At 40.0% G+C, this 71,190-nt stretch overlaps 5 protein-coding genes and 2 long non-coding RNA genes across 12 annotated transcripts in view; 2 read left to right on the forward strand and 5 right to left on the reverse strand.

Moving 5' to 3' along the window:
- Positions 1-1,267: 1,267 nt before the first annotated feature.
- Positions 1,268-2,843, reverse strand: LOC141641686 (uncharacterized). Its single transcript, XM_074450340.1, has 4 exons — positions 2,647-2,843; positions 2,011-2,076; positions 1,853-1,915; positions 1,268-1,435 (listed from the first exon to the last, which is right to left on the reverse strand). The coding sequence occupies exons 1-4, from the start codon at positions 2,761-2,763 to the stop codon at positions 1,268-1,270; spliced, it is 414 nt and encodes a 137-aa protein (XP_074306441.1). The 5' UTR covers positions 2,764-2,843.
- A 24,735-nt stretch (positions 2,844-27,578) lies between these two features.
- On the forward strand, positions 27,579-33,916 carry LOC141643435 (monosaccharide-sensing protein 2-like). Of its 6 annotated transcripts, none has more exons than XM_074452597.1 (7): positions 27,579-27,756; positions 28,903-29,020; positions 29,470-30,036; positions 30,571-31,167; positions 31,661-32,010; positions 32,614-32,801; positions 33,124-33,916. In XM_074452597.1, the coding sequence occupies exons 2-7, from the start codon at positions 28,942-28,944 to the stop codon at positions 33,566-33,568; spliced, it is 2,226 nt and encodes a 741-aa protein (XP_074308698.1). In that variant the 5' UTR covers positions 27,579-27,756; positions 28,903-28,941; the 3' UTR covers positions 33,569-33,916. The 6 variants fall into 6 exon arrangements, with proteins under 6 accessions (XP_074308698.1, XP_074308700.1, XP_074308696.1 ...); XM_074452599.1 differs by having other exon boundaries at positions 27,596-27,691; XM_074452595.1 differs by lacking the exon at positions 27,579-27,756 and adding an exon at positions 27,778-27,854.
- Positions 33,917-34,257: 341 nt separating this feature from the next.
- LOC141631301 (MLO-like protein 9) lies at positions 34,258-39,437 on the reverse strand. The gene is made up of 15 exons (XM_074443993.1): positions 38,981-39,437; positions 38,411-38,468; positions 37,868-38,085; positions 36,745-36,861; positions 36,566-36,626; positions 36,378-36,466; positions 36,212-36,286; positions 36,030-36,118; positions 35,897-35,946; positions 35,760-35,800; positions 35,511-35,684; positions 35,296-35,331; positions 35,121-35,188; positions 34,984-35,044; positions 34,258-34,819 (listed from the first exon to the last, which is right to left on the reverse strand). The coding sequence occupies exons 1-15, from the start codon at positions 39,107-39,109 to the stop codon at positions 34,451-34,453; spliced, it is 1,635 nt and encodes a 544-aa protein (XP_074300094.1). The 5' UTR covers positions 39,110-39,437; the 3' UTR covers positions 34,258-34,450.
- Positions 39,438-40,517: 1,080 nt separating this feature from the next.
- Positions 40,518-53,442, reverse strand: LOC141643436 (exosome complex exonuclease RRP44 homolog A). The gene is made up of 24 exons (XM_074452600.1): positions 53,112-53,442; positions 52,888-53,025; positions 52,631-52,788; positions 51,746-51,801; positions 50,819-50,941; positions 50,548-50,678; positions 50,214-50,451; positions 49,833-49,983; positions 46,902-47,142; positions 46,587-46,743; positions 46,442-46,510; positions 45,967-46,092; positions 45,809-45,861; positions 45,604-45,710; positions 44,548-44,602; positions 44,345-44,444; positions 43,371-43,482; positions 42,877-42,997; positions 42,601-42,660; positions 42,396-42,501; positions 42,219-42,314; positions 41,718-41,799; positions 41,555-41,620; positions 40,518-40,876 (listed from the first exon to the last, which is right to left on the reverse strand). Exons 1-24 carry the CDS (start codon positions 53,163-53,165, stop codon positions 40,678-40,680), a joined length of 2,799 nt encoding a protein of 932 aa, XP_074308701.1. The 5' UTR covers positions 53,166-53,442; the 3' UTR covers positions 40,518-40,677.
- A 2,134-nt stretch (positions 53,443-55,576) lies between these two features.
- LOC141631311 (uncharacterized) lies at positions 55,577-58,262 on the reverse strand. Its single transcript, XR_012537615.1, has 3 exons — positions 57,816-58,262; positions 57,615-57,693; positions 55,577-55,811 (listed from the first exon to the last, which is right to left on the reverse strand). It is a non-coding gene; the product is annotated as an uncharacterized LOC141631311 (long non-coding RNA).
- A 322-nt stretch (positions 58,263-58,584) lies between these two features.
- LOC141631316 (uncharacterized) lies at positions 58,585-60,512 on the reverse strand. The gene is made up of 3 exons (XR_012537616.1): positions 60,352-60,512; positions 59,215-59,499; positions 58,585-59,121 (listed from the first exon to the last, which is right to left on the reverse strand). It is a non-coding gene; the product is annotated as an uncharacterized LOC141631316 (long non-coding RNA).
- A 4,248-nt stretch (positions 60,513-64,760) lies between these two features.
- Positions 64,761-71,190, forward strand: part of LOC141643438 (serine/threonine-protein kinase/endoribonuclease IRE1a) — an 8,006-nt gene continuing 1,576 nt past the window's right edge. Inside the window, exons 1-5 of the mRNA XM_074452602.1 lie at positions 64,761-65,245; positions 66,649-66,880; positions 67,152-68,521; positions 69,917-70,104; positions 70,902-71,148. Of these exons, the coding sequence (XP_074308703.1) occupies positions 65,118-65,245; positions 66,649-66,880; positions 67,152-68,521; positions 69,917-70,104; positions 70,902-71,148 (2,165 nt within the window). The 5' untranslated portion in view covers positions 64,761-65,117. The remainder of the gene's footprint in view (positions 65,246-66,648; positions 66,881-67,151; positions 68,522-69,916; positions 70,105-70,901; positions 71,149-71,190) is intronic.

The raw sequence follows: 71,190 nt of genomic DNA on the forward strand, positions 1-71,190 counted from the left end.
CAAAACAGTACTCCCTCCATTCAACTCTACTTTACATGTTTGTTTTATCACGTTTGACGCGGTAAATATCTTTAGCTACGTATTTGCAAAAATTATAAAAAAAAAGTTAGATATTTTTAATGTAGTCTTAAAGACGAATCAAATAAAATCCCGCATGAATATAATTTAACTTATGTATCGAGAGAAAATTGAAGTTGAATGCCCGCTTGTGAATAGTGTGCAAAAGAGAAACATGCAAAGTGGAGTTGAATGGAGGGAGTACATCGTAAGGAGAAAATCTGGAAGCCAACAATAACCCGGCTGATACCATGGACATTATCAGTTAACACTTTGAAAAACATGGAGAAGCTTTGATGTAATTCTAACGTCATTTGATATGTGAATATAAAAATGTACAACACATTTAAGGAGTAGCTTTAAAAGATAAATGTGGAATCATCCATTTCTAATGAAGCCGAGTGGTTGGTGATGATTGACCCAACCAAAACTCTACCTTGGTGCGGCGAAGTACATCAAGAGCTCACGAATGGCGGGGAATCAGAAGGTGTCGGATGTACATAACCTTGACCTCATAAAGGTTTTCACATAACACGCAATGAGAATTTTACCTGCAATTACATAGAATCATCATCACTTCAAAAACCAAAAACGCAACCAGTATAATCAGTCATTTTCTTCATTCCATCGTCATCCGGAACCAAAGAATAGTACGAACCACGTCTTTGGCTCCATTGGAAATGGAAGCTTGATAAGAGAACGACACAACATAAAATAGATTTCTGTGAGGTACGGCAAAGTATTATTATAACAATGAAGAAACATAAAATGGAAGTTATAGGTGCACACCGGTCTCCATCCTTGTTGTGCTGAAGTACTTTCCGTACTGGGTTGAGTTTCAGGTGATGCAAGCAACTTGTGCCAAAGGAGTGAAACCACGGAGAAGCAAAACTCTTGTTTCTCAACAAAAACTGATTGAATGAAATTTTGTGCACTGCAATTAAATCCTATATGCCTGTCTAATGTCAGGAATTTGGCCAAATCTGATGCATTCATTTGAAAGCTCGCAATGCTTTCTACACAGAGAACTTTCAACATCCTCAATTGAGTCTGACTTTCCACATTTGACCATTTCTTGAATGCGATGATTCTTGAGATGCAAGAGTTGAAGGAACCTCGACGAAAACAAAAGCGTGCCTATAGGCCCTGTGCATTATCTATCCTTTGTTTTGAATATGTTTGGATCACATTAATATTTCATGTAGAACTGCTATTTTAGTGTGTCAAGATCGAACCTGCTCATGGCATTTCCAGGACCTAATTCACCAGCCACGGAACTGGCAACATTCAGAATCTGTTTTCCCTGGTGGGTGTCTTGTATATCTCGCCTTACATTTTGACCTTCTTGACATGATTCCCATCTATTTTCTTTTGATCCCTTGTAGCATGAAGAGGAAAATCAGCAAAGTCCAGAATAAATGGAAGAAAAATGCTTTCAAGTTAACGCGCAATGAGCAGCTACGTAAAAGAAAATTATATAACAAATTTATATTCATTAGATAAGAGATTGTGGCTTTCGCCGACTCGACGCAAGAAAGCACATTTGTTTGTGCTGCTGAGACCAGGCGCAGAAGTCCCCAGCGTGCAGGTCCTGTGGGGAAACTGTGGCTTAGTGCCTTTTTTCTGCTGAGGTTCACCAGCTAGCGAGAGCTAAAATACATACAAGGAAGCAATATGATATTGTTATTAGCCGTATTACAATTGATAAGTAGGCATTAGGCTGGGAGCGAACAATAAGAAAATGTTGTAATAACCAAATAAAAGAAGAAAAATCCAAGAAGGAGATGGTGAATACCTTGCTGAAAAGCTCGACAGGAGGATTTTGGTGATTTATCTTTGCTGTTTGAAACTCGAACTCCTGAACAAAAAGAAAAGGAGTGTTTATACCAGTACAAAACGAACACACTGAGAATTAACATGCACCATAATCAAGACCATGGCTTAATATATCACCTTTGGCGCGGTAACATCTCGTTTACAGATTCTAAAAACACCAAGATCTCTTCTGCTCATCAATATCTGCGTTTAAAATAAGTCAGCACATAACAACCGTTGGGGTGGAGCCTTGCTATTCTTCCAGTCTGAATTATGATTTAATAATGCAAAACTGAGCAGCTAAATTGGTTGAGCTTCTTTTAAATTAAGAAATAGCCCACATATGATGCAATTGCTAAAGTAATTTTCATTATGGGTCGGGTACAATGGAGAATACCCCACTAACACAACACATTTCACTCAAATGAAAACTACTTCACACACAATTTTAGCTTATACTCATTCCGTCTCAGTTGTCTGTTTGCCTCAAATTAAAATACCTTACCGAAAACATATACGGAGTAGAAAGTAAACAAATGACCGAGACGGAGAAAGTGGGAATCTCAAGTAGCGAATAACATTATATAAACAAACAATCAAAAAAATCCTTAAGAAAGTGTGAAAATTCAGGAAAATAATTGACAAAATTTTGAATTTCTCAAAGGAAGCAACAGAACTAAATCTGCCAAAAAAAACAATCACCCATACAAAGTAATAGGCTGCATGCAATCAATTTAATGTGAAAAGTAAAAGGGAGGATAAATAGATGCATACCAAAGTGAGACTATGAATCCAAATAACAAGCTGCGCACGTTCCATCGACTTTAGCAGCGCCAGAATCCGATGACAACAACATGCAAACTTAGGATTAAGAAGGATACAGGAACACATCCACAAAAACCCCAGTAATTCAGAACACAAGTCCAAAACAATTAACCAAATTGCAGAAACTTGTAAATTAAAAAGAAAAAAAAAAAGAGGAATTGTGGCGAAAAGAAAAAAAATGGAGGAATTATGGCGATTGTTTTGGCTAGGTTTAGGGTTAGAATTTTAAAAAGGGAGACCACTCCATATGCTATTGATGAAGAAGAAATTAGCAGAAGAAATCAGAGGATGCACACGAGTGATAGAATGGAAAATGAGTAGCAGGGGATATGACCTTGGGTTGAGGAAAAGAGGGGAATGAGGTGAAGATGAGTAATTAATGGTAAAAATGTAATAAGAATGAAAGGTAGGGGCAAAAAGGGCAAAATAACTTAATGTAACTGTTACAGCTACAGTAACCCAAGTTTGGGTTTTTTAAAGAGTATGGAATTGGTACGTTGCTTTAATGATGTATAATTTGGATGTTTTATTCGTTTATTTCCTGTGCTTGCATCGCATATAGTTGTCAGGCTCATAATATAGGGTACCCCATAATATATAGGCATATTTATCGGGGTGAGATAGTCAAGTTTCGGGACATTCAACCTTTATGATTTCTACTCTTTGTCTTCATTCATTACAAATTGTTGTTCCCATTTGAAATTTTATACTTGAATTGTTTTACATATTAAAAAAATATTTAACTAGTTCAAGCTAGTCTTTGGTGTATTTTCAAAGCATTTTATTGTATATTCAAAAAAAAAATTGCTTTATTAAGATTTTGAAAATGAAATTTTAATTTTTGTTTTCTTTAACTTCATGCGGTTCGTGAGATGTTATGACATATAATTAGAGGCATCTAATAACCGGTTCAACGCTAACTAATGCATGAATTGAGTTTGTCTTTGAATTGAATTACTCGAATTTTTGTTCGCGACGAGAATTCCTGTCTTTCATTACATAAGCCGCACAATTTCTTTAATCATTTCATAAATGTAATCGAAAGAATTTTATTAAATTGAATTCTTATTATGATTTTTTGGAGTATTGAGAACGAAGTTTAAACGTTTTCATTTTCTATATTTTCAAGTTTCGGGACGAAACTTATTTTAAGGAGGGTAGAATGTAATATCCCGAAAAAAAATAAAAAAAATAAATATATCATTAAATTTTCTAGTCTTATTATTACTCGTAAATATAGTTAATATCGGATAAATGTTTGTATGAAAGACGGACCAAAACAAATTACACTAGGCTTGAGGGCCACGTTGCCCACGTACCTCATGCATAGAAGTCAAAGCAAAGTTTACTCCTTTAAAATTTATAAGTCGTGTCTTTGTACAAAGGCTTTTAGCCATTGACTCATGTATGTTATGTTTCTTAGTAGCTAAGAAAAGTTGGCAATAAATAGTCATCATAATCTCCTTTCCTTCGTTTTATACACCAAAACTTAAGCGGAAGAAACCAACATCAATAGGTGGAACGCTCCTCTATTTATAATTTTACCCATAGTTGTTTTTATGCAATATAAGGTATAATTTCGGAACCTTTCGCCGATATAAGTAATTGTTTACATTTGAAATAAGATAGTAGAAATAACATGTTATATTAATTTTATTGTTAATTTCATCTTATGATTGTTATACTGCCCACATGTTATATTATTTACCGTCTTATAAAGGTATGATTGTGATAATGGTACTATCGTTATAATGTACTATTGGCCAATTATAGCATTCGGGATACGATTATTGGATTGAGGCGACATTATTTTGTCTTATGTACATGGAAGGAGGGGGAGGGGGAAGTATGACCCCATATGAACGATAAGAGGAGGGGGAAGCATGACCCCATATGAATGATAATTATGTTATCCGGCAATGGCCGAGATGGGTCTCAGACCGGATTTATTATACTATGTACATAAAGGTGGACTTAGGCTGGAGGAGTTTCGGCTCCGTAATGTCTCTCTATTCGGTAATGGTAAACCGGTATAAAAGTGGAGTGAGTTATTGCACTCTGAAATGACAGGTTGTGCATGTCTATTTAATAATTATTCGACTGTGTTCATGTGATCTATTTTATAGTACTTGTGCGACCAGGAAGAAGTAAAATATTAAAATGAAGGAAGGTAGGGCCGGTGGAGGTGACCGGAGTTATACTCAGCCTGTGGTTGGCTGATTCCGTTACTTTCATTCTTTTTCAGGTACAAGTGTCGGGGAATGACAAGTGTGAGGAATTTCAGATAGGATGAATGGTCTAATAGGATGAATATGTAACAGAGTAATTAGTTTTTAGCTTTAAAAAGTGTTTTTATATTTTTTTTTTTTACATAAGCCTTGTATTCTCCGAAGAGGAAATACAACGGTGACGCCCTTGTAATTCCGCTGCTGTTTATTATTAATAAAAAGAGCCATTTTGAGCTGCCTGTCTGCTTTCCGGGGCGTTACACTTACCAGGACCACTCAGGTATAAAGCTGTCACCATCTCGGTTTCCCGAGGCAATGATAATCAAAAGACAATAAAGAAACAACGTTTAAATAGTATAAAGTTTAAGTGAGTAAATACAATCCAAAACCAACTGCCAAAATACGGTTTACATGATCTCAAAATAACTGTCTAAGAACTATCAAAACTACAGCGGAAGACTCTATCATCTGGTGGCGACACATCCCAGCTATCCCATGTATCTCGACTCATACCTGCTCAACAACTGCTCACCATCCCCGAATGATTCACCACAGTTTTTAAAACAATTAAACGGGGTCAGTACTAATCACACAATTTATACAACTCAACAAATAACACACAACACAGCTCAATCGTCACAGATACACCCCGAACTCCATCACCAACTCCACAATACTGACTACACACTAAAGTGTGTAGCCCTGCCAGAGCACCCATCGCAACAGGTTACTCCTCGCCGCCAGTGGGGGACCGCAGCCGTTCCCATCTAAGCCCCGCTCATCTCCGTCGAGCGATAAACCCAAATCCATTAATGTGCACATCCCTTCTGTGGCGGGTTCCACAGAAGGCGAATCATGGGCGTGAAGCCACTCCCGCAAGTGACTCCACTCAGCCAGGGACGCACCCCGTAGAACACAGACAGATACAATCAATCATAACTATTAATGAGCAATCAAACCCAACAACTGTCACAATACTCGTACGATAAAACTCAACAATCATAAAGCACAACCAACACATCATGAGACTAATACTGAGTAGGGAAACCGACCTGGAATGCAATACAATCAGACGATCTAAACAGCTGTTATCAGAAAGCCTCCTCTACGAATCCTCCTCCTAACATATGATCACATAATTACTTACAATCATAAAACTAACAAAAACCCCCAATACCCCAAATTAGGGTTTTAACAAACTTAATAAAATACTATAAAATCGGTACGTAGATCTTACCCTCGACGCAAGGATCACAAGAATGTAAAGGATGATGAATTCCGACCTCTCAAGCTCCGGGATTTGTCAATAATGCGAAAGATGCGAAGAACGTAGTTTGAAATCTCTTTTGAAGTGATTAAGTTTAATAAAAGTGTTTAATGATGATGACGGAAAGTTATATATATCTATTCGCATTATTAACAAAACCCGACAAAACACTACCCGTAAACCGAGCCACTCGATCGAGTGCCCAACATACTCGATCGAGTGCTCCCTATCGATCGAGTACCAAGGCTACTCGATCGAGTACCCTACAGACAGAAACTGTTTTAAAAACCAAAACACCCTTACTCGACAGAGTAAGGCCCACTCGATAGAGTACCCAGAGACTCATAAAACCGTAATATTACAAAAATAGTCATAATGGTACAAAAAAAATAACGGGAAATTTCCATGGTACCCTCGAACTTTGGCAGATTACACATGGTACCCCTCATTTTAAGTTTCTACATATGGTGCCCCTGTGTTTACCTTTTTATTTCCCAAAATACCCTTAATTGACATTCCGTCATAACGCCGCTAGTTTACATCTTCTAAACCTTTGACATCTTGCTTTTACCCATAACACATCTTCTAATACCTAATCTTCATCTTCTTGCTTTACATCTACAAGCCTAATCTCACTCATCCCCTCTACCACCACCACTATATCACCATGTGCGACCTCCACGGCTCCTACCCCTACGCAACCACACGCCATCACTCATTACCATTTGCAAACCACCTCTCATTCTTTCCCCCTATTCAATCGGCCACCATTACCGGCAATACCCAATCACCATCCATGGGAATATGGTGAATTAGGTTGTCAATTGATCTAATTTGTTGTATACTTGAAGAAATATGGAGAAAAGAAGAATATTTATGATTAAACCCAACAAAATTCATCCAAATTAAAGCTGAAAAGTTGCAGTAACTCATAACACAAACCCAGAAAAACCCCAAAACCTAGAAAGCCCAACTAAACCTAATTCATCATAAATCAATTCCTCAAATTTGAAGCTGAAATTTTGCAGCAAATCACGACCCAGAAAACCCAATTAACCTTATTTCAAGCTGAAAACCCAAGAACATTTATCAAATTTCAAGCTGAAAACTTGCACAAATCATGAAACAAAAACCCAGAAAAATACAATAAATAAATGTAGAGTAAAAGAAGCAAAATGTATAGGAAAAAAGGAAGTAGAATGTGTGATAGGATAATTGGAGCCGCCTCAATAATTGAGTAAGAGGAAAGAATATTAGCAGAGATTTGATGAAACAACAAGGAAAAAGATGGTTGCTAGGTTGTTTATTAAATTTACTATTTTATAAAATTTTATTTTTTGGTCAGATTGTAATATGCATAAAGCTTAAATGGATTGGGTTTGTGATGTTGTGGTACCTTTTGCTGGGTAGCTTTTTGGTAGGCTTCAATGGATGGAGAATACGAAGTTAAGTCGTGATTTTATGAGGTTGGTTTTTTTTCTGTTCACATTTTTTTAAGAAAATGATGATAATTGGTAATTTGGGGATTTAGGGATTAAGGGTTAGTTTATTAGATAAAATTAGGATTTAGGTAATAAGAGTAACGGCGTTATGACGGAATATCAGCTAAGGGTATTTTGGGAAAGAAAAAGGTAAACACAAGGGCACCATATGTAGAAACTTAAAATGAGGGGTACCATGTATAATCAGCCAAAATTCGAGGGTACCATGGGAAATATCCGATAAAATAAATACAAGAAAAAGAATTTAGAACCAACAACAAATAACAAGCAATAAAACAAAACCGTCTCCCCGATAACGACGTCAAATTTGACAGGCTAATCGCGTACCTATCAAAGATAATCAACTGGTCTCTAACTAATATAGCTGGGAAGTCGAGATCGTATACACATGGAGACAATTATGTTCTATTTGCTATTAAGAGTCCGTTAAGTAGTAGGTGTAGTTTGTTTGATTTGAATCCCAATACTAAACTAATAACAAGTAAAACAAGAGATTGAACGAGTGTGAATATATGAGTGTAAAATATAGAGAGAAGGAACTAGTATCGTCGGTTCACCATGGATAATTATTGGTCACAGTTAAGATTACACATCAATCTCAATTATTAGTATAAAGCGTAGTGATAAGGTTCTCCCGGATCGCTAATCGCTTTAGAATGCTTCTAACTCGTTCTCGCAACTTATTAGGGCGCTCTAGTGTTTGTAACATGTCTTAACCCTTACCAGGCTCTCAATCTTAGGTCGGGGTTTAGCAATTCAATTAAATCAATTATGCACATTAATCAATTAGTCGCAGTTATAAGCATAGGGGAACCTAACTAGTAGCAAAGGGAAGCACTCGCTATCCAAATTTTCAGAAAATGGTTAAAATTATCGATTTTTATTACTCCGAAATTCTTATATATGGACCTTAACATAAGTATTAAACAATATTAAAAAAAAATTGCTACCCCAAAATTTTGTTTCTAAGTTTGCTCCTGAATTTATAAGTTACAATTAACAATAAAGACTAGTAAAATTGACCAACCTCATTGTATTTTGTGCAATCATCTTTTTGAAAACAAAGATAATTTCTTTTTCAAATGTCCCCTAATTGGTTCAGTTATCCAAGATATGAACACTATTAGCTTAAACACTTTTTTGGCAATTTATGATAATATTTTTAAGTCATATTGTTTTTTAATAAAACTTAATAATCTCAAAGACTTAATTCTAAAAGATGATTTCATTAAGATTATTTTTATTTGGTGGAATGCGCGGTATTATAAAAATGACATTATCTTCAATAATGTTCATTTCAACATCAGCAAATTTAATCTTTTATGCGGTAATAACATTAAGATCTGGAATGAGACTAGGCATAAGGATCTCAACAATCCCAAAAAAAGACAAGTCTGCTAGAAACACTAGTAGTAAGGAAGAAATATGGTAGAAAAAAATAAACCTAGAAACGGGTTTTTAAAGGTAAATTTTAAAGGATCAAACATAGATGGGAATAAAGATGCTTTAGGATATTTTATAAGAGGTCATAATAGTAAAGTCGTTTTGTTAGCAACAAAAAGTGGGGATCTAATAGTATTCTTGTCGCGGAAGTTTTCGTTTTAAAAGAAGGCATTTTAGCAGCTAAATAATTAGGAATCTCAAATTAATTGTGGAAGGTGATAATTTATGTGTTGTTCCGGGTGTAATTCCAGAGCAGTTATTCGTTACCACCCGTGCTTGTAGAATGACGTCTTTGGTTGAATCCTCCTTGCGGTCTCCTGAAACGATGAACAAACTGAGGGCTCGGCTTTGGACCGAGCGAACTCACTCCGACGCTCAAGTCAGTAAACTTAGAGAGAAGTCGTTACTTGGCGAAGTATGTAATGTGTAGAGAGATAAGGAAGATATTACCAGATGAATAGTGATTCTTAGGTTAAATTGTGGATCCCCTCCTCAATGAGAGTTGAGGAGTATTTATAGACTTTCACCTTTTGTCACGTAGTGGCCAAGTGGCCAAGTGGCTAGCAGGTGGAAAGACTGATCTACCCCTCGGCCGAGGGACCCATGGCAGGCCGGCGGGCCCTGTTGACTCACCGCCGAGGGGTCTTGGATATGAGTTCGCGGATGTGTGCCCGGCCGGGCAAGTTGTCCCCCCGGGCACAAGAGACAGCCGACAAGGTGGCGTCGGTTTAATTTGTCTAAGCCGTTGACTTTTTGTGGATATCTTTAACCTTGCTCAATATGTTGATGGGTCGGCGGGTGCGAGAATATGTCCCATCAATTTGCCCCAGCGTAGTCTATGCCGTGGTATGGGCTCCGATGTATGTTGAGCGTATATTCTGCGCAAGTGAAAATTTTCGCCCGACTTCTTCTTCCCGGCATGGCTCGCTTCGGCCGTACCATATCCCCCTCCACATGGATGTGTAATGGACATCAGATGTGGAAAAGAAAGTGGTCTTTGGCGGGACCGAGGTTGTGAGCGCCGTGTGCTTTTGATTGCCCCAGTGTGTCGACAAGCTTGGTTGATCATGTGGCGGCGGAGAACAGATACTTAGGAATTTGTTGAGGAAGATGAATAGGCGAGAGAGATTTGAAGGGGCGTGTTGAAGACGCTTGGTCACTGTTGCATTGATTGACGTTCAATTGTTGCAACGATTGACATTCCGTGGTTGCATGTCCGACACGTGTCTGTTTTGCCGATTGGTCGACGTTTCATGGCCGTGCCCCGATTGGTCCTTCTTCATGGGCTTTTCCCTATAAATAGGGCGAGTTAGTCCCCGAAATTGGCCACCAATTTCATTTTCTATAAAATTTTCTTCTTTCTAGCCTTCTTTGTGAAACTTCTCTCTAGCTTTCGGACTTGTTACTCCGGCGTAGCATTTTTCTTCAAGGTAAACAATCAAATTTTTAATTTTTTTCATTAAGTTTTCGTTGTGAATCATGTCTTCCTGCGATGCCGGTCCTAGTAATCGTGCGCCGGGGGTTCCCCGCCGCGTCTTGATGAGGAGGAGATGCTAGATGCCATCCCGATAAGGTCTGGGGGCCCTAGGTCTCCGTCTCCTGAAGTCGATCCAAAAGCTTTGGAGGATTGGGAGGACGATGATGATGATGATGACGACGGTGATGATCTTTGGTGATGATCTTTGAAAGGGCTCATCCCACGATGGGGAAGCGATGCGTTATGGATCACGGCGAGGCCGTAAGGTCCGCCTTGACCGTGTCCGGACCCATAAGTTCGCCGATTGTTCGGCGAGACATTTTTCGAGGGCCATTTCTACTTTGGCAGGGGGTACAAAATTGTTATCCCCGAGGAGGGCCAGGCCATCTGTTGTCCTCCACCGGGTTGCACCGGCGTATACATCCGGCACTTGGAGTACGGGCTCCGATTTTATTTGAATGATTACGTCATGGCTATCATTAGAGCCATGAACGTCGCCGTGGCCCAGCCTGCACCGTTGGCTATTAGGACCATAGTCGGCTTTGTCCGCTCTGTCTCTTCAAGGGGGAGGTCCCAACGGTTAATTTATTCCGTCGGCTTCACCACCTTCGGCCGTCGTTTCCTGGTCGTGTCGGATGGTACAGCGTGCAAGTGGAGCGGGTTACATCGTGTTGATAAGCTTTCCTCCTGCAAGGACTGGAAAGATCGGTGGGTGTACGTTGAGGTGCCGGATGACTATCCGCTGCCCCGGTCCTTCCAAAGACCAAGTTAATTTGCGGTGCGAGGGCGAGGCGGAGCATGACGGATGGGTCACCGGAAAAAGCTTAAGATGGACGCCTTGACAAGGTCCCTCTTAATGAGGATGAGAAGTCTGGCGATGAGGCTCTTTGAGACGGACAAGAGTGGGGTGTCGAAAAGATGGATTCCTCCGACTTGAGATCATTCTTCGGGATGAACCGCTCTGCCATGTCGGCCTCATACCGGCCCTAACGCAGGGTGAGTGGGGTCGGTGTGAGGCCATCTCTCGCTCTCAACGTTTTGTTTCTTGAATTTCGATTTACTTCTACTTAACTCTTGCTTTGCTTCCTTTGCAGACCACTTTGGACCGGACTGTCGAGGATATCCTTCGGAGAATGGGGGCGCACAAGGATAAGACCGTTGTCTTGATTTGCACCCTAAGGCTCGGCCCGTGATCGCGGGGACGTCGCCGAATGATCTCATGGATCGGTGAAAGGCCTGAATGTGGAGGCGGCCCAGGCGAAGGTTGCTAGTAACATGCCGCGCCGAACGCGAAAAACAAAGTCTTCGGCGGCGACGACGTCGATAACAGTTCCACCTCCCCTCCCTTCAGTCCAGAAGGAGACGGTGGTGATCGTTGATATTACCAATGGGGAGGACTCCGATGCGGAGGAGTCTCCCCTCGTCCGTAAAAGGAAAGAGCCCACCCCTGTTGCTGATGCTTCGCGCCCCGCGCAATCGCTCGCCGGCGAGGAGATGCGTCCTCCGAGCAAGAAGGCCAAGCATGGTACAGATATATCCTGTGGCTCAGACTTAGCCGGTTCATTAGGCGTTCCTGATGACAAGCTCTCCGATATGTCCATGTATACTGACACAGATGTTTTAATTGATTTTTGCAGATCAACGTCGGCGCCGCCGTTCTCACCGTGCGGCAATTAGAGAAGCGACTGAGAAGGCGGGTGATAGAAATGTCACCGTCGATTCCCTACTCCAGAAGGTTTCCCCCACCGAGCTTGTGGCAGAGGGGATGAGAATATGCAAGAGGCTGGCGAAATGGACTCAACTAGCCGGCTCCCACATTACGGAGCAAGAGAATACCATAGCTGAAGCTGCCCCACACCTCGAGCGGCTAAGGCTGGAACTCGATGCGGCGAACGAGGAGGCTAAGAGGGCCAAGGCTGAGGCTGAAGAGGCAGTCCGTGCTGAGAGAAAACTCAGGGAGGACGCTGAAAAGGAAGTCCTTGCTGAGAGAGCCAAGGCCGAGGCGGCGGCGGCCGAAGCCGCTAAGTGCGGGAGATGCGTGACCTCGTTCAGAGGCACGCCGACCTTTACCTTACGCAGAGGAACGAATTTAGGGGCTTGTTCCAGGCCCAGGGGAAGGTGGTCCGGAACAAGGATGCTATCATCGCCCAAAGGGAGGAGGACATTGAGACACTCCAAACCGTTCTCCTCCCTAACATGTGCGCCCAATACCGGGACCTGACCGAAGAAGCTGCCAGGGAAGTGATTGGGGAGCTCTTCCCTCTTGATGGCTCCTTTCCGTGGGACAAATTTGACGAGCTGTTTGATGACAAGCTCGAAGCTAAGGAGGAAGTCGCGAAGGAGAAGGCCAAGGAGGAGGTAAGGGTGAAGAAGGAGGAAGAGGCGGCCGCGGAGAAGGCGGCCCTTGCTGAGGAGGCTAAGGCGGCCAAGGAGGAAGCTGAGAGGATGAAGGCAGCTGAGGCTGCTGAGGCTGCGGCTGCTGAGAAAGCTGAGACTACCAAGACAGCTTCTGGGTCGCCCATTAAGGACGATGCTGCTAACGCTGCTGATGGCAAGCAGCAACAGGCATAAGGAGACGGCCGGTCGTCACCAGGCTCACCGGCGTCTCGGATAGCTTTAGCTGTTCGGGGCCAATTATTAAGCCTTTCCTCCCCGCCATCTTTTGGCGCTTAAATGATATGTCTGTAACCTTTTGCCTTTCTTTTCCTTGTATTTTGTACAACTTTGGTAGGTTGTGTTTTGGCTTATCCTTATGGGGACTACGTAAGTCGTCTCGTATTTTCCTCACTTTGTAACCCGATCATTTTTAGTAAGAGTTTGCTTATTCGCCTCCGGCTTGGCCGAGATCTTTTCTTGTCTTCGTCGAGTTGTCTTCTTACGTCATTAATTGAGCGCTTCTTTTGTTTCTACCTCGGCTTTGACCGAGGCGTTAGAATGCGTATCTCAATTTGTGTTTAACGTTCTAGGGCGTCTTGATCGCTTTCGCGAGTATCAACCGCGCTGGTAGTGACTGTCATGAAATCCGTTTCCTTATAGTGATTGCCGTGGCGTCTACCTCTTGGAGTGATGGCTGCTGCGGCGCGTCTACCTTTGGGGTGTTCGCCGTAGCGTCTACTTCTTGGGGTGACTGCGACGGCGCCTATTTCTTGATGGTGATTGCCGTGGCGTCTACCTCTTGGAGTGGGCTGCGGCGTCTACCTCTTGGGGTGACTGCCGTAGCGTCTACTTCTTGGGGTGACTGCGACGGCGCCTATTTCTTGATGGTGACTGCCGTGGCGTCTACCTCTTGGAGTGCTAACTGCGGCGTCTACCTCTTGGGGTGCTCGCCGTAGCGTCTACTTCTTGGGGTGACTGCGACGGCGTCTGCTTCTTGATAGTGACTATGGGGGAAAATGAACACTTTGATGGAAAACTTGAACGATTCTTCATTAGATAAAAACGTGGGTCGGGGTGCCCACAGTTGTCTTGGGCACCTCCGCCGCCTATACAAAATTTTCCCGAGATTGCCAGTGCCCTAATGGCACATCAAAGGTGCACCCTCCATGTCTGTCAGCCGGTGTGGCTTGAGGGATCGTCGGACCTGGGAATGTACTGTATCTGGAAGGACTTCAATTTGGCGGTGTCGGCTTTCACCCTTTCCAGGTATCTTACTATCCCGTCATCTCGAGCCTCATACTCTCCACTGATTTGGTTGGCCACCAATAGTGAGCATGTTTTCACCACGACGTGCTCCGCCCCGGCAGCCCTAGCTAACTTGACTCCATTTATCACCGCCTCGTATTCGGATTCGTTGTTTGAGGTCGAGAGGGTAAGTTTCAAGGCGTGCTCAAACACGTCCCCGTTTGGGCTGGTGATAAGAATGGCAGCTCCTGAGCTGTTCGCCGTGGGTGACCCGTCAGTAGTTATTTCCCATACGCCGGGATGCGGCTCTTCTTGGTCGGTCGGGGTTCCTTCAACCATGCCGACGTCGGTATTCATCGGGTCGCCCTCCTGCTGCAAGGATGGGCTTTTCCCTGACTTCTTTGCCACTTTGAGGGATTGCATGTTGCACCCTCTGGCGGATATCTGGGTGTTGACCACCTCGTCCTTCTCGTCCTTGGAGACGAGCTTATGCGCTTCCCCCCGGTCCAAGACATACATGAGTGTCAGGGCCCGGATTGACATTACTGCATCAGCCTCGCTCAGAGTGACGCGACCTATGAGGACGTTGTAGGCGGATGAGCCGTCAATGACTATGAACTCAGATAGGACATTCTTCGCCGCATTCTCCTCGCCGAACATCACCGGCAGTCTGATCAACCCCAGGGGTACCAGGCCGGCCCCGTAAAAACTGTACAACGGATTGGTGCAGGGGCTCAAGTCTTCAACCTTCAGACCGAGGTTGAGAAAGCACTCCCTGAACATGATGTTCGTGTAGGCGCCCGTGTCAATCAGGCACTTCTTGACCAGGTGGTTGGATATGTCCAAGTGGACTACAAGTGGGTCATTTGTGGGGCGATGACTCCCTCGTAGTCCTTCTTCCCAATAGTCATGTCGGGAATGTTGGAAGCGGGGACCGCTGTTTTGGGCACAAAGTTGATGGCCTGATACAGCTCGTTCAGGTGCCGTTTGTGCCCATGAGCGGACCCACCGTTCTCGTTGCCCCCGATGACAACATGGATCACTCCTATCCGTTCAAAGACGGATTTCTTATTTGAACCGCCGGCCTCAGTCTTTTGGCCTTTGGCAACATACTTGCCGAGGCTCCCCTTCCGGATTAGCTCTTCAATGGCATTCTTCAGATGCCGGCAGTTGTAAGTAAGGTGACCGGTGTGGCCATGATATTCACAGTACTGGCTCGTGTCACCGTCCCCCTTCGGCTTGGGGGGCCTTTCCCACTTCTGGCCCTCGTTCTTGCTTAGGGCGAAGACCTCGGCGGCAGATACGACCAGGGGGGTGTGGCCATTGAACCGTTTCTGGTAGTACGATCCTGAACTCCCCCCGGCGCCCGCCGAGTTCTGCTTCCTGGCAGATCTATCAGACCGTGACCTATTATTGTCACGGCGTCTTTCATCCGGGTTGTCCTCCCGGTGGCTCTTCTTCTCTGAGTGCCCAGCCTCGTTGTGGCCTACCCAGGTCTTGTGATAGTCTTCCACCTTGATGGCCTGGTTGTAACACCCCCTCATACCAAGGTGCCTTACTAGGACCACCCTACCATGAAAGTGCGTTACCATCTCGGTTTCCCGAGGTTAGTATATACCAAAGCGTCTGAAATGAGCATCATTATTAAAGTAATGTAAAATGCAAAGTTTACAATATCCAAAACCAAAAACTGTCTAACGAAATACAACTTCAAAGTCTTAACACTAAAAGAAAACTCGCTAAAACTCAGACGGTGATGCTATGACTCGTGGTGACAAATCTCCCAAGATAATCCCCAAGCTCTCACTAGCAAAACCTGTCAAGCCTGCTCACCATCCCCGAATGGATCACCGCAGATTCCACAAACAACAACGGGGTCAGTATTATGCAAATAACAAGACAAACAAATGCAATACTCGTCTAATCATCATCAACTCCCAATCACCCAAGCTCACATAGTAACCGACTACACACTAAAGTGTGTAGCCCTGCCAGATTACCCATCGCAACAGGTAATCCTCGCCGCCAGTGGGTGACCGCAGCCGATCCCACCTAGTCCAGCTCCTCAACGAGCGACAACGATCCCTGTCCCTTAATGTGCACATCCCCTCCCGTGGCGGGTTCCACGGAGGGCGAACTAGGGTGTGAAGCCACTCCCGCAAGTGACTCCACCACAATCACAATCACATGACATTACAGTCATCTCAATCCCCTCACACCAACACTGTCACAAAAATCTTCATTCTACGATGATCAATAGACGACGATAATTACAACAACAAGTCATGTAAAGCACAGTAAACTGAGTAGGGAAACCCTACCTTAGCAATAACAGCAGTATGCAACACGAACAATCAAAAAGGCTCCTCTACGAAGTCTTCTCCTATACAATGATCATGCAACACAATTACACTTTGTACAATTCTCAAACTCTTCCTCTCATATAAATGTACAGTAACTCACAACAATACAAATAATCATGAAGACAGAACTTACCAATAGTGCAACGAGAACTTAAACGCAAGAACCACGACGATTATCCACACAATGACGCTACGAAATGCTCGAGAGGAGGATTAGGGAATGATTTGGGTGTGATTAGGTTAACGTAGAAGTGATAACGCTTATGAAATGATATTAGAAACTGACGCGGTTGTATAAAATACCCTAAACATTCCCTAATCAAACCGTCGAAATAACACTCCGCCAAACCGGACACTCGGTCGAGTAAGTGCATACTCGGCCGAGTGTCCAATACTCGGTCGAGTATTTACTATACTCGGCCGAGTATTCCTCGGCAGAACCAAAATAACACGCACCCAGAGCACTACTCGGCCGAGTAGGCTCTACTCGGTCGAGTAGGCTCCAAGGAGAATCCGTAGTGTTACAATCTTTCCCCCTAAAAAGAACTTCGTCCCGAAGTTCACACTCTACTACACAAGCAAGCACAACACTACGCCACAAGACTATAACAATCACATGAGACAACTCCAAGGAACTATACAAGCATCACAACAAGTTACCCCGAACGCATCCCCCGACTCGAACCAAACAAAGAAAAAGAATCAACAAAACACCATCGCGACCATCTCCTACCCCCCTAAAAAGACAACGGTTACGTCCCCGTAACCAAACATACCTGATCAAAAAGGTTAGGAAAACGTTCTCGCATAGCTTCCTCAGGTTCCCATGTGGCTTCCTCCACATTATGATTAGACCAAAGGACCTTGAGTAAGACCGTCTCACCATTCCGGGTCTTACGAACCTTGCGATCAAGAATCTCCTTAGGAATCTCGGCATAGGATAAGGATTCATCAAGCTCGATGTTCTCCATCTCGAGGATGTGCGACGGATCACTCACATATTTCCGGAGTTGAGACACATGAAAAACATTGTGCACTCTATCCAAAGCTGGTGGTAAAGCTAGCCTGTAGGCTACCTCGCCAACACGGTCCAGAATTTCATAAGGACCTATAAACTTATGGCTTAGCTTACCCTTTTTCCCAAACCTCATAACACCTCGCATAGGTGACACTTTCAAAAGCACCTTGTCACCTACCGCGAACTCAATGTCCCTGCGGTGTAAATCGGCGTAGCTCTTCTGGCGATCTTGAGCTGCTCTCATCTTTTGGCGGATCAACTGGATTTGCTCAACCATATCTTGAACTAATTGTGGCCCTAAAACCTTTGCCTCGGAACTATCATCCCAACAAACTGGACTTCGGCACTTTCGGCCATACAAAGCTTCAAAAGGTGCCATCCCAATGCTTGTATGATAACTATTATTGTATGAAAACTCGATCAAATCAAGTCTGTCTTCCCAACTGCCCCCAAAGTCCATAACACATGCCCTTAGCATGTCTTCTAAGGTCTTGATGGTCCGTTCTGTCAGACCATCGGTTGCGGATGAAAAGTGTACTCATTTTCAACGTTGTACCCATCAACTCTTGCAGTTCTTGCCAAAACTTTGATATGAACCTCGCATCACGATCAGAAACGATATCTTTCGGAATACCATGTAACCGAACCACATGCTTTCTGTAACCCAATGCCAGCTGCATCTTAGACCAAGTATCCTTCATGGGGACGAAATGGGCTGATTTGGTTAGCTGATCCACAATCACCCAAATCATGTTGTTACCTTGTTGTGACCTAAGTAACCCCACAATAAAGTCCATGGAGATCGACTCCCACTTCCACTCGGGCACTGTCAAAGACTGAATCTTACCTTGGGGTCTCCTTTGTTCACCTTTGACCCTTTGGCAGGTCAAACATCTAGCCACAAACTCAGCTACATCCCTCTTTATGTTCGGCCACCAAAAAGTCTTCTTAAGGTCTCTGTAAAGCTTGTCACCACCGGGTGAATGAATAAGGAGTGCAATGAGCCTCGACAAGATCATTCTCCTTAACTCGCATCGTCGGGAACACACCATCTCCCATCAAAACGAACACTCCCATCTGGATGTATAGAGAACCTGGAAGCTGCTCCACTCTCTACCTTTGACTTCCACTCCTGGATCTTAGGATCAAGCTCTTGCTTACTTTTGATGTTTTCATACAACTCTGGCTCGATCGTCAAATCCCCGATGGTATTCCCCTCTCGAATCATAAAGATTCCCAATCTAGACATCTCATCTCTCAACTTCAGCAAGGACATAGATGTACATAGCGAATGAACACTCTTCCTACTCAAAGCATCTGCGACAACATTAGCTTTACCCTCGTGATAGATGATCTCCATATCATAATCTCCAATCAGCTCCATCCACCGCCTCTGTCGCATGTTAAGCTCCTTCTGAGTGTAGATATACTTTAGACTCTTATGATCGGAGAACACCTTAAAAGTTGCGCCATAAAGGTAGTGCCTCCAAATCTTAAGAGCGAACACAACTGCACTCAGCTCCAAATCATGAGTAGGGTAGTTCTCCTCATATTGCTTCAACTGCCTCGAAGCATAAGCTATCACTCTCCCTCCCTGCATCAAAACACAACCAAGACCGTTCTTTGAAGCGTCGGTAAAGACCTCAAAGTTCTCACAACCCTCCGGCAATGCTAGGATAGGAGCTGTGGTCAAGCGTTCTTTTAAGGTCTGAAACGCCGTCTCACAACTCTCATCCCAAACAAATCTGACTTCCTTCCTCATCAAGGATGTCATAGGCCGTGCTATGGTAGAGAAATCTTTCACAAATCTCCTGTAGTAGCCGGCAAGGCCTAAGAAACTCCGAATCTCAGCAACATTCTTCGGCGATTCCCACTTGGTAACGGCCTCAATCTTACTAGGATCCACGGATACCCCCTTCTTGGATATTACATGGCCCAGAAAAGCCACTTCCTCTAACCAGAACTCACACTTGGATAACTTGGCATAGAGCTGATTTTCTCTCAAAGTCTGCAGAACTATCCTCAAGTGCTCTTCGTGCTCTTCCTTAGTCTTAGAATACACTAGGATATCGTCGATGAAAACAACCACAAACCTATCCAAAAATGGTGTGAAGATCCGGTTCATCAAATCCATAAAAGCGCTTTGGCGCATTGGTCAACCAAAAGGCATCACTACGTACTCGTAGTGACCATAACGAGATCGAACGCTGTGTTTTAGGAATATCCTCATCCGCTATCCTCGTTGATGATACCCCGACCTCGATCAATCTTAGAGAACACACCAGCTCCACTTAGCGATCGAACAAATCATCAATCCTCGGCAACGGATACTTATTCTTCATCAGTAACCCGATTGAGCTCTCTATAATCAATGCACGAGTCTCATACTCCCATCTTTATTCTTTACAAAAAGAACGGGGGCTCCCCACGGTGACACGCTAGGCCCGATATAACCCTTGTCTAACAACTCATGTATCTCGCTTCTTCAACTCGGCCAACTCTTTAGGTGCCATACGATAAGGTGCTTTAGATATAGGACCGTTCCGCTTAAGCTCCACGCTGAAATTGACATCCCTCTTGGGAGGCAAACTCGGTATTTCCTCAGGAAAGACATCTTCGAATTCTTTCACCACGGAAATCTCAGAAGTTGTCGGCGGCTCTACTCGGTGATCTCTCACATGACAAAGAATTAAGGGACACTTCTTCCTTAAACATGACTTTAAAGTCATAACTGCTATAAACCTACACTTAGGCTTTACTACAAACCCTCTATAGGACACCCTAGCACCCTTGGGACCCTTTAAAGACACTCTCTTTTGTCTACAATCTATCCTGGCATCATACTTCCCTAGCCAATCCATCCCGACAATCACCTCAAACCCATCCTTAGGAAACTCTAACAGGTCTACTGGTAAATCTACCCCTCCAATCACCATAGATATGCCCTTATATAACTTGAGACACGACACAGACTCCCCCGAAGGTATGAACACATCATCTTTTACAACCTCAAACTTTCCCAAACCCATAGACACAACATGACTTTTAGACACAAAAGAATGTGTAGCCCCGGAATCAAACAAAACAAAGGACGGTACATTATTAACAAGAAAGGTACCGGTAACTACATGAGCATCATCTTGTGCTTTCTGCTTATCCATCATGAAGAGCTTTCCACTATTCTTCTGTCCTCCACCCTGAACTGAAGCATTGGAGGTACTTGGCTTAGCTGCCGAATCCTGGGTGACACTGTTATTCTGGCGCTGATAAGATCCACCACCACCGCGGTTGTAACCGCCCTGGTTACCCTGTCCACCTCTGTTGCCCCATGAACCTCCCGGTCGGTTGCTAGCAAAACTCTGAGTCGGCCCCTGAGAGAAATTTCCGATCGAGCTCTGAACCATTTCGGGCTTGTAGCTCGTGCATTCCCGCCTTTTGTGGCCTATCCCACCACAGTTGAAACACGTAAGGTTGGTGTTGTCACTTACAGCCCGACCTCCATTCTTTCCCCAACCACGAGAACCTCCAGAGAAACCAGCTCCACTAGAGAAAGCCTTGGCATGATTGAAATTCCCTTTCTTGTTGGTTGGTGATTGTTGTTCCATTATCAGCCCTTCCTCTTTTCGTATGTGATCCTCTCCTCGATCTCCCTTGAGAGATCCACCATTCTCTCGGCTTGACCCGCTCTCTCGATACACTTCCTTGAGGTCGTAGCAACCCCAGCCGGCATACGACTCACAATCTTAGCAGACAAACCCCTCTCAAAACGGAGAGCCAAACCTCTTTGCCCGAGCTGCATATCTTCCACATAACGAGATAGCTCCAAAAACCGATGATAGTAATCAGTGACTGTCATCTCCTCAGACATGGTGAAAGAATCAAAGTCGGATCTCATCTTGTGTCGGATATGCTCCGGCACAAACTGTTCTCTCATAGCACTCTTCAACCCAGACCACGGAATAGCCCCTTCCGCCTGGTAGTAAGCTCTAGCATCATCCTTGACGTTCTGCCACCAAACTGCAGCTTCTCCTCTTAGGTAGTACACTACCTGCTCAACAATCATGTCCTCGGGGCACTTAACCATTTCCATGAGAGCTTCAATCTCACGGTGCCACTTCTCGAGCAGCTTTGGTTCACCTACCCCATCATATGTGGGAGGGTGGAAACGAGCAATGTTGATGCTAAGCTGGGTTGCATCCATCGTCTTTTCGTTTCCTTTTCCCACATTTTTGAGAGCTTCAAGGAGAGCCTCTTGTTGCTCAATCATGCGAGCAACCTCATCAAGAGTCATCTCTGAAGCTTGGATCTGCGCGGGAGTTCTTTTGGGCGGCATTTTGAGCTGATAAGAATGAAAGAAACGTAAACACATGCTCAAAATTTAACACCCTTCCGCCATAAGAACACTCGGCCGAGTATACATCATACTCGGTCGAGTAAAGATAACTCGGTCGAGTACCCTACCAGATACTCGGTCGAGTATCGACTCTAGAGACAAACGTCAAAACACAAAAAGAACACTCGGTCGAGTGCAACAACACTCGACCGAGTGGACGCTACTCGGTCGAGTATACACTCATACTCGGTCGAGTTATCACAAACAGTAGCAAATGCTACTTTCCATCAAACAACACTCGGTCGAGTTTTGGCTACTCGGCCGAGTACTCCATACTCGGTCGAGTACCTGCCCTGCTCGGCCGAGTTACGCTATAAAAAGATTTACAGATTACGGTTCCCCTATCATGCTCACTATTCCCGCAGCAAATACTTAAGGACTTAAAACCATGTTATAATCACGTCAGCATGCAACGCATATATTAAAACTTTAACACCATATTGTAACCACATCAGCATCCAATTTGCACATATGCTAAATCCAACGTTGAAATCACAACCCGTTTCATCTACTACTCCTTCCCATCACAACAGTTAAGAACTTCATCACACATATATGCAACTATCGACTTTTACCAACATGTATCTTCACATACGTGCACAAACAAAGCCTAGTTCACCTCACACTTCCCCCCCATGTTACCGGCTCGAGTTAGTAAGGGCCAATGTGCGACTCCGGGACGTCTCCCGAGTCTTTGCGGTAGCTCCAAACAACTCTCCCCGGGTTCATTTTATTTAGACTCCCTAGGTTCATTAAATTCATTTGTTTAGGTGCCGGAATCTTCGGCTCTGATACCACTTTGTAACACCCCCTCATACCAAGGTGCCTTACTAGGACCACCCTAACATGAAAGTGCGTTACCATCTCGGTTTCCCGAGGTTAGTATATACCAAAGCGTTTGAAATGAGCATCATTATTAAAGTAATGTAAAATGTAAAGTTTACAATATCCAAAACCAAAAACTGTCTAACGAAATACAACTTCAAAGTCTTAACACTAAAAGAAAACTCGCTAAAACTCAGACGGTGATGCTATGACTCGTGGTGACAAATCTCCCAAGATAATCCCCAAGCTCTCACTAGCAAAACCTGTCAAGCCTGCTCACCATCCCCGAATGGATCACCGCAGATTCCACAAACAACAACGGGGTCAGTATTATGCAAATAACAAGACAAACAAATGCAATACTCGTCTGATCATCATCAACTCCCAATCACCCAAGCTCACATAGTAACCGACTACACACTAAAGTGTGTAGCCCTGCCAGATTACCCATCACAACAGGTAATCCTCGCCGCCAGTGGGTGACCGCAGCCGATCCCACCTAGTCCAGCTCCTCAACGAGCGACAACGATCCCTGTCCCTTAATGTGCACATCCCCTCCCGTGGCGGGTTCCACGGAGGGCGAACTAGGGTGTGAAGACACTCCCGCAAGTGACTCCACCACAATCACAATCACATGACATTACAGTCATCTCAATCCCCTCACACCAACACTGTCACAAAAATCTTCATTCTACGATGATCAATAGACGACGATAATTACAACAACAAGTCATGTAAAGCACAAGAACCGAGTAGGGAAACCCTACCTTAGCAATAACGAAGATGCAACACGAACAATAAAAAAGGCTCCTCTACGAAGTCTTCTCCTATACAATGATCATGCAACACAATTACACTTTGTACAATTCTCAAACTCTTCCTCTCATATAAATGTACAGTAACTCACAACAATACAAATAATCATGAAGACAGAACTTACCAACAGTACAACGAGAACTTAAACGCAAGAACCACGACGATTATCCACACAATGACGCTACGAAATGCTCGAGAGGAGGATTAGGGAATGATTTGGGTGTGATTAGGTTAACGTAGAAGTGATAACGCTTATGAAATGATATTAGAAACTGACGCGGTTGTATAAAATACCCTAAACATTCCCTAATCAAACCGTCGAAATAACACTCCGCCAAACCGGACACTCGGTCGAGTAAGTGGATACTCGGCCGAGTGTCCAATACTCGGTCGAGTATTTACTATACTCGGCCGAGTATTCCTCGGCAGAACCAAAATAACACGCACCCAGAGCACTACTCGGCCGAGTAGGCTCCAAGGAGAATCCGTAGTGTTACACTGGTCGGCCATCTTCCTAGCGGCGTCTAAGCCCAAGCCGCCGCACTTGATGAGCTCGTTTTTTAAGTCTCCCCTTGGGAGGCCTTTCATCAGCGAAGGTCGCCACTCATTGTTCGGCTCACGAATCTGCTTGAACCTTGGCGTCGAACCTCTTTACATAGCTTCGGAGAGACTCGCCTCCCTCCGCTTGATAGTCGGGACGTCCGATGTCTCCACGGCCCTCCTTTTATTGCAAGAGTATTGGGCTAAGAAGGCGTCCCTTAGGTCGGCGTAATAAAGATACCGAGCCGTCGGGCAGCCCCTTGTACCAACTCTAAGCCATCCCATGCAAGGTTGTTGGGAAGACTCGGCACCAGACTTCGTCGGGTTGCTCCCACACCGACATGTACGACTCAAAGACCTCGGCATGATCGGTGGGGTCGCTATCCCCTTTGTATGTGAACGCCGGCAACTTTAGCTTGGTTGGCACGGCGGTTTCAAGGACGTAGGCATTGAGGGGGGGGTGTCGACCACGTGTCGAACGACACGCGGCGATCGGCTCCTCGCATTCCTATTCCGGCTCCTCTCCCCGTGGCGGGAAGGGCTTCTTCTCCGACTCTGGTGAGTCGGGCTTCTTCTTCGACTCTGGTGAGTCAGGCTTCTTCTCCGACTCTGGCGAGTCGGACTTCTCTCACTTCTCCGAGGCGAGGCCTCGTCGGTCTTTGCGGCGACGCCGCCGTCCTCCCGGGTCCGTGACGGACTTAGGTCTACCACTAGCACTTTGGGCTCCTCCGGCGTCTTGACGGGGCCGGCTTCTTCCGGTGCTCCATTCAAGTCTCTTGGAGTCACATTCAGGCCCTGGTCTCTGGGACGGGTTCCGCCGCTCTTGTCGGTGTGACGGTGTGAGCCGGCGTACTACCAATTATGTCCAGGAGTAGCTTTAGTTTCGTTGCATCGACCACATGTCCCATGATGGTGACCTGGTTGGCGGGCGTGGCGTATCTCGGTATTATTGGCATCCGTACTCGGTTGAATTACCGGCCGGTGGAGGGTGCGTAACTCCCGAAGCGTGGACGGTATTATCTTGCGCGAACTCGGTTTCGTCGATTCACGAATACCTCTTGTTGTTTTGACATCTTCTTAGCTTTTTGGGTGGGTTTTTGTTTTGTTTGGGAATGAATGTGACTAGCTTCTAGTATCTTTCCCCACAGACGGCGCCAATTGTTCCGGGTGTAATTCCAGAGCAGTTATTCGTTACCACCCGTGCTTGTAGAATGACGTCTTTGGTTGAATCCTCCTTGCGGTCTCCTGAAACGATGAACAAACTGAGGGCTCGGCTTTGGACCGAGCGAACTCACTCCGACGCTCAAGTCAGTAAACTTAGAGAGAAGTCGTTGTTACTTGGCGAAGTATGTATTGTGTAGAGAGATAAGGAAGATATTACCAGATGAATAGTGATTCTTAGGTTAAATTGTGGATCCCCTCCTCAATAAGAGTTGAGGAGTATTTATAGACTTTCACCTTTTGTCACGTAGTGGCCAAGTGGCCAAGTGGCTAGCAGGTGGAAAGACTGATCTACCCCTCGGCCGAGGGACCCATGGCAGGCCGGCGGGCCCTGTTGACTCACCGCCGAGGGGTCTTGGATATGAGTTCGCGGATGTGTGCCCCGGCTGGCTAGTTGTCCCCGCCGGGGCACAAGAGACAGGCCGACAGGTGGCGTCGGTTAGGCTGTCTAAGCCGTTGACTTGCTGTGGATATCTTTGACCTTGCTCAATATGTTGACTGGTCAGCGGGTGCAGAATATGCCCCATCATGTGTTATTAACTCAATTCGTAGTACTTGGCAAATTCCTTGGGAAATTTCTAGTATTATTAACGATGTAAAATTAGATCTTCATTTTTTCGATGAAGTGATAATTAAACATTGCTTTCGTAAAGCCAACAAAGTTGCTGACTTTATGACTTCTATTGGACATGAACACTTTTGAGATGGTTTGAAAGCCGGTGACTTCAACTTACCTCACTCATTTGAAAGGATGAAATAGGTTGGTCCTACGCCTCCTACCCTAGAGGATCAATGTAGTTTTCTTACCTTATAAATAAATAAATAAATAAACCTAATTAATAACCATTAATCATCCATGGATTCCCTAAATCCTAGCAATGGAATGAGCTACTCATGTTCAAATTGACGGTAACAATAATAATAAGAATAAGAGATGAATTCATGATAAAGAGATGATAAAAGGCATTAAACATAAACAAGGAACAATAAAGAGAGACTAATCTAAATAAGCGAGAGGAATTAAAGCTAAACAAAAAAAACAATTAAATTACCGAATTGAATAGAGTGGCCGAGACCCGAGAGGGAGGATTACAAATTTCTAGATCTAAAAAGTAGAGATGAGTTCAAAATAGTAATGTTTTTAGCAGTGAAAACAAGATGACCTAATTGGAGTTTTACCAACTAACTTAAATACAAAATCCAAAAGCTAAACTAATTGAGTAGCTAATGGGCTTCTAATCACCAAGCCATCCGGCCAAAAAGGTGCAATGGTCGATTGACTACAAGTGCCAATTGATCGACATCATCAGCCCAGCTGCCCAGCCGATCGACACATCTAGTCATGTCGATCAACTTGCTCGAAGACTTCAATTCTGAACATTCTCTGTGTCAAGGGTCAACTGGTCGATTGTCCTAAGGTGTCAGTCAATCGAGCACAAGCGTCACGCATTTTCTACAATGCACACTGAGCTTCAAAAGACTGTCATTTTTTCGTTACTTTTTTGGGCAAATCGAGCATTTTCGGTGGCATTGGAAATCTAGGAGGATAAGTTTTCATCTTCAACTTAAATCACTTTATTATCATTTGTATAACTCAAGTTATGACTCTTTGAAAGTGGAGAGCAATGTGAAGCTCATAACATCTTTTCAAACTATCACGAATTACCAAGGGTCTAACTCCACCCTTAACTTCTTCAAACATCCTCCCAAACTCTCTTGACAGCTGGAACTCGGGTCAAATACCTCCACACTTTTCCTGCAAAAAACAACGTGCAATACCAAAGTAGCAAAAGAGGGGGAAATGACATATAAAACGACTTTTATGAGTGTAATATGAAAGCTAAATGCACTTATCAGTAACCTAACCACGAGCTGAATTCGGATTTGGCAGATTGGCCGAACACTAACCCACGGTAATGGAGGGGCGGCAAACATGTGCGAATTAGATTAGGTTAGGCTCGGATTAGGCGTAGGTCGATCGAAATCCAAACTAGGTAGAAAAGAACCAACCGAGGACCTACCGAGTATCTGGGTTATGGGTAGGTGGGAACCCCGGATCAAGCGGGCCAGGACGGGTTAGACCTATCAGCCTTTGGGCCACCTTTACATGTGCATTCCGAAATAATGCCGTACAAGACAAGACAAGGGATGCAATTAATATAAAAGTGAAGATAGAGAGATCTTGATTGTATTGAAGAGACATACATGTTCCTGGACGTTTGGCGCTTTACATGTGGCGCGAATCAACCTAACTGTATATCACTGTACACCTTCTTATTGGTACACTCCTACTCTGACTCGCTAACTCGTGACAACAACAACAGCAATCTCTACTAATTTCTCGGGTATAATAAATCAATCGACTAGTTTTTTTAAGACGGGTATATTCGCCTTAAGTAATTTAAGACGGGTTAAATATTGACGTTTGTTTTTCAGATCTCTGGTAATTGTTACGGAGTATTACAGTTTTGATCCTCTTTAAAAGCACGCTCCTTTTTTATTGTCCTGACATACTACAGGGTTGCATCATATTACCCACAAAGTATATTCCTTTATTTTATTGTTTCACTAGAATCTTAGATTCATATCATAATTCTGACACTAATTTCCAGCTAATAATTGAGGAAGACGCCAATGTTTGTTGTGATTTTGTTTTTCAATAATTGGGTTTTTTTCTGATCTCCTATTGCATCTCAAATCTTGGGTTTTGAAATAAAGTCGGTGCCCTTTTTTGTGCATACCCATATAAATTGTGTTCAATATCATACATATTTTTTTGTTAAATTAACAAAAACAATAGATCAATTGTGGGATTTGAGCCAAGTTTTTTTTCTATAGATTTGGGAGGTATGTTCTTAACCTGTTGATAAATACATTATTTGATTTGTGATTCTGATACCCAATTAAAAATTGGATCTTTGGTCTTGTGTTGAAGATTTGGTGATTACTGATGATTTTTTTTTTAATTTTTTCAGAGTTTAGATTAGAAAATAGTATTTCATAGATACGGTCTCTTGTTTAATTAATGCTATGTTGTTATCAATATGTATTCGTGTAATTGATGTGTTAGTGTAACTATACAGTTGCCTACTCAAAAAGCTGTGATCTTTTGTAGCATTATGGATATTTACTGGGTGAAACCAAGATTACAAAATTATCGACGTGTTGAAACCAGATTCATACATTTGTTCAATATATGTGAGGTGTATTTTTAATTTCAAATGTATGGAATTGGCTTGAATGGATGGAGGGAGTAGTATACTTGTTTGATTTAAGGTATGATGTAATATGTAATGCATATGAAATATTTGCAGTTTCAGTACCGAATAAAGATATGATCTTTGATGGTAGAATGCAGATATCTTTGTAGTTAATTATGCTTGATGGTAGAATGCTGTGATTAATGTAAATGTTGCAGCAGACTTGATCTGATATCTGGTTGTGGAAGGACGGTTAGTCGATGTTTAATCGATTTTTAAATGGAATTTCAGGGTAAAGACTAAGAATAGTGTAGCTCAGTGAAAGCAAAGATGAGAGGAGCTGTGTTTGCAGCGCTTGCTGCAACGATGGGCAACTTGTTGCAAGGGTGGGATAATGCAACTATTGCAGGTAACTGCATTTTTTATTCTTTTTGCTGGTTGTGTTATTTAAAACTTTGATGCATCACATATTCACACCCTTGGATATTCAGTGGTGTCTGCTATGTTACTTTGACACTACACCTTGGCTACGTGTGTCGTGTGTCTGATGGTTAGACATGAGACTTTGACACTTTATTTTAGACCAAAACCATGAAATATTTTTATAGCCATGTCAGACACTCCGATATCGCGTCACATTCTAGTTCCTGTGTAAGATTACTTTTTACTTAAAATCTGATATGTTATGATAAGATTTATCATGAGACTAAACCAGATAATGGGTTAGTTATTCCGTAACTTAAGTTTATATTGAGTTGATAGGTTAATGTGTAGACAATTTGGTTAATATGGGGTTGTTTACGTTATATTACTATGAGATGTTTCTCAAGAGGCTTTCTATTTATGATTATAATGCAGGAGCTGTTATCTATATCAAGAGGGAATTCATGCTTGAAAGCCAACCGAAACTGGAAGGGCTTATTGTGGCCATGTCCCTTATTGGAGCCACGGTTATCACAACATTCTCAGGCCCTCTTTCAGATTCTGTTGGACGTCGTCCAATGCTAATTGCCTCATCACTACTATACTTCCTTGGTGGCCTTGTGATGCTATGGTCTCCCAATGTATATATATTACTTTTGGGAAGGCTATTTGATGGTTTTGGCGTTGGTCTAGCCGTAACACTTGTCCCAGTTTATATATCAGAAACTGCACCACCAGAAATTAGAGGACGGTTAAATACCCTCCCACAATTCACTGGCTCTGGAGGGATGTTTTTTTCTTATTGCATGGTTTTCGCCATGTCTTTGATGGAGGCACCTAGTTGGAGATTGATGCTCGGTGTTCTTTCAATCCCCTCGCTTTTGTATCTTGCATTGACGGTGTTTTACTTGCCAGAATCCCCTAGGTGGCTTGTCAGCAAGGGGAAGATGGTTGAGGCTAAGAAAGTCCTACAAAAATTACGTGGCAGAGAAGATGTCACCGGTTAGTATATCTAACATTTAGACCTTGCTTCAGATTATGTAGATTTGTTTAAATGTTTCATCAGCTTATTTGATCTATATAGATCATTAACTAGCTATTGACATACAATAATGATCATCCTGTTATTTTTCTCTGTTATGTATACTGTATGCAACAACAAAAAACAACTACAAAGCAATATTCCTAAAATAATTTGGGGTGGTTATGTCTACTTATATTGACCAATAGTTCACAATGAAATTTGACATCGGTCTTGATTGATGAAATTCTTGCTGAGTGCTCAGTTAAATGTTTTGATTGCGGAACATATGACATCTAGAGTCTAGAACTCTAAGCTGTCTCTTTATTCACCCTTATTATCAGATTTTGGCGTAGGAGATGTAATCCCTGCAAGTCTAGCTGTTTTAATGTCATATATGCTGCTTTTAGCTGGAACTAAACTTCTGTGGAAAATAAGTGTTGAGAGCTACATATATCGTGGGATAATTTTTCCCCTAATTTTTACTGAACTGTGATATTTTGGCTGTTCTTCAGGTGAGATGGCATTGCTCGTAGAAGGTCTTGGAACTGGGGGTGATACAACAATTGAAGAGTATATGTTAGGCCCTGGCAATGACGAGGAAGCTACAACAGATAAGGATCAAATCAGGCTATACGGGGCTGAAAACGGCCAATCTTGGATTGCAAAACCAGCCACAGGACAAAGCATGCTTGGGATAGCTTCTCGTTATGGAAGCATGGCACAGCAGGGAAGCATGGCACCGCAAGGAAGCATGGCAAACATGATGGACCCACTTGTTACACTCTTTGGCAGTGTACATGAGAAGCTACCTCAGTCAGGAAGCATGCGGAGCGCCATCTTCCCCAATTTTGGGAGCATGTTTAATGGTGCAACTGACGAGAATGGCAGAAATGAAAATTGGGAAGTGGAGAGCCGTGGTGATGGCGATGATGCCTTATCTGATGTGGCCGATGGCGATTCTGATGATAATCTTAAAACTCCATTGCTATCACCTAATGCCTCTGTTGTGGAGAAGGATACGGTGCATCCCTCAAGTGGCAGCATCCTCAATATGAGACGGAATAGCAGCCTAATGCAAGCTAATAGTGGTGATCTAGCGAACAGCACAGGTATCTGAATATTTGAAGTCCTGAAAATTATTTTATGATATGTGTACCTAGTTATTACAATTTCCAACTTTATATCCAGCGGAGCCAAAGAGTAACTCATTAGGCAGATTGTGTGTCTTGTACCATGGCGGAGCATCCAGATAATGTAACTCTCGACTCAAAAATCATTCCGAGTCATTCGGATAATGTAATTCGCGAGGGGAATGTAGGTTATGTGTAGCGTTGGTGTTTTCCCTCCAAATTTCTTCCTATGGGGAGGGATTTTAAAAATATGCTTGTATTATGGAAAATGGATGCCTCCATTTTTCTCCCCTCCATTTCTCTCCTATCCGCTTTGCTAGCCAAACGTAGGAAATCCCCCCCCCCAAATGCCTTCTTCTAAACAAATGGTGAATGACATTAAATTGAGATTTAAATCATTCCTTGTTTCTTCTCTTGCGTTTCCCGTTCAAAGTTATATCCAACTAAAGTATACATTCAAATTCTTTGGCAGGTATTGGTGGTGGTTGGCAGCTAGCATATAAACGAACCGAAAAGGGCCAAGATGGGAAAAGTGAACTGAGAAGGGTTTATCTTCACAAAGAACCCGGCATGGGATCTATGCGCGGCTCTGTTCTGTCACTGCAGTCTGAAATTCCCGAGGAAGGACGGTTTGTCCAAGCTGCTGGATTGGTCAGTCAGTCTGCCCTGTCCATCAAGGATTTCAAGGTTGATTCTCCTTTTGAAGAAGGTATTGTTAAGCCGTCCGCTTCTGCTACTAAAGGGCCAAGCTGGAGGGAGCTATTTGAGCCTGGAGTCAAGCGTGCATTGATTGTCGGGATGGGACTTCAAATACTTCAACAGGTAACTGGAATCCTTTTAATACAGATATGATCTACTACAAAGAAATAGTATAGAAAAGCTCATGTTTCTGAGATTTAACCGTTTTGTTTTCAAGATTTCAATTTTAAATCTTTCTCCAACCCGTAGCTAATAGGTCATTCAGGTCGAGTCATTTTGGTTTCAGGTCTGTCTTGGGCATTGGGTCATTTATGGTATGGGTAGTTACCAGTCGGGTATGAGTTGGGAGTTGGGACCTTTCGGATCATGTGTATTTTGCACGTTTTTTTTTTTACCATTTGTCATGTATATAAACCATCGTGTAATTCCAAGTCGTTTTCAGTCCAGTCAATACCAGGTCCTACAATGGTCCCGACTCCGGATCAATCGGGTCTCGTAGATTATTCTGTTTTCAGGTCTAAGGTCAGGTTATTCGGGTCTGCTTAGCTAGGTCTAACTGTGAAGGAGGGCATATGAAAGAGGAATTTATTTTGAAAAATCTTACCTTATACTGCTCATATACTTAAGCCATTCTATGACTTTGTAGTTGTGCTTCATTATATAATTCTGTATGCCATATTACTACGCACGATTCATGACTTTTTTTCTTTTGTTGAATAAATTCAGTTCTCAGGCATCAACGGAGTCTTGTACTACACTCCTCAAATTCTTTCACAGGCCGGAGTAGATGTTCTTTTGTCAAACTTGGGCCTTAGTTCGGACTCGGCGTCTCTCCTTATAAGTGCTTTGACAACATTGTTAATGCTTCCTGCCATTGGGGTTGCCATGAAGTTAATGGATCTCTCTGGAAGAAGGTAATTTAACTTCCAATCTAACAGTAGCTTTTATTAAATTTCTCGACCTGGTTGCTATACTTGCTTTTCCGAACTAAAAACACAAACATTAACCGATTTACAAACTATTAATCAGAAACTCAAAACCGTCCTCCGTTATGTTTTAGGATGTCTCTTGCAAGACTTATTTACACTAGAACATTATCAAAGCATCTTTTTAATAACAAAATCTGTACCCATATTATAAATTGTGCTAGTTTTATAGCGGGATTATCAAGACCGCCATTTGTCAAAATTCTTTGAATCAGTAATTCTAATCCTTTTCTTATACTATCTCTTCCAGGTTTCTGCTGCTAAATACACTTCCCGTCTTGATAGCATCTCTCGTCATATTAGTTCTTTCGAACATTATTCCCATGAGCACCATAATCCACGCGACACTATCTACTGTCAGTGTAGTGGTTTACTTCTGCTGTTTCGTGATGGGATTTGGGCCCATTCCCAACATCTTATGCTCGGAGATCTTCCCGACCAAGGTCCGTGGGATTTGCATTGCTATATGTTCGCTCACCTTCTGGTTCGGAGATATCATTGTCACATATTCCCTCCCAGCTTTGCTCTCATCAATAGGCCTTGCTGGGGTGTTTGGCATATATGCCGTGGTTTGCATTATTTCTTGGTTCTTTGTATATTTGAAGGTTCCCGAGACCAAGGGGATGCCCCTTGAAGTTATTAGTGAGTTCTTTAACGTGGGTGCACGACAGGCCGAGGCAGCAAAGGACATATGACTTCTCGATTGACAGGATTTTCATAATTTCGGCTAATTGTCATTTCTTAAGGTTACAGAGATGGGATCGCGAGAAAATGGCCAGTCCAGTCGAGTTGAGTAAAGATTTGCTTTTTCAGCTCGAAAGGGGATAATGTCAAAGAGAACACATTGGTTTATTCTCAAATTAGCCCTCTGCTTATAAACCACTTGGTTGTTGAAAGCCAAGGTTTTGATTATTTTATTTTTCCCTGTTTTTGGTATGGATAATATTATGGTAAATTCTGTATTGCTAAGCTATTTGATTTTTGATGGAACTGGTTATCTCATTTAATTTTTCTAATGAAAGTAATGATTTTGTTAATGGAAATGCACATCTCAAATAATCCCTCATATTCGAGTAGTCTAGGAATATATGCTCAGACTTGAAAAGGTTCCACAGATGGAGGCAAATAATAATCAGGGGTCGGATTATGGCAATATTCGGATCTTGATCAGAGTACGGCTGTCTCCAAGTTGGTTTTGCATTTTGACGGAATTCTGACAAATCGCTCAAGCTGGTCATGGATTAAGGATGTCCGAATTTGTTGTATTATATACACTCGAATTTTGGAACACTTTGAATGGCTTCTTGAAATCGACATGATCCGGGGAATACTGCAATAGTCTTATTTTACCTGGAGATGATCTCAAAATCTAATAAATCGGGTCTGAAATTGCGAAGGATGCAGCTGTTGATTACTTGAAAATACTGAGTTGTCATAAATGTACAAAAAATCCTCCCTAACATCTAAGCAGCCCTAATGTAATCTATAAATCTACCTTTTGTAATAGGTGAAAATAAATGTTAAATCTAGATTAATGCTTGTATTAAGGGGCTAGAAACCGGTTGATCCAGCTAGCATCACTTCCGATTCCCAAACTGAGGATCATCGGTCACTGCCCTAGTTATTTCGTCTCCATTAGGAATTGTAGTCATCTCATTCTCGTCTTGATCATTATCGAGTCTTATAACCAAGGTTTCTGACATTGATCTTTCGTCACCATGATAGTCACATGGATCAAGCCGGTCATAGACAGAAGCATTGCTTAAGCAGCCTGTGCTCATGAAACGGTGAAGGCTGGGCCGCTTCAATGGGCTTGTTGTTTTTTCAAGGATTCGAGGAGGTGTCTTGTCACTGTCCTCTTGCTTCTTCTTCACATCCTTGTGCCATTTCTTTAAGGCTTTTGTTGTTTGCTCGTCAAATATTGTCTTCTTCATGTGAGAACCCATCTGTCAACAGTTTTCACCCTCAAAATTAACCGATATTTTTCTATGATACTTTTAATCCCCATTCACTGTTATGTGAAGAGGATTTTTGACTGAAATAAATGGTGCTTATATGTTTGTAGAAGATGCAAAGAAATCAATAGATGCAGTCGGTGCAACGTTTGTACCTGAGTAACAAGGGCATATAGTGGAAGAATGCTATAACTGCACAGAACCATGGCACCTAACCTGCAATTCCATGTTTCAGTTACTAGTTTTAATAATTAGATATTAACCGCGCGAGTAAATTTTGCTGAGGACTTACCCCATGATAATTTTAAGAAGAGCAATCACTGGTTTATCATGGAAGCAGGACTCACTTCCAAATTCATACTGCAAAAATACACATACACTTGTATGTCAAATCCTTCTGTTAGAATGTGATCCGTGATAAGTACTGTAATTAGTATCTTTAAGAAGTAAGAAAGTAAATTCATTACCAAGATCCATAAGAAGTATGTTATCTGGAATGCATTCTGCATCAACAAAAGTACATCATTTTCGTTTATAGGAAATAAAGCAAAATGACTCGCTAAACAGGCTGCCCGTTTATTTTTGTCAAGTAAATTCATTCTATATTGATCACTTGGATACTATTTCATTACGAGTAATTGCGAAAATCTGTATATGCTATTAACCTGTTACAGTCCAATACCTGAAATAGAGTAAAGTGGAGAAGATGGAGAATGAGTCGAGGCTTGGAGAACCAGAAATATGAATCTGATCCTTGTACAAGAGGAATTCCTTGGACTACTGAGTGGCGGTCTGTGATTTCCAAGGCCATCTTTGTTAGTATAGCTTGAAGCTTGGTTCCGATAGCTAGAATGGCCTAAATCAAACTTTATGATTAGAAAACTTCTTCAGTATTTTCGAAACCCTATCAACTTGGAAGATAATTTCTTACAATTAAAGGAAGTATGGATGCCCATAAAAGAGTGTGCCAGCCTGCACATTTATTAAACAGAATGAATGTCAAAGTTAATCAGTTTCGATCTGATGATAAACTCGTATATCAGTAGTTTATAGAAATCGATAGCTCACCATTCACATTCAGAAGCAAGAAGATCACAAAAGATGCCCATAATACAGGACTGTGTGTATGACAAGAGGAAAGACAAAGGGTTAGTAGTTACTAATAGGGTTGACAACATCTGACGCAACCCGAGAAATATACCTGACACCAACCACCACTTTGAAATCATCCTCCAGTGATCTTTTAATATACTTCTGGAAGTTAAATTTACCTCCTGGAGCTATGTGAGCCTAAAAAGCAGAAGCATGTATAGGAATATAGATTAGGCAGCAATTACAGTTTTTCGGATACAAGTCGAAATTTTGGTGGTGATGATAACTCACAGTAATGAAGCCATTTCTTAATGCCAGATAGTCAGCTTTGGTAACAGATTTGAAGAATTGCCGGAAAAAACATCCCTGTCAAGCATTGAAAGATCAGAGGTAAATGGGCATTTGTAACTCGACCTATATTGTCCATTGCCCGACTCATTTCACACTTGTTACTTACCACATAAAAGAAGAATGGGGTCCTTGCCCAAAAACTGTTGTGAGTTTTCACAAATGATGTCTCATGAGTGAGTCTCAATCTCGACGGATCTGATTAACATACAAAAATTTAGGTTAGTGGAAACAGCAAATCTTGGATTGTGTAAGAGAATTTTGAACCAAGATTAAGAAAGTGTGGAGGACTTGTACCATTTGTGCATTCATAGTCGAGAGTTAATGTCTCGCGTTCCCAGATCTTCCAACCTCTAATCTGAAACACAAAGTTACAGTACAAACATCAGTAAGCAGCAGGCAGAATGTAAGATGAGTGTTTATAAAGCATTGGAGTTGTTCGGATATGAATACTTGGAGAAGTTGGTGATAAGTACCTTGAGTTTTCCAAGCATCATTGTTAAGGCACTGTATAGAACATGAAAAAGGGCTAAAAAGAATATGAGAATGTGTAGCTGATGTGCAGCCTCCACCGCTATCAGTGGTTCATACCCCTGTCATTAGAACCACACGCAAAAATAACTAAAAACACAAAGGTACGGTGAGGAACATGACACTGAATTGTGCTCATTGATATAGGAGCACAGCAACAACAACAACAATGATAGATAAAGCCTTATACTGTGAAATAACAATTGGTCGATTCAATTCTTAGTGCAATTTTCATTAATGATAACTCGAAACAACTTTTATAGTTGATCGACGTGAGGATAAAACTGTGTACATCAGACCTCTGACCCAATGTATAATACTTTGTAATACTATGCTTCCAAGTATAGTATGCCGTTAAATGCGTCCTATGGGACCGCGGTCATATGTCGATGTGAAGACCTTAATTTTTTATGAAGAAAAGGTTCTGAAAGCAATTAACAAAAAAGGAGCTGGAAATCTTGGGTTTGGTGCCAACATAATCCCAATTAGTTTCTCTACATGTGAGTACATGTCCCCTAGACCAAACAAAAACCGACCATTACCAATTTCCAGGACTATTATAATTGAGTCCAAATAGTCAGTAAGAAACCCGGATCGAGACATTACAGATTATTAAGCCTAAATCGTCACATAAACAATGATTTATAATTGGAACCGATGCTGATAAATACTCCGTATATATAATCTTGTGGTTCCAAGAATCTGATTTACAGAGTTTAATACTCTTTTGCTGTCAACTCAAATGCAGAACTTGAAGATTAAGAAATTCAAGTCCACACATTTAGTATTTGCATTAAATTCCGTAATGTCAATAGTAAACAGAATCGCGTAGTAGTACTCATGAGTCATAACTTATGTTCAAACCCGATTATCAGGAAAAAAGAGTTTCTAAGACAGTCGGTACAACAAGAATAATGTCATAGCAGCAACATTACCCCAACGTCTCAATTAAAATCCCGTGTCTTAGGTGACATAAAATAAACTTGGGATTGTCTATAAATAGATAAAAAAAAAAGGAAGGAATTAACATTGCAACAATAAATCTTAGTAAGACCAAAAAATGTTTACCTCATTGCACTTATTATTGGAGGCTTTTGTAACTAAAATCCGTCGGTGGTCGTCCCACAAGAGCCTTCGGCCATGCTCTTCACCGGACGCAGAAGATTTAGAACGGTTAAGCAAACAAGGTAACATTGTGTCTGCAGCCTTGGAAGGAATACAAATTGCGGTAATGTAGTTTTGACTAAATGTCAATAGCAATGAAATAAATCCCAAAACCATCAACTCTGCAATTTAACAAAATAATTATGTTGTTAGCTATATTACTCTGACTCAGCTGTAAGTGTCGGACACGGTCATATTCCGCAAAGTTTCAGATTTTTGGATACACTATTACGCGACATGCAACCAAAGTGAAATGTCAGAGTAACATAGGTTGTTAGTTGTTACTACAACTTACAAGAATAGACAATGAATCAAATAAGTGATAATATCACTCACATTTTGCCAAAAATTACATCATTTCTTAATACTAAATTAAATGGAAAAACAATTAAAATCATGAATATGAAAATGTATAGCTGTATATACTAAGGTCTTATATATTCTTACCTCCTTTGACTTTGTCCAAAGCTTCATATAATGCTGCCTTATGTTTCTTTTTTAACAACTGATCAAATAAAATGAACAAATTATAAATAAAATCAAGTATTGACACTGTGAAACGGTTTCTCAAGAGACTTGCTCAGTTAGTAATTACAAAAAAAAAAAAAAAGGCAGCTAAAGATCCCCAATACATTAGTAAAACCATACCCTAATGAAATAACAATTGATCAAACAGTTACTCTTGCGTAACACTGCTTCATCAAAGAAATCGTTTTACAATATATACTTGTGTAAAGCCGCATTACATAAGCTTTTGTTTTGATCAAATTAAATACTCTGATTCTTCAAAAACTACAGAAAAGTTCATTTTATCAAAAACCCATCAACCAAAGCTCCCAAAAACTCAGGGTTATACCCGGTGCGCACCAAAAGTGAAGGCTATGGGTTCCCTCGTCATCCGGAAAAAAAATCACAAATAAACTACGTTCATACTGTATTAATGGGGTCAAAGAAAAAACACAAGTTGAAACTGAAAAGCATTAAAAATGACAAAAAAACTGATATTAAAAAAAATACCATTCCAAGACTATGAAGACCCTTTTCTAAAACAATGGAGATAAGAACAATGAGAGCACAAACTCCGGCAACTGCCCATGTTGGTGTCTGATTCAGTGTCCTTCCATCACCGCTGCTTCCTCCAGACATTTTCAACTCGGGTGTTTATCGTCGACAACAGTGTGTAATGGAACACTTTTTGTAGTAGTATTGTAGGGTACCTACCTTTAATTATTATTGCATGGATTGCTAAAAAAGGAAATGTATATGTAACATATATATTTGGTGATTATTTTCTAAGTTGGTCCACAATATATTGTTTATGATTTTGTAGGGATAGAAGAAGATTATTGAGAAAAGAAACGCGGTTTTGAGGATTATAGGCGTTTAATAATGTGGAATTGTGGATTGATTCATTATTTCATTTCTGTTAGTGTGTGTGGACTGTGGAGTATAGTATTTATTAATGAGGTGTTTTAGGGCATAATGGGATTGAGGAGAGTATTTATGAGGGTGCAACAAAATATTTGACTAATGGATAGAAGCAAAATTATAGCACAAAATTAAAAGAATCAGATTTAATTATTTCGGGTTACATTTTATTCCCTCCATCCCGGTCATTTGTTTATCTGTTTCATTTTGAAATATTTTGTTTATCTGTTTCATTTTGAAATGTTTTAGTCAATTACTTACTTTTTTATTGGCAATTCGATCATCTCACTCAATTTAGTTCACTTGTCATCTAATATTCAAACAATTGTCACCCCTCTTTTCTTGGTCGTTATGACACAACCGAAAGTAAAAAAAATTACCAGCGCCAAGGAATATAACTATATGTCAGTTTTAAGCTCATTCTATTTCAATCAGGTAGTCTAATATGTTGTGAATCATCTTATACAAATAATAAATATTCATCACTAATAAGTAAAAAAAAAAAAGTCACAACTCCAATCTGTTCCATACAACTTTGTCAAAACTCTCATCTTCTAGCGATTCTTTCAAAACTCCCACTAAAAAAGTTTAATTTTTTACCAAAATAATAGATATATTTTTTAGTTGATATCAATCCTAAATGATCTTTCCCTTCGAACAAAAGTAATTTTAGTAAAAAAAAAATAAACATATTTCATCAATGACATCTCCTGAAAACTATATTATTTTGGCAAAAATGGATTTTGCGGTGCGAGTTTTAGAATAAATCTAAAGAAAAAATAAAATAGCAGCTGTTTCGAATTTCCCTTAGAAGAAAATGACTGATGACATATAAGGTATACCCTATGCAATAGGAGAATCACACTCTCAACTCTCAAGACAATTGTATTGCATACAGCAGGTTTACAAACCCTGTCTTACGATATCAATATATCATTAGATGATATTAAAAATAACTCTGCAAAAATATTAACTAGTACTGACTAGACTGCAAACTAACTGCTGCCTTCCTGAAAAGAGAGACTTTTAACAAATGGAGCAATTCCCCGGTTAGATGGAAAAAGGTAACATATACCCGATACAAGAGAGAGAGACACACACACACACACATATCTTAGTCCATAGTGCTACTTATCAATAGACATGGATGAATTGATGAATTGGATTTTTACAGGTCACCGTCTCACTTGATATTACAAGAACTAATCGTACATTGGAAAGAACTAATCCCACAAACAATATGATATGGCCTATTACTAAAGTAAACAAGTAAAATGACATGTATTCTATATAAGATTCAACTGAAGTTTAGGGCGGTTTGGCTGGGGTTCTACAACTTCCATGTGAATTTGGACCATTTGCAGAACATTGTAAGTTATAGTACCATCCACCTTTTTCACCTGCTGATGCTGCTCATCTACCACCCACTCTCCACACTCCTTATCACCTTTTGCAGTTAAATAAACCGGCCCCTCAATGCCAAACCTGCAGATACAAGGCATGCGTTAGACAATCGTACTCCTATGTTACCTCGGTTCTTCATAATCCTAGATACTTCTCTCCAAGTTTGAGTTGAGTAACAAAGCCATGAGCCAAAGAAACATGTACAATACAAAAGACAGAAAATGGAAAAGAAAATACCATTCCAAAGTTTGTGCATATTTTAATTTATTTTTGGTGTAAATTTAAGGCAGCCACAGCGTTGCTTTTGATATTGATGGCTTTCGAACTCGGGTCATGAGCAACACCGCTCACTGAGTTCATTACTTTACCAACAACGCTGACATCTGTATCAGGAGTTTTGTATTATTTTTTCCTTAAAACAGTTGGACGGTGTTCATTACACTCCCCTTTTGTTTTTCACTTTTTTCTTTTCTATTTTTTCGCATTGAGGTGTGCGTTCACCCATGGACGGTTCCAAAGGATGATTCATGTCAGCCGACCCCAAGTTTGTTAAGACCGTCTTAACTTAGTACCTCACATCTCTTATTCTCACATCTATTCTAATCGGGTGGAAGAGTCGTTTAAGTTAAGGTCTTGAATAAGAAATGGTGTTCCGTAAAATAAACAAACTCACTCTATGTCACTTGAACATATAAATGGTACCAAACGGAGAAACAAAGATAGTGCAGTCAAAAATAGATAAGCCTTCGAGATGCATACTTGGGAACAAATACAATGAATCCATTGGATCTTATTTTCACAATTCTGGCCTCTGTGTCAGTAGGTCTGCGCAACAATAGAAGCATTAAACGCGTTAGAATCTCTATGTACATACACCACAAGCTTACCTCGGTGATCAAGTAAGGAAAAGGAGGCCACTTACCGTTTCCTGAAGTATATGAGTGTATGAAGTTCTACTGATGCTCGGCCGGCCATTTGGGCATTTCTATGTCGATAATTCAGATCTATAACAAATCCAAATAAGACTATCAGTACCTGGAACAATAATTTATTTCACAGCAAGCTTCGCACTTTTACAGCATATCTATGTATAGAGAGCTCAATCAATCCAAAACCAGGGCTTTTCAATAACAAAATCCCTTTTAACCCTTCCCCGTATGCTAGGGGACTCGCACCAACTGGGCTTGGGCCTGGCAGTACCCAACCAAACTAGTCATCCAATTTGAAGGCTAACACTTGCCATCTAAAAATAATTGAAATGCCTATTCTGTAGCATAAGCTGGTCATCAGAAACTAAAATTTCCCTTAACAGCCCTTAATAGGTATGTTTAAGGGTATTAACCAGTAAAGAATTTAGCTCCAAAAAAGATACTACTTCAAATGAACTCAATGCGTTTCAATATCATTGTTATGCAGGACTTACTGTCAGCAATACTAGTGAGTTGAGGCCTATCCTGGAATATCACTGGAAGCTTGGATATCCCTATAGATGCAGCTAGCAATCTGTGCACTATGACATCTACAAGCAAAAGTAGTGTGTCAACTTACATAGAAAAAAGTCAACGTAATCTCCAAATAGAAAACCCAAAAATACACTAACCAGCATATCTTCTGATGGGGGAAGTGAAGTGTGTGTACAAAGGTGCAGCAAGCCCATAATGCAGATACTCTGGAGGGCTGACATCCCCACTACAGAAGTACACTGCCTGGAATCGTAAATGTAGTTAGATAGAACTATAGAAGGTGAATTAGCTATACAAGCACCAAAATATGAAAGGATCAACCATATACGTCATAGTTCTTACCTGTGTCATGCATCTTGTCGCCAGAATACGAATCAGCTTATTGAAGTACGGATCATTCCCCTGAGAATCAATAACCAACAATGTCAAGTACAAGGTTCCTCTTTTCCTTTATTTTTTATTATGTGGGGGTGGAGTGTTAAGGTGCAAATATACCGCAGATACAATTGCTATCAACAACAATACTAGATGTTGAAACATAAAGAGACATGTTTTTCCCACACAGGCCACTTTTCCCCAGTAAAGCAAGTGAAATGCAAACTGCAATTTAGCACTTACCACAGCACGGTCAAGAGAATCAGCTAGTGCTTTTGATGACGTGACGTCCAAATCAAGGCCAATAGCTGCAGCAGTTCGAAGCAGTGGCTCAAGCATTTCTCTTGTGGGAGAAGGGTGTCGCCTACAAGCATTATCCCATGAGGATTTCAGTTTAGCTAGTTTACGGAAAACAATTACTGTAGCTTTGACAGATTGTAGTCTTGTAAAAGGCAGAGCTTGCAATCCAGCTTTTTAAAAGGGTGAAAAATCTTTTAATTTACTGAGGGTTCAAAAGCAATACTGTTTCGGTCATAGTAAATCCCAAAACGTTAGGGATCAACTTTTATACCTTGTGACTATATACATGATGTAGTTGACATTATCATAACATCCTAAAACAAGTTAATCATAACAGCCAACTACTCAAATACAGCCACTTACCGTTTGCCCAAATGTTTAGCTCATGAACCCCAAGGAAACCAAAAGAAATATTAAAAAAGATGCATCTAATGTACCTTAATAATGAACAGAAAGGATAATGCTTCAATATTTTTTCTGCCACCGAAATATTAGCAGCAAGCATAAATTCCTCAACCATTTGGTTGGCTTCACGAATTTGATACATACCTGTATTAAGATACTTGCACTTAGGAGTTGGCAGACCACTTCAATTCTAGAAAGCAAAACAACTAAACAGAAAAATCACCAGTGCATTATAAATTCACCGGTGAGAGGACTAAGTAAAATAAAGATCAAATTAGAAAATTGATGAGCGTCAAGCAAGATTTTCATCGGAACCCATTAAACACAATGGTCATTCAATAACTACCTTTAAGATTTTGTCTACTGGCCATACATATAATTATTCACGTTGCTTTATCAGGATTATCACCAAGAAAAGACTAAAAAAGAAAGAAAGAAAAGAGAGAGAGGAGACAATAAAAGGTGTGGCACACTGGCAATTCAGGAGTAACATGATTGCTCATCACCTGGTCGAGTGTACAATTTTAACAAATTCATGAAGGGATAATTCTTCAACATACATGCAAAAATGTCATGTCTGTACCGAAGATGTCTTAATCTGGTAGTTAAGATGGAGGTATTGTGGCCATTAGATTGCCGGTTTGAATCCCCCTTCTCTTGTATTGTACTTGTAGTTATATTGGCCGCGACCCGAGTTCTAAAGGTGTGGAGTTAACCATGACTACATTTTACTGGGTTTTAAGGGATAAACCTCATTTAACACGATTAGGCCGCGACAACCGATACCTTGGCCATTACCCAAAAATCAAGGTTTAATACTATCATTCTGCAGTCCTTGTCTCTCCCTTGACACCCAATTAAAGAAAAAAAAAATTCATGCCTATCCTATGTAAATCGTAATCATATCAGAAAGGTAAAAGTCTTTTGATCACATCCGCTTTTCACTGATTAATTATTCATCAAGATTTTGATCATCAGAAAACATATAAAGAGAGAAATTGCACACCAATATCAAGGGGATCATGAGTTTCAGTATCAATCTGGAACTTGACCTCCGCAGAAGCAAGCGTCAAAGCTCCTCTATCAATACGTCTCTGCCTCATAATCTACAAAATAATAGCACCAACCGAGTAATTAATTAGCCGCGAAATGTCAAGTGCAATACTTACCTGAGCAGAATGGTAAAAAAATGGAAAGAGGAGAATCAACCTTTGCTAACTGATTCATATTTCTTAGGTCAGTAGTCACTGGATCCATCAAACGACTGCAAGTGGGGAAAAAAGGCAATGTTCAGGTAATAGACTCAGAATCAACCATAAAGGTAGCATTGAATTTGCGATCATCTGCACTAGCTTCTCATGGCTAACTTTAGTTCTTTCCTTGGTTTTTCCTATTTATTTAAATTTTTTCGCAGAAGCTACATTCCCACACCCAAGATGGAGACAACAGATAATTTGATTATTCAATAGCTTACAAGACACAGTGCGCTGGCTTAATCACTTGACATTTTTCATTCAATCAAAGCATAAATTCTCATATGACAGAGATTGGATAACGCTTAATTTCAACATCTCACTTTATAAACTATAAGATCACTTGTTAAAGAATAGCCATTTATAAAGTGGCCTGTAGTGATTTCAAGTGACCCTCTAAGCTACATGACCACAAAACCCAAGATGGAGACAACAGATAATTTGATTATTCAATAGCTTAAAAGTCCTCAACTTTTTGGGTAGATTACATGCCCTCAGTTATAAATGCACTTAAGACCAACTAAGGTTACAGTTTGACAGCTACACTTTAAAAGGTACAGATTAATATTTAAACTGGGATGTCGAGATTAAAAAAATGCCAGTAACAGCTTGCAAATGATCCAGCTCCTTGATTTTTCAAATGGGCTGCCCGCAAGCACCCTTGGTTATTGCGATCCTTCAGCCAATGTTTTTTAAGACAACTATGAATGGAGATCTAGATATATTCTGAATTGAAGTGGAAAAATAAATACTTCAGCCTCAGCTTTGAAAGACATAAAAATAAGATTACAAGAGAAAAACTCGTCCAGTAATTTAGAGTGTAAATCAAGAAATACCACGTCCAACTACGCACAATTATTCCAAAACTCAGCTGCATAAGGCAGATTGAACAGCTATTATACGACACCGACATAATCAACATGACCCCATGACAAACAAGCTGCGAGCAAAAAGGGTGTTCTAAACTCTGGGATAAATACAACTCTTTAAAAATTTCAGACAAGAGACAAACCTATCATCCATCCTGGCTTGAGCCTCAACATAAGACAATGCCGCGCATGACTTGATGATACCTTTTGTGAACCTAGAAGATACAATATCTGCCTGCGGCGTCATTTCCTGTAAATTCATAAATACCATGCAAAGTATATTATTACACAACTCTTTCACGAATTACATAGAAACAATACAATTATTGAGAGATTTATGGACCATACCCAAATAACAGAAAATGAGAGCCTCTCAACATCTGATCTCAGAGAACAGATATCTATAAAAAAAATGCCACCATATCATAAGACTAAATTTCTTGTTTTAGATATTTTCATAGCACTATTAATGAAATGTTACTCAACAATAACAAAATGATAACAACCTTCGGTCAAAGGCTTAGGGAGCATGTCAATTCGCCTTTCAACGAGATACACTGAAGTCCCCCTTTGTGAAGCCTCATCATCAAGAGGGGTTCCAGGGTGGACAAAATTGGTCACATCAGCAATGTCTGGTCTAAAATCAAGGAAGCCGAGATAATGATCCTTTATATTGCAAGCAGATACCTCTAGACGGTTTTTATTGGTCCTAGAATGTTACGTACTATCTACATTTGCCAAATAATGGGTTGCAAAATTGTGTATTTAGCAGCAACCTTCTCACAAGTATTCGTAGAACATTAATTCGTGGAAGGTTTCAAAAATGAGTAATATGTTTGTTTACATGTGAAAATGAAAAACAGAGATGAAGAACAGATATACCAAAAATCCAGAATGGAACTTAAACACAACACGAGCAAAATGAGAAACTATGTGCAACATTGGCTATCCCAAAGTGGGAAAATGCCAATGAAAGGATACGAACACCCACTTCAAAGTTTCCATTTAAAAGAGGTGTGCAGTGTAGTGCATCATCAATATCTCGGCAACCTATGAAAATAAGAACATGTCAGAAAATAACTACCTAAATTGATCAACATGAAATACCCATACAAGAATAGAGCACCTGGAGGATCAACACTAAAAACTCGTAAACTTCTTAGGTCTTCTCTGTTAGGATCAGATATATGTTCAGGAGCCACAGACCATGGCAATGGTGGCAAGCATGCCAACACTTGAGAAGAAAATGGCCGGGAGTTTATATCATTCTCTATCAACACGACCTGCATCCACATTCATCAAGGTCTCAACCAAAAGGTGGTTTCAAAAGGTAGAAACAAAAAGGGAGGTAACAACATCAGCACGGGAGGCAGACTATTCACAATAAAATAGATCCTAGAACGGCGAGAAAAATATAAGAAAGGTAAAACGTCATTCATACCTCACTTTCAGTATCCCTATCATTAATATCTCCTATAGTCTTGACATAATGACCTGAAGGATATCGTGAAAAACGGTCCCAGGAGTCCACAGCCACAATAATTCTCTTATCCAGAAGATTTCCGAGTTGCCGAGTTTGGATACGAATCTTCGGTATTCTCCTATCCTTTGAAGCAAACAAAGGATATGCAATGCCACCACTACCAGCGGGCAGATTCATTGGCTCCAAAGACCCACAATAACTGCAAACAACATCTGAAACATTTCAACGTACACATAGTATAATCATCTTGAGTAAATTTTGAAACAAGATTTGTGAGATTGAATTGCTATCCCAGCAGCCTTCTAAATGACAAATGGCATTTTCAAACTCAGGGTTAACTGCTAAAAAAGTGAGAGCAATATGTCCACTATCTACAAAAATGTCAGGAGCACAGGGATCAAACCATTCACAGACCTATAGGATTTATTATCTTCCTAACCAACAAACAAAAAAGATCAAAAATACAATTTTAAAATTAAGATCCTTCTGACCCAAAAAAAAAAAAAAAAAAAAAAAAAAAAAGATCCAGCTACAGACACTAAGCAGGCCTGCTAAAAGAGTACAAACTTAAACCTGTTTGTAGTTTCTATCCCCAACATTATTCCATTTGAAAAGTATAACCTATATCTCCCCAACAAACAAACCCACTCCAACTGGGATCCTTACAACTCTATAAATTCTGCAAGTGTCAAAGGGATTCTTAATCACATAATGAGAATGCATGGAACGGCCACGGAAGTTCCTTTTCAACCAAAGACGACAAAATATAGTCTAAATAAAAGCACAAAAACGGGGCTTTTTTTACTTGTTGCATCTTAGCCCTATATAGCGTACCTCAAAGCAGGAACTGACCTGTCAATCTATCATAGAGAGGCCAGCTACCAGTAAGTAGACTATACAACCAGTTGTATTGGTTGTATAGTACAAAACCTGAGCTTTATAATGTGATTACTTGAGCTTAGACTTATATATTACGAGCTGTATTTGAAAGAATCCGAGCTCCACTATAAAAATACTAAACTTAAAAAATTATAATGAAACTCAAAAATAATATGTATGAGCTCAATTAGATTTTAGTTTTTAATATCAAAAATTAAAATATAAATAAAAATGATAGAAACTCGATAAAAATACACATAAGCTCAGTTAGATTGGTTATGGACTTATGGTTGTACAATGTTCTTGTACAACTAGTTGTATAATAGTATTTGTGGCCAGCTACCCCCCTCTAAAGACAACTACCCAGCCCATAAGTTGTTTTCTTAAGAGGTGACCCACCTCATAGTGATAGAATAGAAATATACTCACCATTTTCAAGGCACAAGTAGGGTTGTTCATAATTAGGTCAAACCCGGTAATCCGGACGTTCAGTCCAGACCGACCCGGATCCGCTGTCATCCGGTCTCTAAAAATCGATGAACCGGTCTCCGATCCATCTCCGTCTAAAACCGTGTAAGACCGGATACCCTATTATATACCCCGTGTACAGTTCTAGGGTTACAGATGTATTCATTCTCTACCATCGCAAGTCCTAACTTTTCTAAGTTACGGCATCATACACAAGTGGTTGTTCTCTCTCCTCTCTTTTTCAAACTACTATCTTTGTCTTCTCTTTGCTGATCTCCTTCGATCCCATGCACCATTTTCCACCTACTGGCTACTGCATGCTCCACCACAACTTGCGTTACACTCTTCGTGCAACAACCAACTGATTGAGTAGGTATGATCTTTATTTCGTCAAATGATATTAAATTTTTGAAATATAATCTATGATTGTAAGTATTTCGGATACTAAAACTCATTTGTTTAATAGCTTACATAATTATACTTAGATTTTGTTCGAAATTTCTCAGTATTTTTCATCAACTGTACTGTTCTACAGTAGTTTGGTGCTTTGTCATTTTAGGAGAGATTTTAAATTTTACTAACTGACTTTAAACTTTAAAGACACAGTGCTTAATTATTACTCCATTATTATAAATTATAATTATAACAATTTTTATTTTATTTTTTACTCTGGTGATATTATGTTGATTTAACAAGTGAAACTTTTAATTTTTTTCTTTCATATGGCAGGTTTTGATAGCTTTTATGCAGTGGTTTCCTGGTCCAGTCCGGTTTAAGAGTGGCAAGTCCAGTCCATATCAGGTCCTGACCTAGCAGGTCCGGTCTCCAGGTTGAAAGTTTAAGCTCGTCCGGTCTCTAGTTTTGTGTGGTCAGGGCCAGTCTGGTTTTGGATGGTGAACAGCCCTAACAACAAGATCCTCACTAATCACCATTGTTTAAGCACAACAGACAGATGCAGGGATAGTTGCACGTAGACCTTAAAAAGAACATATATGAACGACCTCCTACCCATTCCAAACTACCCATTCCACTTCTAGTAAACAAAATGTTCACTTATGCAACATTTTATTATAATATCTTTTTTTTTTTTCTTACCCACTCCATTACACATACATGCAATATTTTATTGTTTTCTACTTTTCCTTAATCTTTGTGCAAATAAGGGAGGGGATGTTTGGAATGGGTAGGAGGGACTAGTATTTATCAAGCCTAACAGCCTCACACCACTGTCTGCAAAACACATAAATGTATATCAAGTTGTCAAAAAAGTATAGCTCTTCAGTCTCAGATATTGCAAAAACAACAATTTGTTTTATACTGCTACACCGAACAAATGCAGCTATAAATTGTTTGTGCGCAATAACAAATGATAGACATGGAACTAACCATACTATTAACATATTCCTTGATTCAATTCCCCAATATCAATAGAGATCAAACCATAGCAATTTGAAGATAGAAAAAGGTAAGATCTTTCTTAGCATAAAACTAAATGAGAGAGAGCCATACAGATATTTAGACACAAAAGCAAATTTAACTTACGAGTGCCAATTCCGTTTGATGATACCCACAACACAACCGCATGGGCGATCAGAAGTAGGTGAAGCTTCTGCGTTGGATCCCTGGACATTTGTGGTTCGAGGAGCATCATCAGCGCTGCTTGGAGGAAGATGTACACCATCATCCTCCTCATCTGTCCCAAAGCAAACACGAAGTAAATCACATGTCCAAAACAAGTAGAACATTTAAAGTCCTTAAAGAATTAAGCTTTTGAGCTCTCAGACAGGGGGCAAAGTCGGCAAACACAGTATTGTTTATCTATAGTCTACACGATATTATCCATGATAAACTTGCAATTTCTCCTCTTGTACCATATATAGCTGAGGCAGACATCTCCTAGGAATATCTAGCATTGATGCATACCTTCATCTGCAATATAGGATTTGTCCCCATGCCACTGATCTTGAGCCAAAAGTTCAACAGCCACTATATCACCGTCAAAAGCTCTGTTCATGTTGGCTCGCCTATGTATGATTATCTCATCACCAATGCTCTCACTGCCTACATATGCTTCAAATGGATTATAACGATTGACACGAAGTTTCCCTTGATGGTAAATGCCGCGATGTAAACCGGCAGTGATTTCAGACATGGGTTTATGCTGTTACAAAAAAAAGTGATATCACAAATAGTGATTTGACTATACAAAACTTAGACGGAATACATGTTTACTGGCTTACACTTCCAGAGAAAATACCTCACTGTAAATAGCTTGCTTCTTGGAAGGCCTTAAGTCTTCAACGTCATCCATGGCCACATCCTCCGAGGAAGGCTGCCTGAGTGAATCAAGCAACTCTGGTTGACCCAATGATCTGACATATGACTCGACTGAAGGAAGGTCAGAATCACAGTCCAATTTGAACAAGACAAATTTTGATTGGAGGAAGATCAGAATCACAGTAATGGCCAATAAGCTAAACAACAATTAAGAAAGCAACAAAGATTTCATAAAACACTTCAAAAGGTACCTGTCTCTGCAGCTATGCCCTCCTCGCATGCCTTCCTCTTGTTCTCTCTATCGTTAGTAATCAGTAAAACCCTAACTGCAGAATTTAGATGTTTTTGATACCATTGAGCCGCCACCCGGATTGCTGCAATATCATCAGTCATATGAAGGAACTTTAGAAACAAACATCACAATGCAGATTTAGAGGAACATAAGCAAAAGAAAATTCCCCAGGAAACTACATCCGTCTACATCAAATCAGCCGCAATCATTCACACTAATAAACAGCTGTACATAGAGTCTTGAGAGCATAATCAGTTATCACAAAGTAAACTGTGAGTTGAAACCTTCAAAGTGGAAATGATGCATACAAGGAGTAGGTTGAATTGGTTTCCGTAGTAATGGAATGGTTTGAACCCTAAATAACCAACTGCTTTGATTCTCGCTTTAACTTCTATGTATACATGGCTAGTTCGAGCCATACTAGAGACCTACAGGAGATATTATACGAAAAACCCAGAGAGATATTTAAAATCAATTATCGACTTCATCCCAGTATGTCTGCTTCACAGTTTAAACAAATCACTGCTTCCAATTTTTCTCAGTAACTCAGTACGCATAGTTTAGATTTACTATTGATGCCTACGTTCAAGCACCAGAACTAAAGGTCAACATCTTTGTGCTGGTCTACTGAAATATGACGCAGATATACAAGAATTTTGATCCAGTAACAAACATTAAAAAAAAAAATATTACGAGTAATAAATAAATATGTAGGGGGCAATAGTTCCATCAGAAAATCATAAGCACCGCATTAATATTAGACAACATCAAACATAAACCATCTCCATCTGGCAACTAAGGGTCTGATCATTTTTTAAACTCCGCATTTCACTCAGCAATCAACATGCACAGTATACGATTATTTCAAAAACAGAGAATAACTGACCTCTATCATTTCTGTCATTAGGACTTTCTCCAGCCATAGCTTTAACATAAGTCTCCCTGGGATAAGAAATCAAAGTCAATGATAAAGGCAATCACATCAAATGATCATTCAAATTGATCTGATGAAAATATTTGCCGAAAATATCTGCCTTAGCATCTTTTCGTTAGATCACTGTAGGCCTAACCTAGGACCACAAAGTCCACAACAAGAAGCAGCAGTCTGACATCCTTTTTTCAATGAAGATATCTTATGCCCTACGAAGTCAGACCACCTACCTAATTATCTAATACAGACAGTCGGAGACCATTGACAATAAATTGAAATACTACCCCAATTGACCTATCAGTTTAAAGGTCGGTGAAGGAGCACCCCGGACAACATATGATACCAGTACACCACAAGCCAAGAAACTCCATAACTTCATGTTAGGGTATAAGCTTGTGTTACATCAGCACTTCAGATGTGGTTCTTTCATTCATTGGTAGTGCCACGATATTTTAACACACATCGCATAAAAACACAACAGACACATCCTCAAAACTGATAATACTCATGCAAATGGCCTTCAAAACCTTTGCTTTCATGATGCAAAGATTCAAACACATTTAATAATAATACTCTTACTACTAAATACCAGTCAATTATACTCCAGTCGATAAAAGGAAAGTGCAAACCAAAATCCCTAAGAAGTAACTTTCTTACTCATTTAAAAACAGAAACCACAAAGTACTACTCTCAACAATTACGTCGTGGCATATCAGACTCCCCTTCCATTGAAAAATACTACAACTTGCTACTTGGATATCACATTGCAATATACAAATGATCAGGCAATGTGATCCTTCACATCAACAAGAACTCGAAAAGAGGAGCTGATTAGCTTACTTGTGATGCTCGTTGGAGAAAACATAAAACTTTCGACTAGGATTGCTGCAAATATCTCTAAGCCTTTTGTAAACAGACTTATTCTTATTCTGAACCTCATCCAACACTACTGACAGCACCACCACATCATCGATAGCGGTTTTCTCAAGTAAATCAATCTATTCCAACAAAACAAACAATAACTAACTTCATTCAACATAAACATCATCGTACCGATACAAAAACCGCCAATTAAACCAAATAATCAAATTCTTCACCTGATTGAGTACGACATTTGTGTCAAGTACTAAAATAGTGGAAGCATCGGCACTCAAACGCGAAACGGAAGCATCGCAAACTTTGCAAATTGAAGCTCCGCAGTATATATCATCTCTAAGATAATGCTCCCGAACAATCTGTAATCAAACAAAAAAAAAAAACACAATTGAAGAGTGAAATTGGGAGAAGTAAATTAGGGTTAGGATTTGTGATTAATTGAAACCTTTTGAACTTTGCCGCCTCTAGTCTTCTTGGAGAAGGTTTTACTTTGGAGCATTTTGCGAAAAATTAGGAAGGATTACGTATGTGTTGAGGATTAAAATGTGAGAATTTAGTTGTTGAAGTAGAGTATAGTTTGAGTTTGAAGGTGAAGATTGAAGAAATTTGATTGATTGCGTTAATGGAGGATGTAGAGATTAATTAATTGGTTTCAGTTTTCCAGAAATTGGAAGGGTTTAGGGTTTGGCGCCGAGAAGGAGAAATTTTGGTGCTAGTTGGAGAAATTAGGATGGTATTCGTCGGACCTTCCAAATGGCCCGGTTTGTCCAATCTGTGGTGTCGTGTTGTATCATCAATCACAAATTGTTCTATGAGGCGGTCTTATATGATAAGACCATATAAGACCTCTTATATAAAGCCCAATCCAAAATTGCTAATTATATTTTGTCAGGAAAAGAAATATAACCCACGACCATTTTCATTTTTTGCAGTTTTTGTTCTTCTCTCACCTTATATTTTCTCTCTCATTACTAATCTAATCCTGACAATCTTATTTTTCTTTTATTCTTCTACTTCATTTGTCCCAAAATACGTCATCCCATCATTATATAATATACGCGATTCGTGTGAAATTAGTAGAAGGGACAGCGGAGTAAGTAAATTTTCGTTTCTTTTAATTGTATTTCAATTTTAGTTAATTTATAATCCAAATCTTGTCATTATTATTGCATTTCTTATGTGTGCTGTGTGCAAATAGAATTTCGGCTGTATGCATTTAGCTAAAATTTCGGTTCGATATATATTAGGGTTTGTAAAATTGAATGTCGTTGTGTACTATTCCGTTTCATGTTTACCAGATGTTTTAGGTATGTTTATATACATTGTTTTCCATTCAATTTTAATTTGTTAGTTTTTCAATTTTATAAATTTAATTGGTCCTACTTTGAAGTCTTAACTGAAAATTGATTGTTTCATTTTTTTTAATGACTTTAAGTAGATAACTTGTGGTTTTAACATAAAAACTTAGATTTTAAGATGTTTTTTTTTGTCAAAAGCTAACTAGCTCAATCGGAAGAGCATGTGCAATGTCACAAGATGTGGGTTCGAATCCCGCGTTGGCTGAGTGATACATGATGTTTGGCAACAACGATGAACACACCCATATCGTGTTTATTTATAAATTTTTTTGTAGAAATATTGGTGTTTAATTCAATTATATATCATGCTTTTAGGCTAAAAAACAGTAAACTTGAACTCATTTTTGTTTTTAAATACCCTTAATTTTACCTCGAAAAGTTCAAATACCTCAGAGATCAAATTTTCAATTATCGATTTTAACTTAAAACTCGGGATTTTTAGTAAAAAATTATGGATTTTAAGTTTGACAACTTGAGGTTTTAATTCAAAACATCATAGTTATTGATGGGGCATATTCTGCACCGCTGACCAAGTCAACATATTGAGCAAGGTCAAAGATATCCACAATAAGTCAACGACTTAGACAGTCTAGCCGATGCAACCCATCGGCCTGTCACCTGGGGTCTCGGCCTGACAACCAGCCAGCCGGGGCACATATCCGCGTACTCATATCCAAGACCCCTCGGCCGGCCTGCCATAGGTCCATCGGCCGAGGGTAGAACGGTCTTTCCACCTGCTAGCCACTTGGCCACTACGTGACAAAAGGTGAAAGCCTATAAATACTCCTCAACCTTTATTGAGGAAAGGATCCATAAAAAATTAACCCAAGAATCACTATTCATCTGGAGAGGCCGGAAGGAACGATAGAGACGTGAAGAATCCAACTCAAGACATCATTCTACAAGCCACGGGTGGTAACAATACTTGCTCTGGAATTACACCCGGAACAGTTATAATAAGAAAGAGCTTTTTTATGTTTTAAGTTGAAAACTCAAAATTTTAACAATGAAACCATTGCTTGATCGGTTTGCAATTTCAATGTTAAATATAATGAACAGCTGAAAACCTAATGTTTTGTATTTGAAAAGCCCTATTTTAAGTTGAAAACCCAACATTAAAAGATAAGGACTTTTGTTGTTCTTAATGATAACAAATAATAAAAAAATCCAAAATTGTAAAGATAAACATATACTCTTTTAATCTAAGATAATTTACCTTTTTACTTGTAAAACTTGTGTTTTTAACTTAATAACCATATGTTTAATCTAATGCCCAATATTTATTAGCTAAATTGTGAAGCTTTATTTTTTTTAATACTAGTTGTTGCTCCGCGCCCTACCGGGCGCGGAACCCCAATTTCATTAAATCATTTAGACGACCTCATTAGTAAGCATCATAGCAATAGTAGACATTGCAACTTACGTTTCCTAAGATCTGGATAGAAGATGGTAAGCCCTATACCACGTACAGTATGCAAACAAAGGAATAAATAGTATTGTAAACGGATACGGTCTATCAGGTGGGAGACGGAAACAATTAACCCTATACAACTTAGATTTCACGTATTCAAAATAAGAGAAATTCAGTAATGCAAAGTATTTGTAGTAGGCGGTTATTACAATGAATAATGATAAACTTTACAACCGATGGCTTGAGTAGTTACTTAGTTACTAAGACGCAAACGACCTCCCCAATAGCTTCCAAATAACATGTAGGTCATTGTATACTCCGCCAATTGTTTATGGCTGATTTACGGGACCTAACTTGCTTAACGTCTTACATTGCCCTGTGCAATTTGAAAACATTAATAGTCAAATAGGATTATTTCACTCTAAAATAGCATGAGACAGGCTTCGAGACACTTCCTACCATTGTTAAACTCTCTCATAAAAAAAAAGAGAAAGTCATTAATAGATCTCATGGTAAACTATTAATCAAGACATTATGCTTAGAAAGTCTTAAAACGAGAAAGTCATTAATAGATCTCAAAGCAACTATTAATACAAGTTGTTTGTTCCCACACAGGACAAGCCCGAATTGAGTAGAACAGTAGCCTCCTATTAAGCAGCAATTCTCCCTAACCAAATGTATTTTTTTCCGCTATGAAATCAAAAACCATATTTCTTAGTGTCAACAAATATTTGAGGGAAATTGGAAATCATAAACAATGGTTCATAAAACTACACTGTTAATAATGTACATTTACTCAAACATAATCTACTATTCTCTTCTCTGGTTAAGGAAATGACATGATTAGAATGCAAGTAGTAGCATTGAGGAGTATTAACAATAACAACCACAATGGGACTGTGAACCCCTGTAAGTAACCAAATCAGTCCTTCTAATAAGCCTGACATTGTTACACTCGTTGAAAACAATATATCCATAAACAAACATTTTCCTGACCAAGTATCTCTCTATCCCAAAAAGTTCCAGAAACAAACATTTTCCAAACCAAGTACCTCTCTAACCCAAAAAGCCAAGTTCAATTCTTGACAGCTATCACATATAACACAATTATTTACATATAACAAAACTAACAAGAACAAACCTTGGTTCGCCTCGTGTCAAAAGGAAAATTTACTCGGATACATATGTTATTCCCTACTTAAGGAAATGACATGTTTAAGAAGACAACCAGCGATAACCACGTATGACAAAGCGATAGGATCAAGAGCAGCTGTGATTTTTCCTTAAGAAGGCGTTTAAAAAAACGAAGACAAAAAGGCGTTTTAAAAAACTAAAAGGCCTAAACACAGTACATTAATCTGGAAGGAAACTAAAAGGCGTTTAAAAAAATGAAGAGGAGCTGTCGGATACCCATTGACTGGTAACCCAGGGGGAAAAATGAAAAAAAAACGATGCCAAAGGACGCAGCACATAAATTCCGTCCCCAGGACCCTGACCAACGGCACGCGCAAGCCTCGTGAACACATATGCAGCAAAAGAATACAGACGGCAACGGAAATATCAAAACAAAAAAGAAACACATAAATGCAAAAAAAAAATGGTCAAAGTGTGGTTGAAAAAAGATGTGAAAACCAAAAAGAAATACTGAAGTTTATGGTAGAGTAGAATGCATAAGAATTTGAAAATTCTCCAACAGAATTGAAACAATGAATTATCTGAAAAGGATTAAACAGTAGAAAAATGCACAAGGTTGTAAACTTGTGATATTGCAAAATGCAGAATTGAAGTTTGTTAGAGCGATAAAAAGGACGTGTTGTGCATAAAAATCAAACGTGAAGGGTAACATGTATACAAACTTAAAATACTGTGTACTATGTGCAAAGTGGCAAAGTTTAGGGGTACCACGTGAATTTTCCGATTATAACATCCTTGTATTTCGGCCATTTTTGTATGTAAAAGTTAGTTTTAATTTAGCCGAAAATATGGGGTGTTACACAAAATCCAAAACGGCTTGTGCTCCAAGTAGTAACCACCCAAATAAGAACAAAATACAGTTTATAGTGAGGAAATACAAAGTGTAAACAATTGAATAGGCAGAAGCTCACTATAAACTAAAGACGCGCAACAAAGACTAACGAAACTCATTAAAGTAAAACCCTAACTAAGTAGGAGAACTCACCGTCAACTGCCGAACAAACACCGTCTGCGGAACGAAACTCGTGAAAGCTGTATCTTCACAACCTACCTGCACCCCAGTCCTGCAATTTAGGGTACAATCAGAATTTAGAGTGCTGTACCACAGCAAAGAAACTCAAAGGTAGTTAAAATAAGCAGGTGACACAACGACGACTAATGAAACTCATTAAAGTAAAACCCTAACCAAGTGGACTGCCGAACAAACACCGTATGCCGAACGAAACCCATTGAAGTTGTATCTTCACAACATGTCTGCACCCCACCCTGCAATTAAGGGTACAATCAGAATTAAGAGAGCTCTACCACAACAAAGAAACTTAAAGGGAGTTATAATAAGCACGCGAAAGCTGTCGAACAATCGTTGAGTGGTACACTATGAAAAAAACAAAAAAGAAGCCGAAGAATGCAACACATAAATTCCAGTCCCGGGGCCTTCACCCACAGCACCCCCATCTCCCGTGAACATGTATCCACAGAATAGCACCGCAGGAAAAGCAGAAAGGCGACCAAGTAAATAACAAACCCGATCAGCACTCGTAAACTAAACCATTAAAAAAAATAGAATTTAGGACAATGAAACCACAGCCTATCTTGTTTAACCAAAAACCTAACTACACAAACTGAACACATGTCAGAACCCTAATTAAGTATTTGAAATCAAGAGTTTAGTAGAAAGAAAACTTAAACCATAGATCAAATTGACAACCACTTAAAGGGCATGGGGAAGGCAAAGGCCACCACAAATCACCAACAGTATAAATTAACACTACAATCATGAAAGATGAACATCAAGCCAAGAATAGGAAACACCTTTGAAAACCGACATAACAAAGCCTCCTAATCTGGAAGGGAACCAAAGGATAGTCAAAAATAAATGGTAAAGAGCTGTCGGATAGCCATCGAGTGGTAGCCCAATGGCGGTGCAGAAGAATGCAGTACACAAAATCCGCCGCCAGGTCTGCTTCAACGGCATCGGCTCCGTGAATACTACACGCAGGATATTCTTTGCTGGACAAGGTAAAAACTCCATGGATGCGCTAAAAGCTGCAATGGCCAGCGCCATAGAGTTCAAACCCAGGAGGTGGTGCCTGGACATGCAGGAAGCCGGCACGTGCACATCTTGCTAAACTGGAAAGGAACTGAAAGGTAGTTAAAATAAGCAGTCAAAAGCTGCTGGACAGCCGCCAAGTGGTACTTTAGGGGAAAAAAAACTATGACGATGCCGAATAATGTGGCACATAGATTCCAGCCCCTGAACACGTATCCAATGAGTACAGTCAGCAACCCAACTAAAGAAACCACAAGTAAAAGTTCAGGTTTAAAATACTACAAACAAGAAAACATACGTAAACAGATTAGGAATAGCAACGAGAATCAGCAGAGACCTGAACGCGACACATAAATTCCAGCCTCAGGGCCTCACTCACAGCACCCCATAGCACTCCAAAGGTCCCTTAACACGTATCCAATCAGTACAGTCAGCCAGCAGCCTAAAGAAACCACAAGTAAAATTTCAGGTGTAAAATACAAGCAAGAAAACATATGTAAACAAATTAAGAATAGCAACGAGAATCAGCAGAAACCTGAATGCGGCACATAAATTCCAGCCCCAGGGCCCTTACCCAGAACACCCCCATTGCCCCTTAACACGTATCCAACGAGTACAGTCAGCCAACAAACTAAAGAAACCACAAGTAAAAGTTAAGGTTTAAAATACTACAAGCAAGAAAACATACGTAAACAGATTAAGAATAGCAACGAGAATCACCAGAAACCTGTAAGTCTGCGCTGAAATCTGCAGCACTCAGAAGCAGAACATTCAAACCTAAGAGATGCCTCGAGAAGTCGTAAGCTGGCTAGAAGTCAGCCTATCAATTTGCAAGGTAAGCAAAAAAGTGTTAAAAAATAAGTGTAGAAGGCTGCCGGATAGCCTTTAAGCAGTAGCTTAGAGGAAAAGACGATGCAAGAGAAAGGCGGCAATGGAAATAACAAACCCAATCAACTCTCCCTAACTAAACCAATAGAAATAATGCCAGTGAAACGAGGGCCTATGCTCTATCAAAACCCTAAATAAGCAAACTAAAAACACATTAAAACTCAAACTAAGCAACCAAAATCAATAAATACGTTAAAAAGAAAGTCAAAACCCACAAAATGAACACAGAGATCAAATTGGACAATCACCCAACAACTAAATGCTCAGCTTGAATAAACCACAAATAAGATTAACCAGAAACCACCACCTATATATGCCTTGTCAGAACCCTAAAGAATCAAACTAAAACATATTGAAACCCTAAATAAGCCTGGCAAATTAAGAACCAATAAAAGCACATGCTTAAAGGCTAAACCCAACATCATCACCAATTATCAATTGTGTGAATTAACAAGCCTGGCAAATTAAGAACCAATAAAAGCACATGCCTAAATGCTAAACCGAACATCATCACCAATTATCGATTGTGTGAATTAACAAGCCAAACAAGCTTACTACCAAGCAGTAATATATCCCAGCCACTTGCCAAACCCAGTGCAGGGCATAAAAGCAGCCTGGTCACCTCTAGGTGCGGCAAGGCCAGAATGTAATATGTTGTAAAAAGTATTAAAAAAAGCTTAGGACACATAGTAGACATTAACACCGCCGCAGCAAAAGAAGTCCCCGGACATGGAAAAACCAAAGTAATTCAAATTTAACAGGGGCAAGATCATCATAATACTACCTTGAGGGCCCAGACGGGACGGAGAGGTTGGCCGAGGAATCCCCAGCCTCGATAATCCAGCAATAGTAATAAGCTGTAAACGTACTCTGAGGAGGTGTAGACAACGGCAAGGGAAAGCAAACTTAAGGATCGAATACATCAACAACCCAAGACAGACAGCCAAACGGTCGAACACACCACAGGTCAGTAGGCGGGCAGATCCTAGACACCATGAGCTCCTGAACATGCGATAAGAGCTATAAATGTATTCTGCGAAAGCTAAGCCAAAAGTAATACGAAAGCAAACTAAAAGATCGCATACATCAACGCCCAACACAAACAAACGCGAGAGAGATGAATACATACAGTCTATAGGCGCCAAAAGCTTAGGCACCACGAGTACGAAAGTATAATAACATATTAGGACGACCAGTCAGCGCATCAGTTTAAGATAAAATGACCACATTGCGAAGTCTTAATTGGTCAGCCATAACAACTATCCCAAGGGACAACTACCAATGAGTACACAACAATGTAAAACACCTGATCCAAAGCAAACCTGGGGCCAAAGCTCCAAATCAGCAAGGACAATAAAAAAGCTACGGTTATGAACTTATTAAAAACTCATTTTCAGGCAACATAGCCAAATGATAGGGTGGCCCAATCAACACCTCCAAAAGAATCAGCCAAAAAAAATTGATCACTCACACCAGCACTATTACTAAATAAAATGCAGTCAAACACAAAGCAGGAGCGGCATAGACCCCAAAACCGAACGTTTTGCTTTCGACAACAATAAGAACTAAAGTAATGCCAACAAACAATTCCGCCAACAATAAGGACAATAATAACAACAACATTAATAATAATAGCAACTAAAATAATAATCATAGTAACAACAATAATAACAGTAATAATACTCTTTTAATAACAGAAACAAACACAGGAGTAGCAGTACAAGCACTATTTGCACCAATAATAATAATAATAATAACGACAATAGCATCAACAGGACGCCGGTGGCGTCGATCACAGTACAACAACGCATACAGAAGACTAACAATGTTTACCACTTAACAATAAGTTAAAAAAGAGAAAGGAACCAAATTAATTCGAAAAAATCAACAAATAATAGGATTTAAGATTAGAATTAAATACCTAGATCTTGATTAGGAAACTGGATCGCGGCCGATAAAACAAGAGACGGATGAAGATGCGGAGAATGGAACAAAAGTAATCATAGATAAACTGTTGAAGCAAGGGTTGAGGATCGAAGAAGATGAAGTTTTGATTGACGCGCGCGGATTGAGAATAGGTTGTTGATGGTGAAGCCGTGAAGTAGGTTGGAGAGTGAGGAGCAAGATGAAAAGGCAGAATGAAAGATAGGTTAAGTTATTAGAAGGGAAGGATGAGATTGAAAGTGAGAGATCGACGGTGGACAATGGGCAAGCACTATTCATTGCTACAGTAATGCAAGTCCCCTCTTTTTAAAGAGTAAGGATTAATAACTCATTATGATGATTCATGAATAATATCATGAACAATTGCACAGGTGCTGCTGAATTAGTAGTGATGGCACGTACAACTTGCATGAGAGAAAGGTGAGACCCATTTACTTACCCCACGTTTTGTTAAGTGGCATCAAACTTTAGAGTTTTTTTTTTTTTAAATTAAATAAAATAAAATCTCTTGTTGGACTAATGTTTCCTATTGGGCTCGTCCTATGCTATAGGACGGTCCTATAGGAGAATAGCTGATCATCAATTCCTTATCAGATGGCAGATGAGTCAGACGTATTGGGTTTGGATCGGTTTATATTGGGTATGGGTCATATCAGATCAACCTACCCTTCAATCGAGCTGGATTTTGGACAGGTCGTTATCAGGTGGGTCGGTCGGGTTTGGGGGGTCATCATCGGGTCTAGTTACTTTACCGTATTATTTCAATTTCTTTAACGGTTAGTTTAGTTTTTGACAATTATTTGGTTTGCTTACTTAATTATTAGGTCAAATACATCAAATTAAACACTAAAAATCACTTTCATTTTGATCATTATTAAGCTTAGTTAGGTCAATATTGGGTCAATTCGAATCATGTTCCGTCAATAATTATCGGGCGTATCAGATGCCATATCTCAAATGAGGTGTGTCGGGTTATTTTTTGTTGTTATTTAGTTAAGTTATGTTAGGTCGGATCGGGTTAAGTTTTTCAGCTATATATCGAGTTACATTTGTTAAGTTGAAATCAGGTCATTGGGGCATATCACATATGTTGTTTGACTTGTTTCCATCTTGGTGTCTCCTTTCTGCATGTTGATCTCAATTATTGGTTATATCGTTTATTTGTTGTTTTATTTATAATAAAGAGTCCATTGATGCTAAAGGTTGTTCGTTTAGAATAATAAGAGAAATTGCACGATTGAAAATCCCCTTACTACTAAGGGGTTGTTTGGTTCACTATGGGAAGATGAAGTTCCTAGGAAGTTAAGTTCATGTGAATTTGTAATTCATGTGAATTGTAAAAATGTTGTTTGGTTGTCATGTGGGAAATGAATTCATGTGGGAAGTTGCACTCACCAAGGGGGGCTAGGTAAGCAACTTCCTACATTATGGAGGAATTGAAGTTCCTTAGGAAGTTCTAATTCCCATGAAATGGACAACCAAACAACATCATATTTAAGCAATTCATGGGAATTTCTACTTCCCATGATTTAAGAGGGTAACCAAACAACCCCTAAGAGAATAAAAATTCTCAATAGTTTTCCCTCCAAAAGGAATCTATTTAAATAAGGAAACAAGAGTTTATTTTTATGAAATTATTATCTTTTAATTAATTTATATTCTTTTAATTATTATAACTTTTTTTAACTAAATTATAATCATTTTATTAAAATAAAATAATACTGGTATAAATCTAAAAATTTCTATATGAAAAACTGTAAATTGATATGATTAGATTCGTATTAAAAAATAAACATAAAAATTATGAAATAATTTGTTTTGTGGTAAAAAATTTCATTAAAATACACATTTTACAACTTTACTTATTATTTCTTTTAATTAATTTTCATTTCAATTTTATATCCTTATTAAAATATAAAAAAGTAATAATGTGTCAATTCAAATCTATAAATAATATATTACAAATTAAATGATCTAGAAATACCGCGCATGCATGCGCGAGATTTATACTAGTTTATATCAATCAATGAGGGACTATTGGACAATACTCAATAGTGAGATTGGAGTTGAGTAGGTAGACATTGTAAAATAATTAATAGCGTTGTTTGATCGATAATAACACGTGTAATAATGAGACAGTGACATTTAACTACATTTATTTTAGATGCCTCTAATGTAACGAATTGAGCTATGTCCTTCTACCACGACAATGTATGCTTACATAAAGTTAACACATTCTCATTTATGGCGGGTATATATCCGTCGTAAGTAAAATTCTGTTTTTTCTTATCTACTTACATGAATAATATTTGACCCCTTTGCAAGTTTGTAACGGATATGCTCGTCCAAAGAGAGACTTGTTATTCGGTAAAAGTTTCAACATGTGAGGTATTTCCGCTAATTAGTCAAAGCACCAATGACAATTGGAGTAGTCGATTACCATTGGTGTATCATTAGAAAGTTAGAGTCTATTAAGTGTTAAGTTTGTAAATTAGGTGTGGTTTCCATAAGGAATGTAGGATTCTTATTCCACTTGTATGGCTTTTTCCTAAATCAGATATCATCAATCATTAATAAAAAGGAGATACAAAATCGATAAAAGAGGTTCCAAATTAACGTAATATAATTAATTGAGGATCAATCAAATAGACTATCACACCACAAATCACTAGTATTATATTTAAAATAGATATTTAAAATAAATTTTGACCAACTCCACCGTTTATAGATGAAAATTGGACATCAATCACAATGTCATTTCAAAAGCCATAAATACGTCAACATCATTGTTTTTGAAACTCTCATACGAAACGAAGAAACCAAGTAATACACGTTAAATAAATTTTATATAACGAGGGAATATTGAGTATAAACTACTAAAAATATCATTTGTTATTTACTTAATTTATAAAAACTCCAAACTCATATGAGTAAAAATGTAAAAGCAATTAACGACTTAAAAAGAGAATGACTCATACAAGGATAACCACGTTTAGCTTGAGTATAGAGTATATTGTATTTGTGAAATGCTTGGTAGTTCATAGTGCTCATATATAGTCATATATATCAAATTATCAACAAACAACAACCCATAAAAATATTATCCATATTCAATTCAACTATGTCGATGCAGTCAATAATTCATTATTAACTTTCACTTTTTTTATTATATTTTTAACCAGGACAAATATGTAAATTTTAAAAACACTATTATTATTTTTTCTCGTATAAATATCCCAAGGAACCCTCATAACTTCATCAGATAAATTAGTCAACATGTATCCAAACTCCCGAAGCGATGAATTTTGAAACAATATATCCGATAATCCGAATCCAGAGAGGAGAACAAACGTAACAACGCATCCAAAAAACGTGTACTCGTTGGCAAACAGCAAGCCAAAACGGGAGGAAACCGGAAACCCAAAACCCAAAAGTCCTAAATAGTAGAGTAAACGCAGTAACGCGGCAACCGTAGACTTGTATCACTTGACAAGTCGCACACCTCTCTAGTCTAACCTTCGAATCTCTCTCTCTTTCTTAAATCACTTTTTTGACTTCTCCATCCTCCCTATCTCTTCCTTTCTGCTCTTGATCAACCATTGTCAGATGATCTCCAGATTTCACTTCCTTCTACTCTGCGTTTTCGCATCCCTTGCTGCGTTTCATTCCTCCTCCAATGTCGTTTTCGCTTCTGTTAACTCTCCTGCTCGAAGATCCCTGCTTTCTTATCCCCCGTATGTCTCTCTCTCACTTTTCCCTCTATTTTTATTTCATTGCTATTTTGTATTTGATTTATTGTTCATGGTTGATAATAAAGGTCGAAACTTTTAAATTTTAATTTTAATTTTGAATGTTAATAATATTGTTAGTTGCTGAACCTATTTCGATTTGATACATTGCACTGTAGTTCCGGTATATGCAACTGAACTTGACTCGTAATTTGAAATTGCATGCTAAATATATCACTCCCTCCGCCCCGGTCATTTGTTTAGCTTTGGTTTTGGCACAAAGACAATGAAAAGAGGTGATGACCAATTATCTGATAACAAGTGGCCCAAATTGAGGGCGGAGGATCAAATTGTTTATCAAATATGCAAGCTTTTCGCTTGAGGTACCAAGTTTGACTTGACGAATTTTTTGTTGTGAATTGGGTTCGTATTGTTGACATTTGAGTGTCCCACATTGGCAAAATGAGGAGGAAGTTTACTACTTTATAAACTAAGGAGTTACTCCTATCGCCAATTGGTTTTAGGAGGAAACCTTTTTTGGGCTTATGGCGTGAGCTCTCTCTCCTCCTTATGGGTGTCGCCCAATCATTTTCCACGAGTTTAACGAAATTCGGGTTAGAGTGACCGCTATCTTGTGGTGTTAATTCTGCGTGGCTGTTGGCTGTGCTGGGCATAGCTAATTAGGACTAGTGGTTTTTTTTCCTATTTTGTTCTTAGAGTTTAGCATGAGACGCAGTAGGCGAATTGATAATGGTGTTGGAGATGCACCAATTTATTGCCATGGCTATGGTCTATGGATGTGTGTGTGTTTTTTTTCCCGGTGAGTTCGTGTATCCTTAGCAAGTGCCCTACTTGATAAGTTCCTTCACATGTTGAATATATAGTTTGGCATAAACATAGGGATTACCAGACTAGGAAGGTTGAAATGAACATTCTTCTAACCATTGAGTTGTGGGGCTAAATGCTAGTTATGTACTCCCTTCATCACATTAAATCGTCTCTTTTCTGCTAAAGGTTATATATGAGATTTGGTAGGATAAAATACCATTATTACTCCTTGAAGTAGAGAAATAACTCTTACCCTTACTATTTTCTCATGCTGGAGTATGTTGCGGAGTACATAACTAGGGAAGCATTTATTCTATCATATATAGAAAGCAGTTGCTTATTTTGGGATAAACCAAACGATAAATAGGGCCAACATGCCAATATATGAGATGAAGGGGGCACTAAAATATACATGATCCAGCATTGACCCTAGACTCTCCCCGCCTGAAGAAACACCTGCCGATGTCTTTGCTTTTGACTTATAAATAGTCATTTTAAATAACTTTGGCTGCTGGATGTTGAATACGGGGCACTTGCTTTCATCTCATAAAATCTTATCTATCTTGTCAATATCATTACAGTACACCAGATGTGGAGCTAGTTGCGGCTCCTAATGGCACCGTTTATTTGGTACATAGTGATTCCAAAAAAGTAGTCTGGTCATTTCCGTCAGGGGCACCAATTTACTTGTCATACCGTGCTCCTCTTCACCCCGATGACGAAAAAGATCACACAGTAGGACATGGCAGCTATTCTTTCCTGGATTGTGGAGACAACTGGGAGTTATATTTCAACAAAAACAATGTAAAATTGGTAAGTCAATGTCGTTTAGTTCTAATTAAAATAGCCTCATTTCATGTTATATGACCGTCTTCAGGCAATGGTAGGCTGTTCTAGCTCACTGTATTTTTACTATTATATTGGTAATTGCTCCCAGACTTTTTTCTGTTTATCACGGAGCACAGAATTTCTGGGTAACATCTGCAAGTCATTGTATTAATATTTCTTGAGTTTGCATTTACCGTACTTGCCAATCTTTTTACTTGTTCGCAGACTGCACATCTAAATCCACTTTATTGCGCAGAAACTTGATGATACTATTAAAGATTATGTTAAGAAAACACCGATTTACGAGGATGATGAAGTCACCGTCGGCTCTATGCATTCTACCGCTTTTAAGGTTAATCCTCGGACTGGAAAGCTCATACATAATTATGGAAAATCCCTTCCTACCAATATGCCAAAAGGTGGTGCAGAGACTTTGTCTCTAGAGGGTAAAAAGAAAATGGAAAGCTCTAGCTCTTCAAACGCCAAAGGTCTTGACGTGGAGTTGTACATTGAAAGGATTGATTATTCACTCTCTACTAAGGCCTTTGACAAACTGCTGTGGAATTTAACAATTGGCTCTTTTAAAGCTAAAGTTCGATGTAGAGGGTCAGATCATTTGCTTAATGAAGCTTCTGTGGTTTTGGACCATAAACTTGACACGGGTTCCGGTACTAATGGGATTGTCTCATTGCCGTGTGAGTTTGAATTTCCTGTCCATCGATTCCGCAAACAAAGTATGTTTGATTACTTTCTTGGGATTGAAGGAGTTCCCAATCCTCAAACCGAGCACAATATGCTTCCGGATGATGTTCCAAATCATGCGCTTCCTTCCTTTCACGAGGATGTTGAGATCCCTGCCTTCCATCGTAGTCATTTACGCCCGGGAATGCGTGAAATTCTAGAGATCAATAAAAGCAGTCATAGTAGGAGAATGAATAAATTAAGCATGCTAGGAAGGAGATTTATTCCTTGGTCCTTTGGATTGCTTGCTCTACTCCTTATAGGTTACACATATCATCGTAAATCCTTAGCTACAAGACAGATGTCTGAGTTGAATGCCTTATCTTCAAGAAGAAGAAGATCTCGTAAGTCTGGGAGGAGCATGACTGGCTTAGAAGAAGGTCAATTCAATGGAAAGGATATAAACGGACGGCCAAATCTCAATAGTCTTGTGCAGGGTGACAATGGTGGACGTGTAGTAGGAAAAATGAATGTTTCCAGTAGAGAAATAGCGAAGGGAAGTAACGGTACAGTTGTATATGAAGGAATTTACGAGGGGAGAAAGGTGGCTGTAAAGCGCATGGTTCAGGCGCATCATGATGTGGCTCAAAAAGAAATTCAACACCTCATTGCATCTGATCAGCATCCAAACATTGTTCGATGGCATGGCGTTGAATTTGACCATGATTTCGTGTATGTTGCTCTGGAATATTGTCCCTGCAGTTTGAATGATCTTATTGAATCATTAGCGGACTCTTCTCAGAACACATTTTCCTTTGATGGCTTAGCGTTGAGTGCTGTGGCAGAGCACAAAGACAGGCTAAATTCAGTGAAGGCATCCATGCAGGGCATTAAATTATGGAAGAGTAATGGCTATCCTTCAGGCCAATTACTGAAAATAATGCGGTAGGAGCAAACATGTGTCTGTTGTGCGCTTGTGCATGTTCTAAGTGGCGTTTATAATTTATTGTGTTTGTTTGTTCAGGCCTATACCTATTACTGAAAATAATTTATTCTGGTTAGCTGAGCTTTGTGCCTTGGTCTCACCATAAGTCTCCTGTCAATAGAAGTAACACTTACATTGATACTTGGGAAAACCATTAGCCCAATAGGTTAGTTCTTTGTTTGGGTGGAAGGATTTGGAGGGAAGGGAAGAAGACAGAAATAAATTCCGTTGTTTGGATAGCAGAATGGGTTGGAGGGAAACAAAAGGGACCAATTATCCCTCCGATAAGCCTAATTTAGGGGGCGTTTGGTTCGGGGGCTTTAGGAAAGGGAAAGAGAATCAAATGGGACGATTCCGTTTGTTGTTGTTTGTTTGACACAATCAAAGGGTAACCCATACCCTCCCTTACCCCCAAAACCATACACACCCATTCCCCTCCACCCCCCTTGGTAACCCCATAACCCCCTTTCCCTTCTACTCCCTTCCACCACTGCCACCAACACCAACCGTCAACCACTTCCACCAACACCCACCGTCAACCACTTCCACCAACACAACCACCATCAGCGACGCCGGTGGTCCCTCATTCCGGCCTACTCACCGGCGCTCCACGCCACCCTTACTTTCCATTCGGACCCACATCCTAACCACTAAACACCACACCAACACCTTCAATAACTTTCCCACACCACCGAAACTCCTTCCCTCGCCGGTAAGCTCTCTTCCCCAACACCAAATCTTGCGTTTATTAGGGTAAGCGAGGAGTTTCGTGGGTGGTGGCTTATTTTTAATTGTTTGTGAGGCTTTGGGTTTTGGTGTCCGACAAGGGATAGGGGAACATCGAGGTGGTTGTCGGTGAGAAAACGACGGTGGGCCGTCGGCGACACTACTGATGGTGGTCTCGGTGTGGGTAGTGGTGACAGGTGGTGCGTGATGGCGGTGGCAGGTGGTGGAGTTAGTTTTAATGGTGACGATTCTTTTCTCTTTAATATCCAACCAAACAATAAAGAATATTAGGGGTGATCCCATACCTTTCCCCTTCTTACCCTTTCTTGATTTCATTCCCTTCCCCTTTCCTGTACCAAACGCCCCCTTAAATCCCTCCAACATAGGTAAGATTTGGAGAAAGAACTCCCTTGCTCCATAACCCCTCCACTCCACTTCTCTTCCAAAAATGTATCCAAAGTCCAAACCCACTGTAAAGGCCAAATTTTAGGCTTTATACGTGAATAGTAAAGTTGAGACATAGTAGGAACTAGGAAGATGTGAGCTGCGAGTAAGTAAGCGTATTCTCTTATGTCTTATCACATTATCTTTAATTTTTTCGCTCTTTTTCTTTCCGTGTTCTCATGCAGGGATGTGGTTGCTGGGCTTGTTCATCTGCATGAACTGGGTATAGTTCACCGTGATATAAAACCACAAAATGTTCTGATACAAGATGTACCGATAAATAAGGAAAAAGCTCTACGTGCAAAGCTTTCTGATATGGGAATTAGCAAGCGCCTTTTTGCAGATATGTCGTCTTTAGGTCTGCATGCCACTGGTAGGAGTTCTCTTCACAGCTATTTAAGTTTCTTCATAAATTTAAAGTTAAATATAAATAGTTTGTCGACCATGCTTGATTTGGGACCACAACTGCTTGATTTGTACTGCCAAACAGCTTACATTTGGCCCCCATGATTAGTTACTTGTGCACTTAGTTCGAGAAGGCGCAGGCGCCTTATGAGCACGACTGCACGAGGCACATTGATTACCAAATGAACATCTATATTTTAGAATAATTTTTTGTGCAATATTCCCCTTTCTGTTTTTAAAGAGAGTTAACATGAATTTACAAGTGGAAATTAAGCATTAGGGGGAGAAGAGAAGGCGATTTGGCAGGCGCCTCGCGCTTAGGCGTGCTTTTGTAAACTAAGCTTGTGATCAAGCTGACCTCTTGATTCCCTGAATATCTTTTTATATGCATCATTTTGAAATAACAAATGGATTTCTTGTCCATGTCCCTGCATACAATATACACATTCCAATATTCCATTTCATACCTCCCAGCTAAAGTATGTGTTTCCTTTAGACATGTTTTGTGTGATGGAGAATGAACGTGGATCTCCCTTACCCACCTGCATGTGCTTACACAAAAAACCTATCTAAAAGCAAACATGAACTAGAGGGGGACATAGGGGGTAGTTTTTGATGACCCTTTTTTTTAACGCCAAAACTCCTCTACATTCAGTACCCATGGTTAGTTACTTTTGCATAAGCCGAATTCTTATGAATACCCAGCACATTATTTTTTTTGGGTTCGTAAACGCATTTTTATACTGATGGTCGACTTGTTAACAGGTCATGGGAGTTCTGGCTGGCAAGCCCCAGAGCAGCTTCTTCATGGACGCCAAACCCGAGCTGTAGATGTATTTAGCTTGGGTTGTGTTCTTTTTTTCTGTGTAACTGGTGGTAGACATCCTTTTGGTGAACGATTTGAACGTGATGCAAATATTATCAAGAACCAAATGGACCTCTTTCTGGTGGAGAATATTCCAGAAGCAGTGGAACTATTTTCCCGGTTACTGCAACCTGATTCTAAAATGAGGTGATGTCACTTGTGCATTCTAATGTGTAATGTTTGATTGAT

The sequence above is a fragment of the Silene latifolia genome, chromosome 2, assembly GCF_048544455.1.
Source record: "Silene latifolia isolate original U9 population chromosome 2, ASM4854445v1, whole genome shotgun sequence".
Classification (NCBI taxonomy): domain Eukaryota; kingdom Viridiplantae; phylum Streptophyta; class Magnoliopsida; order Caryophyllales; family Caryophyllaceae; genus Silene; species Silene latifolia.

Excerpts from the sequence above, each read along its gene's own strand:
- LOC141631301 (XM_074443993.1), bottom strand. The coding sequence starts at position 39,109 with ATGTCTGGAGGAAGCAGCGGTGATGGAAGGACACTGAATCAGACACCA. Across the intron at positions 36,287-36,377 it reads CCCCATTCTTCTTTTATGTG|GGATGTTTTTTCCGGCAATT; the intron begins GTAAGTAACAAG and ends AATGCTTGACAG. Across the intron at positions 35,685-35,759 it reads CATCCATACTTCCTTTAATT|GCCATTCTAGCTATCGGAAC; the intron begins GTAAGAAATTAT and ends AGTTTGATTTAG.
- LOC141643435 (XM_074452597.1), top strand. The coding sequence starts at position 28,942 with ATGAGAGGAGCTGTGTTTGCAGCGCTTGCTGCAACGATGGGCAACTTG. Across the intron at positions 31,168-31,660 it reads TGATCTAGCGAACAGCACAG|GTATTGGTGGTGGTTGGCAG; the intron begins GTATCTGAATAT and ends ATTCTTTGGCAG. Across the intron at positions 32,011-32,613 it reads GACTTCAAATACTTCAACAG|TTCTCAGGCATCAACGGAGT; the intron begins GTAACTGGAATC and ends GAATAAATTCAG.
- LOC141643436 (XM_074452600.1), bottom strand. The coding sequence starts at position 53,165 with ATGCTCCAAAGTAAAACCTTCTCCAAGAAGACTAGAGGCGGCAAAGTT. Across the intron at positions 46,511-46,586 it reads TTTTAGTGTTGATCCTCCAG|GTTGCCGAGATATTGATGAT; the intron begins GTGCTCTATTCT and ends TTATTTTCATAG. Across the intron at positions 44,445-44,547 it reads ATATGAATCAGTTAGCAAAG|ATTATGAGGCAGAGACGTAT; the intron begins GTTGATTCTCCT and ends ATTATTTTGTAG.
- LOC141641686 (XM_074450340.1), bottom strand. The coding sequence starts at position 2,763 with ATGTGTTCCTGTATCCTTCTTAATCCTAAGTTTGCATGTTGTTGTCAT. Across the intron at positions 1,916-2,010 it reads GAGATGTTACCGCGCCAAAG|GAGTTCGAGTTTCAAACAGC; the intron begins GTGATATATTAA and ends CTTTTTGTTCAG. Across the intron at positions 1,436-1,852 it reads CTGTCGAGCTTTTCAGCAAG|GGATCAAAAGAAAATAGATG; the intron begins GTATTCACCATC and ends TCATGCTACAAG.